Raw genomic sequence first — 69,488 nt, 5'->3', positions numbered from 1 at the left:
TTCATTTTAATTCACCAAAAAATAGTCACAGGTCACAAAAAAGTCCTCTCCTTACTTGGTGTGGCTAATCTATACTCATTTCTTTTTATTTTAAGCATCATTGAAAAATCTCACATTCTTCAAAGTCTCAACCTCTCTTCTTCACAACTTCACTGTAGTGTAGGGGGTAGGGTGGCTGCTTGCCAACCCTAAGGTCACTGGTTCGAATCCAAGGGAAGAACTCTTGTTATGTTATGTTGAATTCTGCTCTCCTCCCCCACCTTCAATTGGTTACAGGTGTTTGTTATCTCCTTGATTACTCATACCAGTTTGCAGAACATCATCACATTACGATGAATGACAACAGTCTTGAAAGCAGTGTGCTCTCTGTAGGCGAGTGGCAGAGTAAGGGTTTAGTGATCATATGGTCATGGGTTCGATTCCTGCCTCAGTCATTTCACATCATTGCTTGACTTTTGATTCCAATTATTCAGCTGTCATTGGACAGTCTTTGATTCCTCATAGTATAAAGCTCATTGTAACTCAGGTTCTCTGTGGCCATATGGTTAGTGTGTTAGGTGTTGTGCTATTTCAACAATTCATATATCAAAACGTGCAGCTTTTTTTGAACTTTATCGGCATTACTTTTCTCTTTTTAACTATTTATACTTTTTAAAATATTTAACTTTTTCTGCAAATTAAACTCTAGACAAATTATTTTCTCCAGTTTTGTAGCCACACTTGTCTTCTGGCTAAAATTCTGGTCAAAAATGCAAAGAGACTTAGATAATAATTTTAAATATTTTTTAAATGCAGCCAGGGAGCTCTCTGCTCTCATTATTTTTTATTTTATTTAACCTTTATTTAACCAGGCAAGCAAATTAAGAACAAAATTCTTTCTCATTCAGCCCAATGCTGAGAGTTCTCCACAACTCTGTCTGTAGTCCAGTTGGTAAGGTGGCCGCTTGCCAATCCCAAGGTCACTAGTTGGAATCCAGGCTGAGCAATCTTGTTATGTGATGTTGAATTCTGCTCCCCTCCCCCACCCTCAATTGGTTACAGGTGTTCGTTAAGAGACGCATTAATTGCTTCTGCCACCGTTTGCAGCACATCATCACATTACAATGGCAACATGCTTATGTCTGTGCTCTCTGTGGCGAAGTGGCAGAGTAAAGGTTTATTGATCATGAGGTCATGGGTTCGATTCCTTACTTTTTTTTTTAAGCAGAAGCCAGTGATCCTCTTATCAAAGGTTTTCTTTACCCCTCACATACTGTCTCTGTCTGTAGCCTAGTGGTTAGCTTGCTGGTCTGGAGACCTGAAGGTTGCTGGTTCAAATCTTGCCTCAACAACAATTATAGTGAATTATTTTCCCAGTTTTCCTCTGTTGACTTCTGATAACTTGCTTCATGTTGAAACTGCTGCTCTCAGCCTGAAATTCACAGAAATTTTCATTCTAAGTCATTCAAGCTTGACTCTCAAGCTTTCTTGATCTTGACAGTGTGCAGATCATTAACAGACAACAGTCTCTGCAACTGTGTGTGCACCGTGGCCTAGAGGCAGAGTGGAAGTCTAATGACCATGAGGTTGTGGGTTCGATTCCGACCTTGGTCAAACATTTGTATGGTGATCACTGCTTGCACTATTTGCTAATTCTGCAACAGCGTTCAGTTGCTATCAGCAGTCACACCATTTCCATTCTTGGAAATGCTTTTTCTAGTTCTCTTTTTTTATTCTTACTTCTTCCTCCTTTTTACGGTCTTTAACTAGTCCTTCATACTTTGTGCGATTTCAACAATTCATATATCAAAACGTGCAGCTTTTTTTGAACTTTATCGGCATTACTTTTCTCTTTTTAACTATTTATACTTTTTAAAATATTTAACTTTTTCTGCAAATTTTTTCCCATAGGAATGCATTGAAAATGTCTTCAAACTTTTAAAATCTTCTTACTACTTTGAACCTCTGAAACTTCAGCATACTTTCTCCCACAGACTCCATTTGTCTTTTAAATTGTAGACAAACTTTTAATCTATTCACATATTACTCAGCTTATTAGTGTGACTGCTGGAAGCAGTCACACTATTGTTCTTCTGTTTAGCCATTTTCTTCCGCCTTTTTACGGTCTTCTTCTAGTCCTTCATACTTTGTGCTATTTCAACAATTCATATATCAAAACGTGCAGCTTTTTTTGAACTTTATCGGCATTACTTTTCTCTTTTTAACTATTTATACTTTTTCAAATATTTAACTTTTTCTGATTTTTTTCAGCTTTATAATGTGTGTGTGTTGCGTCTAACGAGCAGAGCTAGAGTGGTGCCAGAGTGGAGAGAGGCAGAAAAACATTCTAGAGTTTTTCTGGCTAAACTGTCAGCACGGCCACAAATTAAACTCTAGACAAATAATTTTCTCCAGTTTTGTAGCCACACTTGTCTTCTGGCTAAAATTCTGGTCAAAAATGCAAAGAGACATAGATAATAATTTAAAATATTTTTTAAATGCAGCCAGGGAGCTCTCTGCTCTCATTCAGCCCAATGCATTTTTTTCACATCAGCAGGAGAAGGAGCTCAACTTTGTAACTTGCTGTTAAGTGCTTTTTAATTCATTTTAATTCACCAAAAAATAGTCACAGGTCACAAAAAAGTCCTCTACTTACTTGTTGTGGCAAATACTAATTTCTTTTTATTTTAAGCATCATTGAAAAATCTCACATTCATCAAAGTCTCAACCTCTCTTCTCCACAACTCTGTCTGTAGTCTAGTTGGTAAGGTGGCCGTTTGCCAACCCCAAGGTCACTAGTTCGAATCCGGGCTGAGCAATCTTGTTATGTGATGTTGAATTCTGCTCCCCTCCCCCACCCTCAATTGGTTACAGGTGTTCGTTAAGAGACGCATTAATTGCTTCTGCCACCGTTTGCAGCACATCATCACATTACAATGGCAACACACTTATGTCTGTGCTCTCTGTGGCGAAGTGGCAGAGTAAGACAACAGTCTTTACAACTGTGTGTACACTGTGGCCTAGAGGCAAAGTCAAAGTCTAGTGACCATGAGATTGTAGGTTCAATTCCTACCTTGGTCAACCATTTGTATGGTGATCACTGCTTGCACTATTTTCACAAAAAAGTCCTCTACTTACTTGTTGTGGCTCATTTCTTTTTTTTTAAAGCATCATTGAAAAATCTCATATTCATCAAACCTCTACTTCACTATTAGTGTTGGAATAGCCCAGTGGATAAGGTTCCTGCCATCCAACCACAAGGTCACTGGTTCAAATCCCACCTGAGCAGTCTTGTTAGTGTGTCAGCAACTTTGAACTTTAAAGACCCGCTCCCATGAAAATCATGTTTTTCGTGCTTTTCACAAGTTCCTGTGGCATTTTTCTTGTGTTAGAGCACATATCAGCAGAAAAGGAAGTGCAAAATTGCATTTCTGAGTTTTTCTGCCTTCAAATTGCTGTGAACCAATGGCAGACGCAAACTGGCAGTTTCAGGGAAACTGGAGCTGACGTGTCACAGCTCCAGGGGAGGGCACTAATGCTACAAGCTCCCACCCCGTTCTTCATCTGGCTCAGAGGTGAAAGCCTTGGCAGCTCGGTGTAGCTGTCAAGGTATAACAGGTATAGCTCACCTGGTAGAGCAGCTTGCACTGTAACTATGGCCTATTTTCCGGTCTGGGATCGAATCCCAGTGTGGAGTTTTACACTAAATGCGCTGAATCTGTAATTGTACAATGTCCAGCTGTCAGAAACCGGGGGGTGGGGTGCGAGGAGGTGGCTGGGCGGGTGCAAAACAGCGCAGTCTCCGCCCACCCCCCAGAGGTGAATTGCTAATGTGCATGGCTAATGAGCTGGTTTTAAAATGGCCGAAAAGGGTCGCGGGAGCGGGACTTTAAGCATCATTGAAAAATCTCACATTCATCAAAGTCTCAACCTCTACTTCATCGTAAGCGTTGGAATGGCCTAGTGGATAAGGTTCCTGCCATCCAACCACAAGGTCACAGTTTCAAATCCCGCCTGAGCAGTCTTGTTAGTGTGTCAGCCACTTTGAACTTTAACCAACACCACTTGGTCTGGTCACATAATCAAACTTGATAATGCATATGCGCCCCCACCTATTCTCTTTACCTCTTTCAATCTTGGTTTGTGTTAACATGTTTCTTGTTTATACCACTGCACTAAGATTGATTTGCACTGGAACTACAGCTTTAAGCTCGTTAACTTCAGAGTGAGACAGAGTGCAGTTCATCAACAGACAACAGTCTCTGCAACTGTGTATACACTGTGGCCTAGAGGCAGAGTGAAAGTCTGCTGACCATGTGGTTGTGGGTTCGATACCTACCTTGGTCAACCATTTGTATGGTGATCACTGCTTGCACTATTTGCTAATTCTGCAACAGCGTTCAGCTGCTTTCAGCAGTCACACGCATTTCCATCAGGAAATGCTACTTTATCTAGTTAATATCTTCAACAGTTTCTGATATGTGGCCGTTTTAAAATCATTAAAATTTTCGACAAAATGCAACTTTATAATGGTTGTGTATTGCGCTTAACGAGCAGGGCTTAGAGTGAGTGACATCATCGTTAGAGTGAGAGGGATCGAAAAAACATTCAGGATTTTTTCTGGATAAATTGCCAGCACGGCCAAAAATTAAACTCTAGACACATGATTTCCTCACCGGTTTGTAGCCACACTTGTCGTGTCTCATTTAATGTGCTCAAAACAGCAGACAGACTTACAGAATTGTCTCAATGAGCCTAATTGTGCAGCTAGACCCGCTCCAGTGGCTCATCCACTTCAATATAAAAGTAGGAGCTGTTTTTTTTTAGAAAAACAGAAATGCCCCCCTTTTCTACCACGCGACCCTGAGAAAAGTTTTTGCCCTACAAACATTTAATGCACATCAATGTGCTCAGGAAGGTCTCCTTGCCCCAGTAGTCATGGCCACATTCTGATAAGAGGTACGGTTCTCTTTTACTGGGCTGTTTTCGGAAGCTGCACAGAGCTCAAATCTCTCTGCTCTGCTCTGCTCTGTGTGCAGTTGGTCCAGCTGTAGCGGCCAGCTCGTTATCATGTCTATTAATAGAACAGTGCAGGTGCAGCCTGGCCGCTCGTTAAGATGTTTTTAAACACAGCCCCACACAGACACATGATAAACCAGACTGACAGAGGATGTCCACACACAAACACAGGCATCACACTCACACAGACAGACACACACAGACACTCACACACAGTCACACATGCACGCATACACAAACAGACAAACACACAAACACAACACTGTTCCACACAGTAAAATGTAAGCAGTTAGTTGAGTCGTCATGGTAACTTCTGAGGGCAGGCTGCCACGCAGGTGTAATCAATCTCAATTAGGGAGAGAGGAGTTCTGTGGCGCTTAACAGTGTTACTTTCTGCACATGTACACACAGACAGAGAGACCGTCAGACTCACACACCCAGACACACACACAGGTTTTCAACTCAAATTCATCAGCCTCTCACATATCCAACAATTTATCTTTTTCTCATGAATTTAAGTTCAGACGTTTAACCTTTCCACCTCTATAAATAGTAGTACAATTACAGGTGGAGCCTAGGACATAGGACGCAGCTTTTAACATGTGTCAAACCTATCTATCTATCTATCTATCTATCTATCTATCTATCTATCTATCTATCTATCTATCTATCTATCTATCTATCTATCTATCTATCTATCTATCTATCTATCTATCTATCTATCTATCTATCTATCTCTCTCTTTTTTCAAACCCTTTGTCTCTTTTTTCTTCTTTTTCTTTTACTCCTTCATTTGTATTTTACATTCTTCTTTCTATCTTTCCCTCTCTATCCATCCATCCATCTACTTCGTTCTATCTATCATCCCCCTCTCTCTTTTTCTTCTTTCTTTCTTTCTTTCTTCTACCCCATTTCTTTTTACTTATTTGTTTCTTTCTGTCTTTGTTTCTACTCCTTTTCTCTTTCTTTGTTTCAACCCCATTTCTTTCTTTCTACCGCTCTCTGTATATCTCTCTCTTTCATTTATCCACCCCAATTTCTTTCCTTCTTTCTTACTACCCCTCTGTCTCTTTCATTCATTCTCTATTCTCTTTATCTTCTATTATTCTGTTTTTCTTACCATTTTCTTTCTCTATCTACCCTTCTCTGTGTCTTTTTCTTTATTTCTGTCCTTTTGTTCTTTCTTTCTTTCTTTCTCCATCTACCCTTCCCATTTTCTTTCTTTCCTTCTGTCCTTTTCTTTTTTCTCTCTTGTTCCAATCTTTCTTTCTTTCTTTCTTTCTTTCTTTCTTTCTTTCTTTCTTTCTTTCTTTCTTTCTTTCTTTCTTTCTTTCTTTCTTTCTTTCTTTCTTTCTTCTACCCCATTTCTTTTTACTTCTTTCTTTCTTTCTTTCTTTCTTTCTGTCTTTCTTTCTACTCCTTTTCTCTTTGCTTTGTTTCTACCCCATTTCTTTCTTTCTTTCTTTCTGTCTTTCTTTCTTTCTTTCTTTCTACCGCTCTCTGTATATCTCTCTCTTTCATTTATCCACCCCAATTTCTTTTCTTCTTTCTTACTACCCCTCTGTCTCTTTCATTCATTCTCTATTCTCTTTATCTTTTATTATTCTGTTTTTCTTACCTTTTTCTTTCTCTATCTACCCTTCTCTCTGTGTCTTTTTCTTTCTTTCTGTCCTTTTGTTCTTTCTTTCTTTCTTTCTTTCTTTCTTCTGCTCATTCAGCATTGTTTCAACAATTTCTTCAGCTCATTCAGCATTGCTTTCAGCATTCACACCATTTCCATTCTTGGAAATGTTTTTTCTAGTTCTGAGTTCTTCCCTTTTTTGGACTTCTTCTAGTCCTTCATACTTTGTGCTATTTCAACAATTCATATATCAAAACGTGAAGCTTTTTTTGGACTTTATCGGCATTACTTTTCTCTTTTCAACTATTTATACTTTTTAAATTATTTAACTTTTTCTGCAATTTTTTTCCCCATAGGAATGCATTGAAAACATCTTCAAACTTTTAAAATCTTCTTACTTCTTTGAACCTGTAAAACGTCAGCATACTTTCTCCCACAGACCCCATTTGACTTTTAAACTGTAGACAAACTTTTAATCTATTCACGTATGACTCATCTTATTGATATCTTCAACAGTTTTTAGGTATTTGGCTGTTTTAAAATCATTAAAGTTTTCGACAAAATCCAACTTTATAATGGTTGTGTATTGCGTTTAACGAGCAGGGCTTAGAGTGAGTGACATCATCGTTAGAGTGAGAGGGATCGAAAAAACATTCAGGATTTTTTCTGGATAAATTGCCAGCACGGCCACAAATTAAACTCTAGACACATGATTTCCTCACCGGTTTGTAGCCACACTTGTCGTCTCTCATCTGATGTGCTCAAAACAGCAGACAGATTTACAGAATTGTCTCAGTGAGCCTAATTGTGCAGCTAGACCGGCTCCAGTGGCTCATCCACTTCGATATAAAACTAGAGTAGATTTTTGGAGAAAAGCAGAAATGCCCCCCTTTTCTAACCTGCGATTCTGAGAAAAGTTTTTGCCCTACAAACATTTAATGCACATTGCCTCGCTCAGGAAGGTCTCCTTGCCCAGATGGTCAGGACCACATTCTGATAAGAGGTACGGTTCTCTTTTTATGGGCTGTTTTCGGGAGCTGCACCGAGCTCAAATCTCTCTGCTCTGCTCTGCTCTGTGTGCAGTTGGTCCAGCTGTAGCGACCAGCTCGTTATCAAAGTCTATAAATAGAACAGGGGCAGGTGCAGCCTGGCCGCTCGTTAAGATGTTTTTAAACACAGCCCCACACAGACACATGATAAACCAGACTGACAGAGGATGTCCACGCACAAACACAGGCATCACACTCACACACACAGACACACACAGACACTCACACACAGTCACACATGCACACATACACAAACAGACAAACACACAAACACAACACTGTTCCACACAGTAAAATGTAAGCAGTTAAAAGTCACCATGGTAACTTCTGAGGGCAGGCTGCCACACAGGTGTAATCAATCAGATCATTAGGGAGAGAGGAGTTCTGTGGCGCTTAACAGTTTTACTTTCTGCACATGTACACGCAGACAGAGAGACCGTCAGACTCACACACCCAGACACACACACACACACACACACAAGTTTTCAGCTCAAATTCATCAGCCTCTCAATTATTTTATACTTTTGATGTAAACTCTCCAACAATTTATATTTTTGTCATGAATTTAAAGGGGAACTAAACCCCTCAGTTTTGGATGACGTGCTCTAAGCTTGAAATTCAAAAAATGCCTTGATTATGGGCGGGACTCCAGGAGCACTCTACGATCCCCCCCCCCCCCTCCCCCCTGCGCCCCATTCACACCCGCGAAATCACACAAAAGAGAAAAAGTTCAGACGCTTAGTCTTTCCAACTCTATTAATAGTAGTACAATTACAGGTGGAGCCTAGGACATAGGACGCAGCTTTTAACATGTGTCCTATCTATCTATCTATCTATCTATCTATCTATCTATCTATCTATCTATCTATCTATCTATCTATCTATCTATCTATCTATCTATCTATCTATCTATCTATCTATCTATCTATCTCTTTTTTCAAACCCTTTGTCTCTTTTTTCTTTCTTTCTTTCTTTTACTCCTTCATTTGTATTTTACATAAATTCTTTTTATCTTTCCCTCTCTATCCATCCATCTACCTCTTTCTATCTATCATCCCCCTCTCTCTTTTTCTTCTTTCTTTCTTTTACCCCATTTCTTTTTACTTCTTTGTTTCTTTCTTTCTACTCCTTTTCTCTTTCTTTGTTTCTACCTCATTTCTTTCTTTCTTTCTTTCTTTCTTTCTTTCTTTCTTTCTTTCTTTCTTTCTTTCTTTCTTTCTTTCTTTCTTTCTTTCTTTCTTTCTTTCTACCGCTCTCTGTATATCTCTCTCTTTCATTTATCCACCCCAATTTCTTTCCTTCTTTCTTACTACCCCTCTGTCTCTTTCATTCATTCTCTATTCTCTTTATCTTCTATTATTCTGTTTTTCTTACCTTTTTCTTTCTCTATCTACCCTTCTCTCTGTGTCTTTTTCTTTCTTTCTGTCCTTTTGTTCTTTCTTTCTTTCTTTCTTTCTTTCTTTCTTTCTTTCTTTCTTTCTTTCTTTCTTTCTTTCTTTCTTTCTTCTACTCCTTCATTTGTATTTTACGTAACTTTTTCTATCCTTCCCTCTATCCATCCATCCATCCATCTACCTCTTTCTATCTATCATCCCCCTCTCTCTTTTTCTTCTTTCTTTCTTTCTTTCTTTCTTTCTTTCTTTCTTTCTTTCTTTCTTTCTTTCTTTCTTTCTTTCTTTCTTTCTTTCACTCCATTTCTGTCTTTTTACTTCTTTGTTTGTTTGATTGTTTCTTTCTTTCTACTCCTTTTCTCTTCCTTTGTTTTTACTCCATTTCTTTCTTTCTTTCTTTCACTCCATTTCTGTCTTTTTACTTCTTTTGTTACTGAGGGATAATAAAGGACTGTATAAACTGGTGGTTTGCTGATCCTGATCCCTAACTTCGCCCCAGGTGTGTCGGTCAGAACACAGATGCTAACAACTCTTCTTAGTTTGACTGTTTAATTACGTTCAAGCAACAGTACAGAACATGGGCATAACTTTGTGTGAGTGGTTCTGTCCAGAAAAGAAGGAAGAAACATATTATCTGGCCCACATTACATACACAAATATATATTGACATACTGCACCTTTAATATTTGTAATAACATACACCTTTCTGTATATACACTGTAGCTAATTAGCATTAACGGTGCACTTGCTAACTTAATACAGGAAAATACATAGCTACACATCCACTCCTAGCTAACCAATTAACAACCACATGTTTTATATTAGCAATCAGCTCCAAGCTAGGTGGCTATAATTATCAACTTCTGAAAACAAAGGATAATGAACTAGCAACATAAATAATACGACTTACAGGTCTCACGGACGCACGCACACAATTATGGTGAACCAATTCGTCTCTGGCAGCTTCTGACTGGCAGCCTCCGTGCTCTCTCTCTCCACTCTGCACTTTCTGCCGTCCCCAGGCTCGCGTGTGCTCGCTCCCGATACGCCGCGCGTAACTGTCACGCGCATCTGCCTCTGATCACCGTCACGCGCCCAGAGTAATCAACACTGACCTACGGCCCTTTCGTACAGCCGCCCCCAAACAGCGGTAGCTGTTTGCACCAACGAAAGGCTAATCATCCTGGGAAGGTGTGGGTTGATCCTTATCATCTGGTATGGCTGGGAGGACGACCACGCGGGCGACAGGCCTGGTGTAGACCTTGTCCTTTATCTTCACGTCAGCAGACCTCACATGACCGTCTGCACTGGTGTGCACCTTGATTACCCGTCCAATAGGCCAGAGTGCCCTTGGTAACTGGGGGTCTACCAGCATGACAACCTTGTCCTCAGCGAGGTTGACTCGGGTGGCGTGCCACTTCTGGCGAGCTTGCATACCAGGGAGTAGGGTTGGGCGGTATGAGCAAAATCTTATATCACGGTATGAGTAATTTCATATCACGGTAACGGTATATATCACGGTATGTTTTTTTCCTCCTGTAAATTCAATTAATGGCTTAAAATAACCATACTGTCGCATTTGATCATTTTCCTCTTTTATTTTTTTACTTGGATTTCTATATATATATATATATATATATATATATATATATAAATATATATATATATATAAAAGACAGGAAAAATGCCAGAGCAGTCTGGCTCCAGTTAGTGCAATTATATATAAAAAAAGAAATCACAGAATCACAAATTTGCATTTTACGAAAATGGATACGGTCTGTGCTGTCTATGGCTATTCAAACAGGTCAAACCGGGAAAATCAAAGAAGTTACTTTGAGTTCCTAAGTAACCTTACAGTCTATGGTAGTACACAAAGGGCTCAAATTTCAACAACTGACGGAAAAACGGTGTGTGGGAGGGACGAAGTGACCATAATAAACAAAGAGTGTCCTAGCCTGTCCTACAGTAAAAATGGCACATAGAAAGAGTAAAGCAATAGCCTATGTTAAGCGGCAATATATATTTAAGCATCAAAGATGTCCAATCAAATCCACATAGTTTGAAACAACGTTTAAAACACACACAGCCAGTGTCACAACTAAGCATAAAAAGCCCGCTAGCTTAATGCTAACGTATAATGTAAAACACCATAGACGGGCTAACAGAAATTAGCATCGCTTATAACCTGACTTACTCCTCTTCTGAAAAACTCTGACAAGTCAAACTTTAGGATGTGTTAGAGGTCTAATTCATCTGTCTAACCATCAGAACTATGACACATGAAACGGCAAACACAGCTGATCGATCGAAAAAAATTACGGCTGGAGTGAATTACTTTCACTTTTCACTTTTTCGTCTTGTTGGGCGGGTCGGGCTGCCTCCGTTTCCTCGTGACTCCCACTCATGGATGCTCCCACTTCTGCTTTCACTCTCCGCCTCCGCCATGGTTGTTATCACTTATATCTATCGCTCTGCACTCCGGTAACCGGTAAAGCTGTTTCTTCTTCGTCGTGCTCATGCAACCACGCCAAGCAGTCTGCTGCAGTGCCGGCTCCCCCGTGTGTCGAGGCGGTCTAACTACAGTGACTTCAGAGAGATGCCGCAGACATCTGCTCTTTCTCCGGTATAAACGGTATTGCAAAATCTCTACCGGTAGACACTTTTATACCGTCACACGGTATAATACCGTCATACCGCCCAACCCTACCAGGGAGGTAGTATCTGATGAAACTTGACCAGAAATGGTCTGTCAGGATCTGAGAGTGTCTCCATCTGCGTCTGCTTAAGAGCTCAGTAGCTGGATACACTACCTGCGGAAGAGAACCGTCTCGCCGCCCCATCAATAAGAGACTTGGGGTCACAGGGTCCGGATCGGCAACACTGGACGATACATATCCCAACGGCTTAGAGTTCAGAAGGCCCTCCACTTCTATTAGCACCGTCCTAAGCACCTCCTCAGCCTGTGCCTGTGCCCCCACGGTCGTGTAGAGTGCCTGTTTGACCGAGCGTATCTCCCTCTCCCACACTCCTCCAAATTGAGGAGCCGCAGGCGGGTTGAAATGGAAAGCTATCTTCTCCTTGGCGAGACTCTGCTGTAGTTCCGGCGACAGTGCTTCAAATGCCTCCCGTAGCTCCTTCTCCCCGCCTCGGAAGTTCGTTCCTTGATCTGAGAATAGCTCTGCTGGGGTCCCCCGGCGAGCAACGAACCTCCTCAGAGCCATCAAAAAGGAGTCGGCATCAATGTGGGTGAGGAGATCTAAGTGCACGGCCTGCGTGGTGAGGCACTTAAAGATTATCCCCCATCTCTTTTCAAGTCGACGGCCCACCTTCACCTGGAACGGCCCAAAGCAGTCCATACCCGTGGAGTGGAAGGCTGGCTTGAAGAGGCGAAGGCGAGCGGCTGGTAGGTCAGCCATCTTGGGGACCACAGGTCTGGACTTCCACCGATGGCACTCGGCGCACGTGTGCTGGTGGCGACGGATAGCTTCACGCCCCCTGAGGATCCACAGAGTACGCCGAATTTCGGCGAACACCCGCTCCGGCCCAGGGTGACGCAAACGGCTGTCATAATCCTGTATCAGGAGTTTGACGGCAGGGTGGCTGGGGTCCAGAACGATAGGATGCAGGGTAGCGTAGTCTAGCTCCGCCGATCTCCGTAATCTTCCACCAACCCGGATGACTTTATCTGACTCGTCGAACTCTGGGGACAAGGTAAGTAAGCGGCTACTAGAAAGGACAGGCTTACCGGCTCTCAAGAGGCGCATCTCATCTGGAAAGCTGTTGGGCTCGTTGGACGATGAGGGTCTCTGCTTCCTGGTAATCTGCGGCTGTAGGACCGCTGTGATCTGCCGCCCCGTGAAGCTCCTTCGCAGTCATCTCTACGAGCTCCCTCCATGTGCTGCACTTACTTGCATCTTGGGTTCGGGGCTCCCCCACTGTAGATGTGACTCCGCAGAAGGTCGACTTCCTGAGTTCCGATACCTCTTCCTGAGCAGGAAGGGGAGGGTTTCCTGGCCACTCGTCCCGGGCTTGGAGGAGGAATGGTGGGCCCTGACTCCACCTATTGGGCTCTGCAAGATCTCTCAGGTTCTTTCCTCTGGTGATATCATCTGCGGGATTCCTGGCTGAATCCACGTAGCGCCACGTCCGGAGATCTGTGAGCTCCTGAATTTCAGCCACCCTTGTTCCAACAAAAACTTTAAAGCGGCAGGAATCGGACTGCAGCCACATCAGCACAGTTGTGGAATCGGTCCACAGAGTGATCCCACTGATCTTCAGGGTGAGCTCCTGCTGAATCACTGTGGCTATCTGCGCTCCTACCACCGCTGCACACAGTTCCGGTCTTGGCATGGACAGGAGACGTTTGGGTGCCACTCTTGATCTTGCCATGAGGAACGCCAGGTAGGTATTGCCCTGATTGTCCCCTGTCCGCAGGTATGCCACAGCCCCATATGCCTTCTCGGAGCCGTCACAGAATATGTGGACCTCACGCGTGACACTGGCACTGTCCACTGCTTCTGGGGTGTAGCACCTAGGCAGGCTGATGGATGGTAGGACGTGTAGTTCCTCTACCCACTCGTTCCAGGCATCTAGAAGCTCTTGGGGGGGGAGGGGGTCGTCCCATTCTCTGTTTTTGTCCCAGAGTCGCTGGACCAGAACCTTGGCTCTGGTTGTATAAGGCAAGATGTACCCAAGAGGGTCGTACTGGCTTGCCAGGACTTTATACACATTCCGCATGGTCGGCACCTCGCACTCCACTGGCCGCTGCTTGTACCCTAGGCTGTCTGACTGGAAGTGCCAACTGAGCCCGAGCGTCGATTCAGGGACCTCTGCACTATCCTGGGTGAGCCAGAGCTCCAGGCTATCTGATCTGGCCTCCTTCGGCAGGTGACCAACGATGATGGGGTTATTGCTGGCCCACTGGCGCAGCTCAAAACCGCCGGAGGCTAGGAGGGTCCTCAGCCTGTCTACGAGCTCCCTGGCTTCCACTGTTGTTGGTAGGCTCTGGAGGCAGTTGTCCACGTAAAAACATCGTTCCACTGAGGACCGGACACTGTCTCCAGGCTCACTGTGGTCCAAAATGTGCTTCTGAACAGCATAGATCGCGCAGCACGGACTACAAGTGGTACCGAATGGTAGTACCTGCCACTCAAAGACATCTGGGGGGTCTTTTCTTCTCATGTCACGCCACAAAAACCGCAGTAGAGGCCTATCTTCCGGTAAGAGGCAAACCTGGTGGAACATCCCTTTAATGTCGCTGCTGATGGCCACAGGATGTTCCCTGAAACGAAGCAGCACGCCCAGGAGTGATGCGCCCAGTGTCAGTCCGGGCAGGAGAGACTCGTTGAGGTTGAGGCCCTTAAACTGGTACGAACAGTTAAACACAATGCGGTTTTTCCCATTGTGGGTCACCATGTGGTGCGGGATGTACCACGATTCCCCCTCTCCACTGAGTGCTTCAGGCTCCAGTTTGAGGACTGAGCCTGCATCGACCAGCTTCTGTATCTCAGCTTTGTAATCTGTGGTCCTCTCTGGATCCTTGGCCAACCTCCTCTCTGTGCTCCGAAGGCGTGGCATGGAAGTGTGGCATGTCCCTCTTACGGAGAAGTGGTGTGGCATAGCGCAGTACTCCTTTCACGTCCACACGGGTGGTCTTCGTTTCAAGTAGGTTGACCGCCTCTTGGTCCTGTCTAGACCGGGTCACTACTTTCTCCTTCCTATATGGCAGTATATCGAGCTGCCACAGCTTCTCAACATTTCGGAGGAGCTCCGTGTTGGCAGGGACTGTGGACGTCAGGAGACACTGCTGCGGCCGTAGTTGTTGCTCCACTAGCCGTGCCGGGCCCTGCAGCGTCCAACCCAGTCTAGTCCAGATGGCGACTGGTCCACCCGGTGGACCCAGCTTCACTGGCTCGATGGGGGTGATGAGATGTGGGTGATCCGCACCAATGAGGATGAGTGGTCTGGCGTTCTCAAACTGCTGGAGGGAGAGACCTGCTAGGTGCCTGTACCTTTTCTGGAGACTAGCTACCGGATAGGAGTGGTCAGACAATCCCAAGCGGGCAGCTGTAAAGGCTCTGTTAATGCAGAATCTCTTCTTGGGCTGTGAGGCGGGAGATACACTGAATGATACAGCCGCCCCCCGGAGGATCTGGACGTCCTGACGGATGGTTCGAAGAGCGAGGTCTTCTGGCGTCCCCTCTAGACCCAGCTTCTCTGCAGCAGCGGAAAGGAGCATCGTGCGCTCGGACCCATCATCCAGTATGGCGTAAGTGTCCATGGCGCGCTTACCGTTACGCAGGATCACCTTAATCACTTTCAGCAGCACACGGTTGCAGTCCGTTGGTCGATCCAGGTAGAGTACCTCGGTGGATGTGTTCACAAGGCTACTTGTCTCTGTTGACTCTTCCTTAGGCGCTCTGCTGTTAACCTCATGGAGTACTTGCAGGTGCTTGCCTTGGCAGAGGCCACAGAGCTTCTTAAGGGTACACTGTGCGGCCTGATGGGACCTTCCGCAGCGCCAGCATTTGTTGTTGGACCGTATCCACTCAGTGATCTGGGCTTTGGTGAGCTTCTGGATCGCTGAGCACTGATTGAGGTAATGTGCTTCATTGTCACAATAAGGACAATATGCCTTTGCTTTAGGCCTCCTCTTATCTGAAGGGATGGAGGGGGTGATTCCCCTTCCCACTGGATCCTTAGCCCCATGGAAGACCGACGTCATACGATTTGCATAGCGACCCTCTGACCTCCGTCCCTGGTTTCCTTTCTGCCCTTTCTTTTTTTTTTTTTTTTAAAGTATATTTTTCGGCTTTTTTTGCCTTTATTTGATAGTGATGACAGTAGAGATAGACAGGAAATGGGGAGGCAGAGAGAGGGGGAATGACACGCAGGAAAGGTCTGCCCGACGCGGGATTCGAACCGGGGACGCCTGCGGCGAGGACTGTAGCCTCTACATGGGGCGGCCGCTCTACCCACTGCGCCACGCACCGCCCCCTTTCTGCCCTTTCTTAGGTGAATTGCCATCGAAGTCTTGACACCATGTCTCGTACTGAAGCCAATCTGCGAAGTCCTGGAGTGTGCACGTAGTTCCTGGACTGCGAAACATACAGCGTCGAAAGTCTGACCTCATTTCCAGTGGCAGCTTACTGAGCAGGTGTGCTACATGTGATCCACATCGCAGCTCAATCTCACCTGCTGGACCCAGAGTCTTCAGCATTCCCACCAGCGACTGAACCCGTAAGGCGAACCTCTCAAAGGCGGCGGTGTCACCACGACAGACATCAGGTGAGGTCATAACACTGTCTATCCTCTTTAATGCGACCTGGTACGGCTGCCCAAACTTCTCGTCCAGAGCAGCCATGGTGTCTGAATAAGGAGTGGGAGAATGGAGGTATGAATCTGCCACTAGGCACGCCTCTTCCAGCTTTAGGTGGTCTGTTAAGATCTGATATTTAAAGAGCTCTGTTGCATCTGCTGGTAACAGGTTCTCTAGAGCCATCTTCAATCGAGCGAACTGACTTGGGTCTCGCTGGCTGAAGTCCGGTACAGTGGGCCTGGGTCCCCTGTAAGATGACTCTGCTCGAGGGGGGTCACTGTAGGACTGTCCGTAGGAAGGCTCTGCTGGCCTTAGCTGAGGTGCAGGTGCACCTGGCCTAGGGAGCGCTGGTTGAGGAGGGGCCCATTGTGCTGCTGGTGTATCAGCCGGCAGGCTGGGCTGGCGCTGGATGCCCATGTTCGACTGTGGAGGATGCTGCTGGGGACCTCCATAACCCAGCTGCTTAGGGAGCAGACCCACCTGGTATGGGCGAGCCCTGTCTGGAGGAAGAGCACTCACCGCTGCTGGGCTGTTGTGGGTCGTGGTAGCAGAGGGGGTATTGAATCTGATTTCCTGGAGCTCGTGCATCACCTGGTCCAGAATGTGTGCCACCTTATTCCTCTGTGGCTGCTCTTCAGGCTCTGGCCATGGTTGTGGGGGTTCTGGCCAGTCCTCTTCTTCATATTGTTCTCCTGCTGAGGGCAGAGCATGAACAGGTGGGGGTATGTAGTCAGGCCACTCACCTGAACCTGGCTGTAGATCGAGGGGCCTTAGGGGGGCGTGGCTTACTGTTGCTGCCTGTGCTTCTTGGAGGCTGCGGACTGAGTCAACGAGCGACCTCATGTCCTTCCTGAGTGAGTGAAGCTGCCCGAAATCCCTATGAATGGCTAACTGTGCTTCACGAAGCCGTGTGTTCTCCTCCCTTATCGTCTCCAGGTCCTGATAGAAGCTGAAGGAGCTGTACTGCTCTTCTTGATCTCTCTTACCTCGGGGGCGATAAGGTGAGTGGTTAGGAGGAGTGATAGAGGTCATCTTGGCTGCTCCCTCCAGGTGATGATAATCATCCTCTTCATGCCCATGTTCGTCTGGTACTGTGCTTGAGTAATGTGTATTTCGTGGTTTACCCCTTGGATAGTCCAGTTCGTAATCATCTAGATGACGTGGTGGATGTCTATCCCTCTTAGGGCGGGCTCCACTGCTGTACTGATGCATCCTTATCCTGGAGTAAAGGTCAGAGATCCGGCTCGAAGGACCTCAATGTTACTGAGGGATAATAAAGGACTGTATAAACTGGTGGTTTGCTGATCCTGATCCCTAACTTCGCCCCAGGTGTGTCGGTCAGAACACAGATGCTGACAACTCTTCTTAGTTTGACTGTTTAATTACGTTCAAGCAACAGTACAGAACATGGGCATAACTTTGTGTGAGTGGTTCTGTCCAGAAAAGAAGGAAGAAACATATTATCTGGCCCACATTACATACACAAATATATATTGACATACTGCACCTTTAATATTTGTAATAACATACACCTTTCTGTATATACAGTGTAGCTAATTAGCATTAACGGTGCACTTGCTAACTTAATACAGGAAAATACGTAGCTACACATCCACTCCTAGCTAACCAATTAACAACCACATGTTTTATATTAGCAATCAGCTCCAAGCTAGGTGGCTATAATTATCAACTTCTGAAAACAAAGGATAATGAACTAGCAACATAAATAATACGACTTACAGGTCTCACGGACGCACACACACAATTATGGTGAACCAATTAGTCTCTGGCAGCTTCTGACTGGCAGCCTCCGCGCTCTCTCTCTCCACTCTGCACTTTCTGCCGTCCCCAGGCTCGCATGTGCTCGCTCCCGATACGTCGCGCATAACTGTCACGCGCATCTGCCTCTGATCACCGTCACGCGCCCAGAGTAATCAACACTGACCTACGGCCCTTTCGTACATCTTTGTTTGTTTGTTTGTTTCTTTCTTTCTTTCTTTCTACTCCTTTTCTCTTCCTTTGTTTTTACTCCATTTCTTTCTTTCTTTCTTTCTTTCTTTCTTTCTTTCTTTCTTTCTTTCTTTCTTTCTTTCACTCCATTTCTGTCTTTTTACTTCTTTGTTTGTTTGATTGTTTCTTTCTTTCTTTCTTTCTTCTACCTCATTTCTTTTTACTTCTTTGTTTCTTTCTTTCTGTCTTTCTTTCTACTCCTTTTCTCTTTCTTTGTTTCTACCCCATTTCTTTCTTTCTTTCTTTCTTTCTTTCTTTCTTTCTTTCTACCGCTCTCTGTATATCTCTCTCTTTCATTTATCCACCCCAATTTCTTTCCTTCTTTCTTACTACTACTCTGTCTCTTTCATTCATTCTCTATTCTCTTTATCTTCTATTATTCTGTTTTTCTTTCTCTATCTACCCTTCTCTCTGTGTCTTTTTCTTTCTTTCTTTCTTTCTTTCTCCATCTACCCTTCCCATTTTCTTTCTTTCCTTCTGTCCTTTTCTTTTTTCTCTCTTCTTTCTTTCTTTCTTTCTTTCTTTCTTTCTTTCTTTCTTTCTTTCTTCAGCTCATTCAGCATTGTTTCAACAATTTCTTCACCTCATTCAGCATTGCTTTCAGCATTCACACCATTTCCATTCTTGGAAATGTTTTTTCTAGTCTTAATTTGAAAGTGATAGCAATCCAAAAATATAATAATTTTCATTATATTTTAGCACACTGCAAAGCTTTGCAACCTTTATTTGCATCATATAGAGTGAGTCAGTGGTTAACACTTTTCAAAATCACAGACTTTTATTTTGAAAACTAATGCAGATGCCATAATTTCCCAGAGATGACAGACTGAAACTTGGTGAAATATACTGAATATATAACAGGCAGTGTTGAATGGATTCTACAGTGAAGTGACATAAATGAGATGTTAGCAGGTGAAGTGGAGGCAGGAGCTGTCACTAACGGCCTCATTTCTTTGAACAAATTCATCTATTGAGAATGGAAAGATGAAGAACGTACTCACTGCTTGACCTTCAGTGACTCACACTCACTTCCCCTCTCCAGATAAACCAGGATCACAGTGGATTGTGGGTCAGGGAAGTGCCAAGTTGGACACTGGTTCCTCCATCAGGCTGAGTTGTGTTTGGGAACGTTTGAGACAGAAATGTGAGTTATGGACCAGTGGCCTGAAAAGGAGACTTTGAAAACACACTGGATTGATATTCTATAAAACCACATCTGACATGGGAGAGAAGCTAATTTATGGCTTTGTGTTTGCTGCATATTGCTCATAAAAGCAGGGTGACAGAGATGGATGAACTGTGAAACAGCAGCGCCGAGCTCGTATCTTGCTCAACTGATGTTTTTGTGGACGAGGGTGCTGTATAACACTTCCTGGGGGTGGGAGAGGCTCGAGGCCACGTTGCATAACTGTGCTGCCTTGTGTGTGTGAATCATGCCAAGTGCAGTATCCACTGAAGATAAGAGGAGGGTGCAGGATGCGTCTGCTGAGTCTGTGGTGCACAGCTGACACAAACTAACAGATGTCCTCTCCTCGAAACCACACCAGCCTTTTCACTCCCCCATCCATGTGTACAACATCTCAACAGATTGTGTGTGGGGTAGCAGGTTGTCAGTCTGCATTTGTTTTTGTGTATGTGCTATGTTTTTTTTTGTGTGTGTGTGTTTGTTTTTCTACATATGGAAGCAAAAAATACTGCTCCGTCACTGAGACCGCAAAGGCCTATGTGACAGAGTGCTGATCTACAGTCTGCAGTGTCTTCGTGACTACGTGTGTGTGCGCCTGCATGGCGGGACATGAGGACAGGACGCTAAAATCAGGACAGACAGCGTCCCTGTCCGGCAGGTGACCGTACTGCTGCCATCCCTCCTCACCCGAGGGCCGAGGTCTGACTCCTCAACATGAAACACTCAGGACCATCATGAGACTACCCAGATCAAGATCTCTGTTAGACAGATATGTGATCAAAATACATCTTTACAGCATCAAAGTTAAAGAATTGTATCATACAAAGCGGTCAGCACACACACACACACACACACACACACACACACACACACACACACACATACTCACAAACATAAAACATAATTGATAAAACATAATACATTTTTTTGTTGTATTTTTAGTTGGATACTTTCCTGTTGCTTTATATTGTCCTGTTGGGTTAGTCCTTTTGGTTTGTTTTCTGTTTTTCTGTCTTCCCATATGTGTGTGTTGATGGGTTGTATGTTACTGCCACCCAGGGGTGAAAGTAAGCCGGTACGGTCCGGTACTGCGTACCACTAAAAGATTCAGTGGCGGTACGCAGTACCAGGAAGATCATAAGAGAGATAAAGAAAAAAAAAATGTACATGAATTCCCTGTGGTTTGAAATGATTTCTATGAAATTGTCTCGGTAATTATTATAACACAACACATAGTGTTACGAGATCCCGACCCGATCAAAGACAGAGACATGATCTAGTTTCTGTGCGCATCAGCGCTGCGCCCTGGGACGTCAGCACCACCTGCAAGCAGCTGCAGTGTCCAGCTGTGCACCGCGGAACACGCGCCGCTCGCTCACTGCTGCTGATTGAAGACCGAACCTTTTTTTCCGGTACCGTGAAACTTTGCCCTCAGCGCGTCGTGGTGAGTCCTGTCGGGACCGACGCGGACGTTACACGCGGGCCAGAGCACGCGCTGGGTCTCGGTGCGGCTACAGTCGAGCTTGCGGTCTGTTTATGTGAACGCGGCTCCAGCTGCTCGGTGTGCGCCACAGCGGTGGTGCGCGTTTAGACCATAGTAGGCTACATCCATGATGGTTTGAAGCAGAGAAAAAACAAACGTGTGTAAAAACAAAACGGAGCTGAACAATGAAACAATAAGTCAGTTTTTGCACCAGTCTGTGGAAACAGCCTAAAGTGAATGAATGACAGCAACAGTTGTATCATTGAACTACTGGAAGATAAAAGTAATGACTACATGACTTTCCTTTGTGTTGGGGCATATTTACAATTTTAACTCTGTTTTTACTTCATTGTTAAACCACAGTAGAGCTTAAATACAAGTTTGATGAGAAACAGTTATTTATTTATTTATTAAATAAAGTAGCCAATTTAGAAGCACATGTTTTTTTCTTCTAATTAAATTGTGGTATTGTATAGCTAAGTATCGAGAATCGTGGAAATGTACTAGTATTGGTATCGATATATAAGAAAGCTCCAGCCTCGATGGCGAGACCGCAGGCTGTTTGCAGGCTAGGATATGTTCTTTTTTATTTATTATGGGGATCAATAGGCTACCTGACATTGTCCTGGGCCAGTGGTTAGAATGGTGGGGCCAGCGATCTCCAAAATTTCCTTTATTGTCTACCCCTGACCCAGCCTTCGAAACATGTGCCACACGTTTAACGTTTGTTGCAAAATGTCCCAATTAAAATCAGTAATAATAATAATAATGCAGAGAAAAATAACTTTTGGTAATAGTACCGGCAAGAATTTAAAACTACTTTCACCCCTGCTGCCACCTGATTATTTGTGTCATTTTTTTCTTAAAATGAAAAAAAAGAATGAAAAGAGAAAAAAAATGAATGAGAAAGAAAGAAAAAAAAAGGTCCTCACTAGGGGTGGTGGTGGTGGGGGGAAATAAAACAAAAAACAAAACATAATTAACTTTAACAATCTAAAACTTCAAAGTCCATTACAAAATGAGTACCAGAAACCAGTCGTCTTCAGTGTACGGTTGCTGTAATTTTAACTAATTTTAATCAAGTGCACAAATTTGGGGAGAAATTTTTTATAAAATCATCAAACCAATAGAAATCATCTCATCTAACTAAATATTAGCATCAAAACATTTGAAAAGTGGTAGAGGTCAGTAGAGTGTTGTTTTTATCAAGGGAAACATCCACAACAGTTGGCACGGAGACTTGGTGGAGAGACGTTTGATGTTTGCTCTTTTTTTGTATCTACACATTAGATATATGGATGCCTGTGTGTATATGATCCATACTCTGTGTGCGCGCGTGTGTGTCTGAATGTGTCAGCCTGAGTCTTACTCACTAAATGCTGCGTTATATAACCACTTCATCTTTAGAGCTGCAGACCAAACAGGCCCAAGGCTCCCAGACTGGCGCTTGTGTAGTCTAACAATGTTCTGTCTGTGTGTGTTCAGTCAGAAGACCAAACGCTGCCTGTGATAGAGGAGCTAGAGCAGATTAGCTCAAGGACTGAGTGCACCGTGTGTGTGTGTGTGTGTGTATGAAGGATGAGCAGCTGCTGTTTCTCCCTCAGAGAGTGTGAGGCCGGGGTGAAGAGTCCTGTGTGGGAGTCCGGGTCGTGTTCTTCAGATCTGAGAGCAGTGCTGTGTCAGTTACACAATAGATGTCAGTCACGGTTAGTGATTGTAGGAAATAGTTTGAATAGATCAGATATGGAGTTTTAGATTTTAGTTTCCTGTCTGTGTGGTTTTCAATCAATGGTTTTAACTTCCTGTTATCAGCTGGTGTAAGTGCTGACTGTTGAATAAAAAGGAACTGGTTGGAACACCTCTTCTTGAGATTTGATGAGTACAAGTAAAGGACACGACTTTCAGGTTTAAAGCTGCACTGGGAATGAGGTTTATGCAGAAATGGCTAATCTCGAGCTGTAACACCCTGTTCTCAGTGGGAGTCTCCAGACTCTCATCTTAACAAATTCAATTCTGGGACGTGTTCTGTTTCCTGCCACATACTTCCTCCTCTTTTATCCCAGTCTTTTATGTGTCGTGAGCTGGAAACTGATATGTGGCAGTCTCACTACTGTGAGAAATAAAGAAGCTCTCCTTCTGACACAAAACAGAATCCTATCAGGAAATCTTTTTTTTTATTGCTGCGCCACAAAACCTGCTTTTTTTCTTAGCTTTGGCCTTTTAAAGCAGAATAACTGATCTGATCAGCAATAACAGGATGTGACCTCTTATACATTTTCACACCTCAGCTACATATTCTAGTTAAGGGTGCACCAAAAGTTTGTCAAAATGGTTTCCACTTGTATTGCCTTATTTGCCACGTGTTGCTTTTTCAAATTCATATTGAAAAAGCATCTGAGCATCTCTTCCCCTTGTACTAAAAGAAACACTGAAGTATATGTCCATTCTGTATCTTTGGAGCATTTCTGCAGTGGAGTTATTCCCTGAAATATTGTGGCCCAAACAGATACAGGCTACATCCTGTGCTTCCTGTTTCCTCTCCATGTCTCTCCTTGGATGACACAACTGTTTTTTTTTTCTTTTAAGAAACATCTAATATTCATTATCTGTTAACATTTAGACCAGGTAGTAGGACTTGAAGAGCAGAGGGCACAGGTGTCTCTGTATGCTGAGTGCATCATGGTCCCCGACTCCCCGCCCTAGTGGGCTCTGCTGGGGTAACCTGTTGTGACTCATAGAACTAATCATTTTTACTGCAGCACACAATGTAAAAACAAAGCTAGAGAAACAATAGAATGATACAACACACCAGCCAGTAAAACTCATTCATTGTACATTTAAAAACTTTCTTAAATACTGTGTATTGCATGGCCACCCCCATTTCTGTCCATGCTTTTTTTTTCAGTAGATATGAATGAAACATGTATGTCTGCTTGTATGAAACAAAAATGTTTACACTGGTAAGACTTTCTAAGCTCGGTAGTTTCAGCTAATTCATGGGGGCTCATTTGGCTACCACTTTTACACAAAGAGTGTTACATATATGAGGGGGGGGGGTGTGAACAGGGCTTATTGATGGTGATCTGCTCCCGGCCTGCAGAGATGAGATGAGAGCAGCAGCAGCAGCAGGAGATAGTGACTAAAACTGCAGTGAAGATGGACAGTTTCCAGTCACAAACTCATCCTGTTACAGCCAGTCCCGATTTAATAGCCTGTTATTAGACCAGTCTACTCAGCTTATTCCCAGCTATTAGCTGTGGTTTGTTGTCAACTGTTGAAATGATATGAGGCACCTGTGATGTGTGATGTGTGTGTGTGCTGTTATCTTCTCCTTACAGTATTATATGAGTTTGGATGTAAAGAGCACAACATTGCATCTGTCTGTCTCTGTATATAAATCACCTGACTAAGATACATTATCTTTCTCGAATTACATAAAAAACATTCAAAATAATAATCATCAAAAAGCATGATGAGAGGAAAGTAACAATCAATTTGATTATTAGTCAATCCATCCATTGCATGCATCTTCTGAACCAAACAGATCAGGGAGGAGCTGGGTGTTTCCCATCACAATTTGAAGAGCTGCAGGCAGAAAGCGGAACGCCTGCATGGCCACGAACAAAGTTCCTTTCACCTCCAAATAATTAGAGTCAAATGACTATGTAGACAGTTTGAGCAGATCAGTGCATCTCCCTCTGCTGGACAATACTGATAAACCTCCTCGCTTTGTAGTCAGTGTTGTGACTGTATTCCAATGGATCCAAGTCACAGTGCGTGCATCACATCATTATTTAATTGAATAAATACTTTTATATGTTTGTGTTTGTGTGTGTGTGTGTGTCTATATGGTATATATCTAAGTAATACATCACGACAGGCTGTGGTATACGCTTATTATACCGCAGCTAAAGGGCATTCTTCAGCCAGACGCAAACATTGTTTATATAGCCTAAACAAAGTGATAGTAGACCATTTTCACAGATTAGGTTATGACCAATTGGTTCAGAAACATTAAGTGCTCTAGTGATCAAGCATAGGACCTGTGAACTGGTTTACCTGATACAGAATATGGCCATGATATGTTGAAATGTTCTCTGAGCAGCAAGTGGGATTATCAGACTGTGGGAAAAGCACAGGTGCAACACACAACATTCATCTGTTCCACTGAAGTCGTCAGCAGCAATGACAGCACTGTGGACTGACAGGCTGCTGCAGCCATTGTTAACATCACTGCCTCCACCTGGATTTGTCATTCACATGAACATTTCTGCTGTGGAAAAGGCCAATAAACTCATGATGATAAATGCAAACAGATGGGGTCAGGTGTCCACACTATAATCCTGTGTGTGTGTGTGTGTGTGTGTGTGTGTGTGTGTGTGTGTGTGTGGTGTGTGTGTGTGTGTGTGTGTGTGTGTGTGTGTGTGTGTGTGTGTGTGTGTGTGTGTGTGTGTGTGTGTGTGTGTGTGTGTGTGTGTGTGTGTGTGTGTGTGTGTGTCAGACATTTCTCCTTTCAATGCCATGGTGTTTAGGTTCTTTACCCTTACCTGTAGAAGGTAATTTATGATAGAGCGCCTTGATAGACAAAGTATTATGATGGCTGACATTTCGTTCATCTTACAGAGCAGCCAACACGTCTAGAGAAGGGCTTTGCAACATTTTCCCATCAACCCCAGTTGCATGTCAGTGTTTAGCTACAGGAAACAACAACATACAATATTAACCCAATGAACTATAGTGATGTTGTCATTGTGAATGTTATTCACACATGTTGAAGGGGACATATTATGGAAATATCACTTTTTGAAGGCTCAAGCTTTCGCTTTTACCGTGCACTGCTGTCATGCATGCGTGCTTCTGTGTGTGTGAACACCAATAACGGAGAATCAGCGCTATGCAGACATGAATGAACGGAACGATATTGCTTTGGTCGAGCCAAAAGCCGAAAAATCTATTTGTGGCAGAAATTTATTTGTGGCGGGCCACCACGAATAAATGAATGTATGGGAAACACTTGAACAAATATTTGGGTGTTTTACTTGCCTTTCGGCCCCCAAAATGTGAAAACTGAAAAAAATCTGTAGGCTAATTTGCAGGCTCCGGAGAATGCAATCCATGTGGTTTTTTGAGCTGTTCCCTCAGTTGTCGTCCAATGATGTCATTAGTTTTCGAATATGCAAATACCAGCCCTACCTGTGAGTAGCGGTACCGGTAAAAGGGGCGGGGGATTTAAAGGGACAGGCACTGAAACCAGCCGTTCTGAACAGAGCTGTTTGGAACAGATGAACAGAGAGCTGTGATGTTTGATCCTTGGGGTATTTTGACTGAAGCATGTCACAGACATGTCTTTAAGACACCTGGGAACTATTTTAATTTGTGGAAAAGGGGCATAATATGTCTCCTTTAATGTTGTTATGACCATGGTAGCATGGTGATGTTAGCTAGGATTAGGTCGAAGCGCAGCAGTGCTAGCACTAGCATAGCTGTAGATGTCCTCACTGCCATGTGGATCTGTTATGTAATAGGTGATCACTGCTGACTCTCTCCTTCCTGTCTCCACAGATGCATTGGGTTTGTGGTTTCACCTGAGCCAGCACCCACAGGGGTGGGAGGTCCTGCAAGGTCCAAACCCAGTAAAGACTGACCCTGGTTGAAACATCCTGCTAGCTCCTTCATCTGCGGCCGCCCCCATGCTCCTGCAGAGCACAGAATAGCTCCTTCTACCAACGCTGCTGCAGAGCTATAAAAAAAGGGACTTGTTTCCAATATGGAGGGCGTAGCAGTGCAAAACCTGATAGACTTTGACCTGCCCTCAGAGGCCACAACTCTCAGTGTAGACGCAGGCCAACATGAAGGCCACACAGACATTTTCTCCCCAGAGCCGACATCTTCCATGGGAGTTCACCAGCAGCCCTTACTGCCAGAGCCCATGGCCCCATCCAAGGCCAACTCTCACCACCACCATCACCACCACCACCACCAGGAAGGAGGGGATGAAAGTGACGCTACAGAGTCAGCCGACAGCGACAACGATATGGACCCGTCCTCTCACATGTGGGAGCTGAGGAGGTCATCGTCTTCGTCCGCTCATAGTCGGGAGGAAGACGCTGACGCTGAGACGGTGGAGAGGAGGCGGTTCATGAAGGCTTATGTGGAGAAGGTGTTTCATGGAAAGTAAGGAACAATGGGCCTCATTCACCAATATCTTCTTAAGAACCTTCTTAGATTCTTTCTTAAGTTGTTCTTAAGAGGTTCCTTAAGAAAACCCTACGTCAGATTCATCAACGCGTTCGTAAGCCTCAGAATTGTTCGCAGCTGTGTTCCTACTTGATGAATGCCATCTCCTCGTAAGTTGAGGGCGTGTGCCAGGTGAGTCTAATTAACATAGGATTAGCATAGGTCCCCATCAATGCCCGTAAAAGGGCATGAGACTGCAGGGCCGTGTGCACACAGCACCCACAGGCACTGAGCAGAGAAGGTGAAGTGAGAAAGAAAGTTGAAATGCTCAAATGAAAATCTGGGAGGGAGCACCAGACTCCAAACGTAAAAAGAATTTAAGTAGTGAAGTGGCGCTACTGCAGCAGGAATGAAACAAAGAAACAAACAAAGGCTTATATTTAGTTTATATTTTTATATTTATATTTAGGCAATATTTAGTAGCGTCAGCAGTGGATGCAGCTCTTCGGTTGTTATCAGAGACCACACTCTCTCGTGTGCCATCATAAATATCATCATATTATCACCTATGAAAAAAAAACAGTTGTGTGTAGTGTGCACTGTTGCAGCCCGCAATTAGGGGGAAAAAAATCATATCGGCAGCTGTATGCCCCCCCCCCAAAAAAAAAGAGAAAAAAAACAACTGATATGAATTAAGTGTCTATAATGTTTTTTAAGAGACTGCAATGATTTGTCAATTATTATTATTAATATATATGATTATTAAAAACATCATAAAAGATAAGAAAATAATTCTTATTCAAATCATATAATATCATACAACTGCAGAACAAAAGAAAACGCTATAATCGGTTATTTTTGCAGAAGTCTCAGCACCTAAAAGTGCGTAAGTATACTCCTGACTGTTCGTAGATTTTGTTCTTAGTTAAGAACAAATTCTGGATAAGAAAACATTCATGAATGCCACAATCTTCGTAAAAACTTCGTAAGTAGGATTTAAGAACAAATTTGTTCCTAAGAACGGTTCGTGAATGAGGCCCAATGTTTTTGTTTCTAAGTTTTCCAGTATGTCCATCGGTACATCTGTACATCCATCCTCAGTGATGAACTGATTAGATTTTGGGAGTCAAGGGTCACAGTGAGCAATTATGATGAAAATGAACACAAATAGTTCATATTTTCTAAAACTCTAGATTGGTCACTTTATCCCTTGTTGACCTTCGTGGCTTTGGATGATGATGACTACACCTATCACTATTTCTGGCATGTCATTTACCTTACAGAGAACAGACAATAACCAGTACATGAGTTCATAAAGTGAAACAGTTTACAGACCTTGGCACTGGCAACACTCTTGACAATGAGAAATTAGGGATTGTGGATAGAAGTGCATTTTCTCATCTCTGCTGTAAGTTACACATAAACCTGTGCCAGATCAACCATTACACTGCAAAAACTCAAATATCTTACCAAGAATATTTGTCTTATTTCTAGTCAAAATGTCATTTTTTTTAAGACACTTTTTACTTCTTTCAAGCATATTTTCACTTGAAATAAGTAGAAAAATCTGATAGTGGAGCAAGTTTTTTTCCTTATTACGAGCACAAAAAACTTGCTTCCACTGGCAGGGCGCCGAGATGCGGGGGCATTTTCATTTCGGCGTCCAATCCTCCGCGGCCGCCTAGCGCCCTGCAGCGATCATTTCGGCGTTTGGTCTATTTTGTGCACGAGCCGCGAGCCATCGTGTCAATCTTGGCAGGAAGTCACACAAAGAAACACGAGAGAATCTGGTCAATTTTCAAAATAAAACACAGCGAATGACAAACACGTGAGGCCAATGTGTGTACGTTTGTAGCCTATTTAATTATTGAAACAGAGCGCGACAGATGAACACACACAGAGCTGAGGGGCGAAGCGCTTGTCCCCCAGCCGCCACAGAGTCGTTAATTAATGGTATAACGCTGGATGCGCTGGTTTCGTTTTTAATGAGGAGGAAATAAAGAACTCAGCTGTGATTGAAAAGCATGAGTCGAAAGTTGTAACTGTGTAGTGGAAAGGGGTGCAAAGTCGCTACCTAATGGTAACTGGTTGTGGAAACCCTGCTTTACATAAAATAAAAAATAAAAATAAATCATCATTCTGAAGGTGTGGCGGCTTTTATTTTGCCGTGGCGGTGCGCCACGATCAATTACATGTAGCGGAAACCCTGTGCAGAGCCGGTTCAGACCTCCATGGGGCCCTAGGCAAAATTTTGCTAAGGGGCCCTCCTAACTGAACTCCAAACGTTTTCAACAGTCGCACCTGACACCCAGTGCTTCCGCGCATCCCCCCTTTAAACATAGGCTATTGCACTGTTGGTCTAACTAAGAATAAATTCAGAACAAATCAAATTATGTGTGAACAAACAATCATACAGTCTTAAATGTTGGGCATGTAAACATGTTAATGTTTGTAATAACTCACCATTAAATAAAAGTAAAATATAGATACGGCTCCTATTAATTCAGCTCCATAAAATTGGCTGCACTCTACTTTCATTTACTTCAAATGTAGGTTTAAAAAAATGTAGGTAATTATTTAAATTATTATTTATTATATATTATTACCATTGTCATAATAGTTGACAATTTAGCTATCCAGGCAAACAAAATTCAATCTTAGTCAATATTTATCCATTACTTTCCATTTTGTATGAGTGCAGTTGTAACTACACTACAAATAAAATTATAGAAGCCAGCAAGACGCACACAGAGACCGGGGTTCACCCAGGGCTCAGCGCCCTGTTAATGCAGGTCAAACACGGACTAGTCCCTCCCACTCTCCCACCCGGAGAGGAGCGTTACCTGACTGCTGTTCCTGCAGGTCATTGTCATGCTGTTGCTTCCTCCTTTTTTCATTCCCCGAGGGATAACTCCGCTTCATCGTGACGTTTTTAACGCTGTCTTGCTAGGCTGGATCAGGCTGTATGCGCTGGGAATCTGGCACACCTGCGCGACGGACGGTCACGTAGTCTTGTTTTTTTTTTTTCCCGCGGGGCCTCTATCAGTTTGCGGGGCCCTACGCAACGTGCGTAGTGTGCGTATTGGGTGAACCGGTACTGACCCTGTGTCATTTCCTAACATGGTGTTTCTACAAACCAGCAGAGAATCATGCAGTATAGAGATAGTCCAGAGTCAGAGAGCTCAACAGTGTTCCTGTCAACCCACTTTTTGAACTCTGGCAACAATAACCTTGATGGTGGTTTTTCAGCACACAACAGTAGCCTACCCACTGTTTCTTTACACTTTCCTGTTGACTTGTTCGTGCCAGCAGTCCCTCTATAAACCTTTCTGCCAGTTGTTGTTTGTCAGCAGTTTTGCTTTTTTTTTTCTGACTTTTCGGGACTGGTGTTTGCTCTGGGCTGTGTTTTCACTTCAGATCAATTCAGATCAACACTGCTCCAGTTCTGTCACCCGCAGTGACTGCAGATTCAGCCTGTCAGAGTCTCACCACCACAGGCCTGTTGGGGACAGCGCACTGGGCTGACTGACACATGAATATTTGACAACAGATCAAGTGTCAGTTTGGTGAAATGTTAAAAGGGCATGTCTAAATATCAGGGCAACTTAATATTTAATTTCACACGTATTTCTTCAAGTTTTTCTTGGCATTTTCCCTGCAGAGAGCCTGCTGGGTGCTGGATCTCTCTGTCTCTATTTTCTGGTCTCTGAGCTCTTTGTCCAGGTCTAGAGGTGGTAAATCGACAGTGACCTGCTCTTTAGTGTCATAATCCATCTGGTCTTAAAAAAATCATCATGAAACCTCCATGTCTGCTGTCTCCTGATGACAACCCGAGCCTCAGCCCTCTGAACGTGTTCAGTTGAATTGTTAGAGACTGACATTTCGTGTAATGTTCTTAGTGGAGCACAGTCATTTTCTGAATTGTGAAATAAACGCAATTATTAAGCAAACAAAGCATTTACAAGATGTGTATGTCACACCATGTTTTCACAGGGAGGACTTTGACCAGGAAGAGAAGGCTCGCTTTGGAGAGCTGTGCAGCGGAGAGACTGGCAAAGGCAGGGAGTGGTTCGCCAAATACGTCAGTGCACAGGTGAATATGGGGAAATAATGGGATGATAACTGTTCAGACATTATGCGTGAATGAATGTTGAGGAAAATGACCTCAGGAGCACAGTGTTCAGAAATAGTATTTTTGAGAGAGACATCTTATAACTAATGTAGGAAATCAGTTAAGATTATTGCTGGAGTCCTCAGTAGGGTTTATTTCATTTGTATAATTCTGATCAAGCTTGTAACTGTGTGTGTATTGCACTGTGTTGTACTGTGTTCACAGCGCTGCCACTCCAAATGTGTGAGTGAACCCACCTTCTACAGACTGGTGCAGTCTTTTGCAGTTGTCCTGTTCGAGTGAGTCCACATGTGATTGACTTGGTTTGAGACCAACACGCTGTAATGATCTTAACCTATGTGACTGTTAAGGATACGTGTGTGGGATAATCTGTTTGTGTTTGTTAGCAGTTCCCATAAAAAGCAAAAATGTGTTTCAATATTTTCAGTTTTTTCCCAGAGAGGAAACAAGTCTTGAGGGCAAGGTTCCAAAACATACTGTGAAAAGTAAAGTAAGCATCATTTTTAAAGTAAAGGCTCTCTAATGAGTTGGGCTTGCTAGATACTGGTAAATATTAATCAGACTGGAGGTAGAGGATTTTAGGGGCACTGTCTTTAGTAGCAGATTAACACACATTTACCCTTTATTGTGTGTTTCCAGCAGCAGGGATCGGAATAAACTACAGCACTGAACCAGTGTGGCTTTTTTACACAGACAACTGATTGGTAGTATCAACCCTTTTCATGGGTTTGTTAACACAACAAATTGTGTAACAGCATCCACTTCTCCTTTTGAGTCAAGTAGCTCCAGTAAATGACATCAGCTGTTGCAGCAAGGTGATGAAAGGCTCATTATTTAAGAACTTGCTGTGTTTACAGATGTTACCAGATGGATGACTACAGCCCAGCCAAAAACCTAATGACGATGTGCTTCACGTACTACTACATTGGTAAAGTCTAATTCAGCCTTTCTACACATTTTCACTTTCTGTGTCAGTGGTGTTCCCTGTCAAACCAGTTTGCATACACACAGTGAGCTGCTGCTGTGAACTTAGCCCAGTATTACAAAATACAAGAATCGTACAGATGAAGAAACAACTGTGCATGTTTAGGTGGAGATCACTCCTCGGTGCTGATTCACCAGCACAGGTTGGCACTGTGGTTTGTCTTGCAGCAACACCACAAAGACATATGCAGTGGCATTGTGTGGTTGCATGAAGGATGTGCTGGTACGGCAGGAAGCTTTTCTTGATTAGCCAGCCAGTGTGCAACAGCATGTGTCTGCAGCCAGCCCTGCTGTAATGTGTTTATCTAGAAATAAACCAGCAGCACACACCTTTATTCACCAGTGACTGTAAAAAGCATCCTTGTATGATTCAAACAGCAAAGCAACACTCCTGGATGGATCCGTCTGAAGCTGGCGGTGCTAATTATTGTTTTCATTTCCAGCCCAATGACTCACAGCTGGAGCAGGTGAAGCTAATTGCTCCATCAAATGTCAGACAGGCCTCATTTTTCGAAACACCTCATGGTGTCTCACCTGTGAGATTATCCTGGCTTCAGAGCCCTTAACATTTGGCTTTGGATAAATCCTGTGAGGTGATGTGTTGTAAACTCTTACCTGGACCAGGCTGTGATGCTGCCGACGACAGAAACTTCTTGAAGACATTTCACCTCTCATCCAAAATGCTTCTTCAGTTCTAAAAAACTATGTGGAAGTTCCAGGCAACTCCAACCCTAACGCTTTCCATAACATGGACATTAGCATCCGCAAAAGAGTGTCCCTTCTTGTCTGTAATGTCTAACACCTTTCAACACCAGTTATCAGCCACCTATAATGCAATCTTTAGAGCCCCTCTTAGGCGGTTGAACTCCCTCTCACACCTTGAGTCAACTCACATGATGAGTGACTTCACTATTCTGGATCTGTGGGAGTCCCACAGAACGGAAGAAACCTTTTGGATGAAAGGTGAAACGTCTTCAAGAACTAAAAAAGATGTCCAATTGCCTTCAACTTTATCACCTAATGGGTGACTGAGAACCTACGCAGACAAATAAAACAACATCTCATCAAATCCCTTAACAAGTAGAAATCATCATTTTGAACGTTCTGCTCTTCTTCTATCAGGGAAGTGTCAGCTGTCTCCGTCAGAGCTGCTGGATCGTGGCGGACCTCCAGCTGGTCTGGACTCGTACCTCGACAAGGCCAACTCCTGGCTGACTGGGAAAAAGGATGCTGCCGAGCGCCTCCTTAAAACTACACCTAAGCCTGATGTCAAAGGCTTCTTTGGAGGCCTAGAGAGCAAGCTCAGGAGTTCTATGGCTGCCAAGCCCGAGTGAGCAAACACTCAGTTCACTTCTTCTCATTCACATGGTCTGACATGATTTTGAATTCCTTACCCTTCCTCCCTTTCTCTTCTTCTTAGACAAGGGGAAAATCCAGGTGAGACAAAGCCCAAATCACCAGGTAGCGTCCTCTTAATAAGCGTGCGACAGAAAATCAGTCTCCTTCTTCACTTAACTGTTGTTTATCAGCTGTGATTTAGAAATCCACTGATTTGTGACCAGTGAGCCATGTTTTCTCTTCCTGCACAGTGACTGAGGCTCCAGAGGAAAAGAAAGGGGAGAAGGTTTACCTGTACACTCACCTGAAGCAGCAGCCCATCTGGTAAGTCATTGAGATATTGTTCCTGAGTGTGTTAAAGGGATAGTAATTGAAATTTCACTCATTATCTACTCACCCTCATGTGGACTAAGGGCTGGGAGAAGTTTCCGCTACCAACAAGCTTGAAAAATAGACTTATTTAATTTTTTTCGGAACAATTTCGCATTTCGGGGCTTCAGAACAAGACGGACATTACATACGAGCAGCATGGAGGTATTTGGATGTTTTTTGGTGTGTCTTTTTGTTACGAAGACAGTTGGTATCCATTTGTAACCGTTATACTGACATGTACGCAGAGACCCCCTGTAACTCAGAGAAGCCACGGAGGACTCTGGCACTTCTCCCAGCCCTTAGTCCACATGAGGGTGAGTAGATAAGAAATTTCAATTTTGGGTGAACTATCCCTTTAACAGTGCAAAAGACAATATTAAAATAAAGTCAACTTTATATCAGAACCTGCCTTTTGAGTATTCAATACGTTTGAAGAGTGGCATTGAAAGATTTGTGTCTTTATCTTTCATCCACGACTGCAGCTCTTGTCAGTTTGAACAACCACAGGTCATTTTTATGAATCTAGTGCCACTATAGCTGCAGGTACCAAATCTTCATTTACTTCATCCTTCTTGGCTTGGTTAGATTTAGGCACAAAAACTAAAACTAAAAATAAGTGCTTCCTCAATATTAGACCATCTTTGTCGTCGTGGTTACCATAATAACATTGGGGTTAAATTTTGTCAAATGCACAACATAAATTGCTGTGTCACATTGCCGACCTCTCTTTCTACCAACACCTCCTGCTTTCTCTCTTTGCCCTATGCCATCACACCTCTCACCTAGCAACAAAACCTAATTATGGGTCATAAGAACAACCTACGGGCTCAACAGTCGCTGAATTCCCAACAGTTAGTAAAACCCCCAAAACATTTCAGGTTGCTAGGTTTTTAGCCGCTGATGGCTCCACTGTGTTCACCAGCTGCCACGTCAAATCACACAAACAGTGTTAAGAGAAGCCGAATGCAGCAGTGACAAGGTGCTGCTGTGACTTTGACTGTTGTTTGGTACTGGACAGGAAGTGCAGAGCTGGCTCTTACAGCTTTTTTGATTAAAAACAACTTCCTGCCGCAGGAAGAGGGTCCATAAGAGAGTGGAGAGAGTTCCTAGTCAAAATAATCAGCCCAAAAGTTGAAAGGGAAAACCATTCTGTACAGATGAAAGTAAAGGTTTATCACAAGTAAGCCACTGTTAATAGATAAATATTCATGATTGTAGCTGTGTAGTTGGTATGTGTAGGTGCAGTTTAGACCTCCCCCTATACTGTAGCTTTAGAGTTGGACATAGCAGGCATGTACTGATAAATGACTAATTGTGAATTGATTCATTGTTAAAAAGAAGAGACGGATCAACAGTAAAGAAGCATATTATTCTGAAGGGGTAGATTGAAAACCTTTACAATAATAAAAATCTTTCTTAATCTTTTTTTTCTTTCTTACCTCTAGGGGCTGCTGACCCCATCAGGCCACCGTAGATTCTTGTATACAACTAAATGGCAAAAATTGCCATATGTCATCTTGTTTCTGTCCTGCAAGAGAAATTGAGACATTTTCTTTGCAGCCTCATCTCCTGTGACATAGTGAAGTAGTGGAGACATAAACTTCTCTGTTCTCTCTGTCAGGCACACGCTGAGATTTTGGAACGCTGCTTTTTTTGATGCCGTCCATTGTGAGCGGAAGAAACGGTCACCAACTACGAGGTGAGTGCGGATGCAAAATCTGGACAGATACTTGAAACAGTTAACTATTTATTAATGTGATATATTATAAAGTTTAAAACCTAAGTGCGCTGTTTCTCTTTGTGTGTCACTGTAACTGTTGATTGAAATATAAACTAAGGTTGAAGGTCCTGTGCGGATGTTCTGCTTCAGCAAAGACAGATCTCAGTGCTGTTCAGTCTCCTGATGCCCCACACCTTCTCTTTTCCTCTTTTCTCTTCTTCTCTGAGCTGTTGTTGTTCTACCTTTTCTGCATGTTGACTTTGTCTCTTTGTGCCTTGCTGCCGGGCAGGGGAACGCAGGATGAAGAGAAAGACGAGAGGTCTGTCCTTCTATTTGTCCGCTGCCCTAAAAACCAAAAAGAAAGAGCGCAGTCAAACTGAGAGAGGCAGACAGGAGCAGGCGGGCAGAGTCTGTGCAGTTTTACACCACAGATCTTTTAGAAACAGTAGCTGCTGATGTCTGTGCTGAGGAGACAGTTGTGTGTGTGTGTGTGTGTGTGTGTGTGTGTGTGTGTGTGTGTGTGTGTGTGTGTGTGTGTGTGTAGTTATTTATGGTGTGTAAACAGCGTCAGATATTTGGATACACATGAAGACTGTTAAAGGGATAGTTCACCCAAAATTCAAATTTCACTCATTATCTACTCACCCTCATGTCAACTAAGAGCTGTGAGAATTTTCAGAGTCCTCCGTCCCTTCTCTGAGTTACGGGGGGGTCCGCGCAGCAGTATTTGTCCATACAGTATTTGTCCATGTCCGCTCATCTGCGCATGCGTGGCGTTTGAGGTAGTCTGCTGGAGTTCCATCATCTTAACTCTTTTTAAACTGCTTTTTAATCAAATTCCTATGGGTTTTTAATCACCCTCATGCACAAATCCTGTCTTTTAATCACTCCACTCCTTTACGGGTTACCTCTTTTAGTAATCAGACGGGCTGATTGCTGCAATTCAAGTCGTCAGTGCCACCGACCCGAGCCGCCATTGACAGATTGCCGGCTCTTAGCTTTTTGACCCTCTTTTTCGTTTTTTCTCTGCACTAAATGGGCTGGGTTGCCCACCTCCTTATGGAGGAACCCCCCGTGGATATTTCGGCCCTCATCTGAGGTCACTCCAACACATTATTTGCTCTCTGACCGACATTGAAGTGAGAGGCTCAGGCTGTTTTAACCCAGCAGCAAAAAGCGACTACTGGCAGGAAACCGCTGAAACCGGCCCAGCTTACCGGACGCTCATTCACCGCAGCAGGTCCAGTCTCTGGACCTGTGTCGGTAAGTTTTGTTTTGTTTTGGTTCTGACAAACCTAACATCTACTGAGTGATTTCTACGCAGTGGCTCCCGTTGTGGAGCCCGGCGTGTAAGTTTCGCTTTGTGCTGTTACAATAACAACAACATCATCATCAACAACAACAACAATTCAATTTCCCAAGACACCTTTACTGGCCACAGCTGTTTCTCTCCCCAGCTTTCATCACCGTACAGAAATGGCTCCACTTACCTCCCAGTCCCAGTCCGGTTGCTCCAGCTGTGTCCGCCTGACCGACAAGATAGCCGAGCTAGAGAAAAGGATATCCAATCTGTACCAGATCCAGGCGGCGGAGAACTTTATGGATACCATCACCTTCGGCCCTGCACAACCCGATTTCCAGATGTCCGAGTCCATCTCCCGATCCCCTGCTATCAGCAGGGTCGGAGCTGCGTCGCTGGATGAGCCCGGTGACATCGCTCGCCATTCGGCTACTGTCGCCCCTCCGCCGGCCGCCGCTCCCGATGACACCTGGGCACGGCTCGGAGCGAAGCCAAAAGCCGCTGTGAGCTCCACACCTCTTCATCCGGAGCATTGGGTTCGTGTGGGCGCCAAAAAAGGGAGAAGCAGCCCCCCCTCCCATGCACCTGCACCCCCCCACTTTAACATCCAACTTAACAATAAATATGATGTTCTCAGCATAATTGACTTCCCCCTCCTGGATGACAGGCCACAGGTCTCTACACCATCTGCACCTGTGCGTTTTCCCCGCAGTAGGACTTGCAGGCGATCCCAGCCTGCGTTTACTCCTGCTCCTAAGTCCCGCGGCTCGTCACACCGCTCGTCCCTTACCGTCTCCCGGCCACCACAGCAGATAACATCACAAGGATCGCCACCATCATATCCACATCCCCACAATTCCCCACGGAGGTCTTCTGTGCATCCCCACTCCCAGGTGCAGCGCTCCCCGTCTCTGCTGGTGATCGGCACATCGCTGGTCAGGCATGTGGCGGTGCGTAACAGCAGGACTTTCTGTCATCCAGGTGCCTCAGTAAACAACATCGAAACAGCTGCTTTGCACCTAAGTGCCCAGTACAGGTCCGCCTCTGCCCTGGTTCTTGAGGCAGGTGTAAATGACATTAAGACCCGGCGTTCAGAGGCCCTCAAAGAGGATTTCATACACCTTGTGGATACGCTGCTGGACACCGGAAAGCAGCTTATTATTTCCGGTCCGCTGCCCTCTCCCCGCTACGGCGATGAGAAATACAGTCGTCTCCGTCAGCTCCACACCTGGTTGAAGGGCATCTGTATGCGTAAAAGCATCCCTTTCGTGGACAACTTCACTACATTTTCAAACAGACCTCAACTTTTTCGAAGTGATGGCTTACACCCAAACCTAGAAGGTTCCCGCCTCCTAGCTTCGAACATTGAGCTGACCCTCCGCTCATGTGACCACAGTGACCCTTGACTAGCTGTAACCCAGTCTAGCTCCCCCTACCTGTGCAATAGGTACAGTGCACTTCCACTAGCTGTAACCCAGTCTAGCTCCCCCTACCTGTGCAACAGCCTCATTACACCCAAGAACATCCCAGTAAGAGTGACAACTAGACCTTATCGTTCACAGGCTCTGTTTGCAAATCATAGCAACTCATTTAACTTAATTAGTGTGACTGCTGAAGCAGTCACACTATTGTTCTTCTGTTTGGCCATTTTCTTCCGCCTTTTTACGGTCTTCTTCTAGTCCTTCATACTTTGTGCTATTTCAACAATTCATATATCAAAACGTGCAGCTTTTTTTGAACTTTATCGGCATTACTTTTCTCTTTTTAACTATTTATACTTTTTCAAATATTTAACTTTTTCTGATTTTTTTCAGCTTTATAATGTGTGTGTGTTGCGTCTAACGAGCAGAGCCAGAGTGGTGTCAGAGTGGATAGAGGCAAAAAAACATTCTAGAGTTTTTCTGGCTAAACTGTCAGCACGGCCACAAATTAAACTCTAGACAAATTATTTTCTCCAGTTTTGTAGCCACACTTGTCTTCTGGCTAAAATTCTGGTCAAAAATGCAAAGAGACTTAGATAATAATTTAAAATATTTTTTAAATGCAGCCAGGGAGCTCTCTGCTCCCATTCAGCTCAATGCATTTTTTTCACATCAGCAGGAGAAGGAGCTCAACTTTGTAACTTGCCGTTAAGTGCTTTTTAATTCATTTTAATTCACCAAAAAATAGTCACAGGTCACAAAAAAGTCCTCTTCTTACTTGGTGTGGCTAATTTATACTAATTACTCTTTATTTTAAACATCATTGAAAAATCTCACATTCATCAAAGTCTCAACCTCTCTTCTTCATAACTCCACTGTAGTGTAGGGGTTAGGGTGGATGCTTGCCAACCCTAAGGTTACTGGTTCGAATCCAAGGGAAGAACTCTTGTTATGTTATGTTGAATTCTGCTCTCCTCCCCCGCCTTCAATTGGTTACAGGTGTTTGTTATCTCCTTGATTACTCATACCAGTTTGCAGCACATCATCACATTACAATGAATGACAACAGTCTTGAAAGCAGTGTGCTCTCTGTAGCCGAGTGGCAGAGTAAAGGTTTAGTGATCATATGGTCATGGGTTCGATTCCTGCCTCAGTCATTTCACATCATTGCTTGACTTTTGATTCCAATTATTCAGCTGTCATTGGACAGTCTTTGATTCCTCATAGTATAAAGCTCATTGTAACTCAGGTTCTCTGTGGCCATATGGTTAGTGTGTTAGGTGTTGTGCTATTTCAACAATTCATATATCAAAACGTGCAGCTTTTTTTGAACTTTATCGGCATTACTTTTCTCTTTTTAACTATTTATATTTTTTAAAATATTTAACTTTTTCTGCAAATTAAACCCTAGACAAATTATTTTCTCCAGTTTTGTAGCCACACTTGTCTTCTGGCTAAAATTCTGGTCAAAAATGCAAAGAGACTTAGATAATAATTTAAAATATTTTTTAAATGCAGCCAGGGAGCTCTCTGCTCTCATTCAGCCCAATGCTGAGAGTTCTCCACAACTCTGTCTGTAGTCCAGTTGGTTACAGGTGTTTGTTAAGAGACGCATTAATTGCTTCTGCCACCGTTTGCAGCACATCATCACATTACAATGGCAACATGCTTATGTCTGTGCTCTCTGTGGCGAAGTGGCAGAGTAAAGGTTTATTGATCATGAGGTCATGGGTTCGATTCCTTACTTTTTTTTTTAAGCAGAAGCCAGTGATCCTCTTATCAAAGGTTTTCTTTACCCCTCACATACTGTCTCTGTCTGTAGCCTAGTGGTTAGCTTGCTGGTCTGGAGACCTGAAGGTTGCTGGTTCAAATCTTGCCTCAACAACAATTATAGTGAATTATTTTCCCAGTCGTCCTCTGTTGACTTCTGATAACTTGCTTCATGTTGAAACTGCTGCTCTCAGCCTGAAATTCACAGAAATTTTCATTCTAAGTCATTCAAGCTTGACTCTCAAGCTTTCTTGATGTTGACAGTGTGCAGATCATTAACAGACAACAGTCTCTGCAACTGTGTGTGCACTGTGGCCTAGAGGCAGAGTGAAAGTCTAGTGACCATGAGGTTGTGGGTTCGATTCCGACCTTGGTCAAACATTTGTATGGTGATCACTGCTTGCACTATTTGCTAATTCTGCAACAGCGTTCAGTTGCTATCAGCAGTCACACCATTTCCATTCTTGGAAATGCTTTTTCTAGTTCCAATTAAAATTGCCCCTTCTACTGTTCCTACATCAGGCAATCCACCCTTCGCCATTCCTGTCATTATTTCACACAAACGTTGTCTTGCTCAAAGTCACCAACATGGGGCGCATACATATCTCCTGCGTTCACTACCTCCCTCTTCCCTCAAAATCAAGAACCCATCCATTCCAACTACACCTTTCCCACTCAACCCAGCCACTTTCAAGAATAGAAATGGCATGGGAATAATTCATTTAAACATTAGAAGTTTGCCTCAGAAACTGGATTATATTAATGTATTACTTCTTCAAACTGATCCTGATATATTGGTGTTAAGTGAATCATGGCTTACAAAACATATTAGTGACACAGATATTGCCATAAAGGGCTACAACTTATATAGAGTGGATAGGGTTGGAAGAGGAGGTGGAGTGATAATGTATATTAAATCAGATTTTTCTGCTTCTATCTTAGATGCTATGTCTAGTCCAAAATGTTATGAATTTCTTGCTGTGAAAGTTCAGATAGGGCCTTCCTCATTGACAGTAATAGTGATCTACAGACCACCATCTGCTGATCAAAATTCCATTGATGCCCTTGCAAGCCTGATCTCAAAATACTCTGATGGGGAACTTATTGTCACGGGCGATTTCAATTTAAACTGGCTCAGTGATTCATCTGAGTACCTCAAAGAGGTCAGCAATAATCTTAATCTATCTCAGTTGATAACAGATCCCACCAGGCCAAACCTGAAAGATTATTCTAAGTCTACTTTGATAGACCTTTTATTTTCCAACAAGCCTGACAAAATTACAGCCTGTGGTGTTTTTGAACTCGGTATTAGTGATCACTGTCCAGTTGCTTGTGTGAGAAGCACACGTCTAACTAAAACAAAATCCCACTCGATTACTAAAAGAAATTTTAGACACTTTGATTCTCAGTCTTTTCTTAATGATCTTCAACATAGTGATCTATACCTTATAATGGAAATCTCAGACTCTATAATGGCACTTGACTTTTTCATAAAAACTTTCAACTCAATTGTTGATAAGCATGCGCCGCTTAAGAAATTCAGAATTAAAGATAGAATAACACCATGGTTTTCCCATGATTTATCAACCCTATTTAAAGCAGATAACAGCGGCACGGCCGTTTCGGCTAATGCTGCGTTCAAGGCAGGCTTTTGAAACCGTAAGTTACAGCTTCAAGTCACAACTATGACTTGGTAGCGTTCCAGGTAACCCGTAGCTCGTGTTTTTACCGTCCTGTTGTCTGTGAAAGTTCCCTATAACGGCCACTCGTAACTTCCGACCCGTGAACTCGTACCAGATCGAACTGGTATGACTTCACAGGAAGGAAAAACACAAAGCACGAGTTTCCTTGAACGCACCATGAGTTAGCAGCCCCCGCCCTTGTCAGGCATCAATTGGTCCTCGTGCTACGTCACCACATTCACGCGCATCCCTTGGCTGCACACACAGCCCTTCATGCCGTTCTCTCCCCTCATTGGATAACACTTGTATCCCACAAGGAAAATGTTCTCCTCGGGTTACAGCAGAGCAGAGTGACGGAGAGACTCGTGTTTAGGCTGAAATACTTCATGTAAGTGATTGCTGACGGAAAATAGGACTATTTAGGACTTATATTAACAAAAACATTCCACTGATATCTGCTTTAAGGAAAGAAGTCGTGCCTGGTCTCAGGCTAGAATCTCAGGTGACCCCTCACACTGGCTGCTATTCAGACAACTTAGAAATAAATGCACTGCTGCAGTGAGGAAAGCCAAATCAGATTACTTCTTAGGTCTCATTACTAATTCATACTCAAATCAGGTAAATTTTTGGAAAGCAGTTAATCTGACCAAAAACAAAATCACAAACTCTTTCCCTACGCACATCAAACACAATCACTGTGTGGTCTCAGACCAAGAAGAGATCTGCAAATTATTTAACGAGCATTTTGTTGAAGCAGGTCATATGTTTGATTCAGCCTACACTGGGCCTCCTCTAGGTGTTGATGATAGTGCAGGTCCAACAAACCTGGCCCCTAAATTCTCCTTTAAACCCTTCACCCTGAATGCTGTGCTGGAAGCACTGCAAAAAATTAATATTAGATGTTCAATTGGTGAGGATAATTTAGACTCCTTCTTTATAAAACTCTCTTCTCCTATAATTGCAAAATATGTATGTCACATTTTCAATCTTTCAATCCTTGGAGGTAGTTTCCCCAGTGTTTGGAAAACAGCTCATGTGACACCTTTACATAAAGACAGCGATAAAGAGGAGTTAAACAACTATCGGCCAATCTCCAAGTTGTCTCCTTTGGCTAAGATCATGGAATCCTTAGTGAACACCCAACTCCTGCCTTTTCTCTCAACCCACTCAGTTCTCAGCCCACATCAGTCTGGTTTTAGAGCAAATCACAGCACTATTTCAGCTGTCACCTTAGTTAATAACAATATAATAACTGCACTAGACAAGAGAAAGCACTGCGCTGCCCTTTTTATTGACTTAGCGAAAGCTTTTGACACGGTTGACCATCAACTGCTTCTACAAAAATTAGGTAGTATTGGTCTTGATAGTGTGGCACAAAACTGGTTCTGTGACTATCTGTCTGGAAGATGGCAGTGTGTAAAAATGGGTGCTGCCCGGTCAGAATATTTACAGCTAACAAAAGGGGTGCCACAGGGCTCAATTCTGGGCCCTGTCCTTTTCACTATCTATATTAATGATATTGTCCCCTCTCTGAGTAATTGTCAAGCCCATCTGTATGCAGATGATACAATAATTTACTGTATTGCTGACACTGTACAGCTTGCTATGGACAACCTTCAACACTCCTTCAATCATTTGCAGAAAGCTCTCATCAAACTTAAACTTGTATTAAATTCAAATAAAACAAAATACATGCTATTCACTAGATCCAAAAACACAGAATATAACCGCCTGCACCTATCTACGCTAAATGGCTCTACTATTCAGAGAGTCACTGAGTTTAAATATCTAGGTATCTGGCTTGATGAAAAATTCACTTTTAAATTTCACATAGACAACCTCACTAGCAAACTTAGACAAAAAATTGGCTTCTTTTTCAGAAATAAATCTATTTTCCCTATGATCTGCAGAAAGAGGATTGTTGAAGCTGTCTTTATGCCAGTGTTGGACTATGGTGATATTATTTATAGGAATGCTGCCCCTTCAATTCTTTCACCTCTAGATGTGGTCTATCACTCTGCTCTTAGATTCATTACCGGCGATAGTTATAGCACTCATCATTGTAAACTGTACACAAAAGTAGATTGGTCTTCCCTGTCAGAAAGACGCAACAATCACTGGCATCTCTTCATCTTTAAAGCCATTACTGAAAAACTCCCACCATACATTACAACACTGTTAGATTTAAATCAAGGTTCATATTCAACTCGCTCCAATGACTGGCTTACTTTTAAAGTCCCCCGGGTACAAACTGAACTTGGTAAATCTGCATTTTGCTATGATGCCCCTGCCTCCTGGAACGACCTTCAACTCACACTTAAAATTGATGCCCCTCCATCCTATCAACATTATAAAAATATAATCTCAAACCTCTTTACCACAGTCTGTAACTGTTTTTAGATTTTGTAATGAATCAGCTGTATTTAACTTTTGTAACTGTGTTTTATCCTATGCTGTGCATTGTGTTTTGCTTTGAATGTTGCTGTGATCTCGACGACATTGCAAATGAGGGTAAAACCTCAATGTCCTTTCGAGAATAAATAAAGGTTTGAAATAATGGTTGTCAATGGATACCAACTTTCTTTGTCCAAAAAGACACACCAAAAAACATCCAAATACCTCCATACTGCTCGTCTGTAATATCCCTCTTGTATTGAAGCCCCAACATGAGAAATTGTTCCGAAAAAATTTAATAAGTCTATATTTTAAGCTTGTTTGTAGCGGAAGCTCCCAGTGTCTCGGTTCACTGCTCTTCCTGTGTCGAAATTTGCACTGACCGGCGGAACAATTTCTCATGTCGGGGCTTCAATACAAGAGGGACATTACAGACGAGCAGTATGGAGGTATTTGGATGTTTTTTGGTGTGTCTTTTTGGACGAAGAAGGTTGGTATCCATTGACAACCACTATATGGACAAATACTGCTGCGCAGACCCCCCCATAACTCAGAGAAGGCACAGAGGACTCTGAAACTTCTCCCAGCCCTTAGTCGACATGAGGGTGAGTAGACAATGAGTGGAATTTGAATTTTGGGTGAACTATCCCTTTAAGTGTTTACACAACAAGCCAGAAAAAGTTGTAGTTTGACTGTGAGAGACACCAGGCAAGTGTGACAGTGATGGTTGGGGTTGTAAGACATGTATGCATAAGACATGTAATAACAATCCATGTACTGTATACTGTATGAAGGTGATACACATGAGTATAGACTTGATATTAATGTATCAAGTTTTATTTCCAAGTCAATATAATTGACAATAGAATACTTGGAGGTAGAGGTAGCTTTTTTGCTTTCAGAATCATCCACCAGTAACCCCAGTTCAAAAACTGAAAATCATTCATACCCCTGGTAGCATGGAGTGTGCTGTAAGAATAATTAAAAACATAAATAACTGGTAGTGTTGCTGATTGACAGCTGATTTGTTACATGTTGGGAGGCTTCCTGAGCTTCCTTACATTACCCTGTGGAGTTCTTGCCAGAAGTGCTGTGGAGCAATGAGTATGTGTTTAATCATCGCTTTGCACACGTGTGGTGGCACATCCATTACACAGATACAGAGTCAGTTTCACACTATTCCTACAAACAAAGGCAGTAAAACACATGGATGTAAACAGCAAAACAAGTGTGTCAGGATAAAAAAAAGCGACTTTAAACTGTTAATTCAAAAGCAGAAAACAAAATAGATGAAGATTGAATAATGATTTTTTTTTAATTGTAAAGCTTTATAATCAATGTACGATCATGTTTTCATCATCTTTATTTAAAGACAGAACACTTTGAGTTCATTAAAGCAAAAGTAAGCGATCCGGTCGTTTTGGCTAACTTCTTGTCAGCCGATGGAGTTAGCAGCCCCCGCCCTCGTCATGGATCTATTGGTCCTCGTCCCAACGTCACCACATTCACGCGCATCCCTTGGCTGCACACACAGAGAGGACCGCCCCTTTATGCCGTTCTCTCTCCTCATTGGATAAAGGTTGTAGGATACAAGGAAGTATACAAGAGGTTTTCTCCTCGGCTTACAGCAGAGCAGAGTGACTGACAGACCCGTGTTTCAGACCAAACACTCTTTATAAGTGATTGCTGTCGGAAGATATAACTATTTAAGACTTATATTAACACAAACATTCCGCTTACTTCTGCTTTAATGCTCAATAAATCAGTTTCTTAATTGATTCTAGTTAAACATGGTACAAGTCTGTGACCATTCCACCGGGATACTCCAGACTCCACAGCTGCCAAGATGGATGACCTACAACACACATCCACATCCACTTCAGCAGCACTGATGAGTGTCAGACAGTGAATCAAAGTCCAGCAGACGGTGCAGCTGGGCGGGGGGTTAATGTGAGAGCAGCTTGGTGCTCAGGGTGAGGCTCAAGGTCTGGGAGTCGCCTGGGGTCTAATTTGCAGTTTGTCAGATGCGCGCAAGTGAACAGCGATAGGATAGTCACTAATGGCAAATCCCCAGACTGGATGACTGGAGTCTGGAGTGAAACTGTGTTGTGTGTAAATTAAAAGATATGATCTGTTTAATATCACAGCCGCTGAAACTGTCCACATCCCTAGAATTATAAATTGGACGTGGTTTGACTTTTAATTGGATTTCTGTGCTTATGTAACGTTGTTTCTTTAGTCCACCCTATAATTATATTTCTGCTTCTGCTGGCATGTTGTTGTGGTTGTCTAATACATGATGTGATTCACCTGGGTGCTCTGTCATGCTGCTGTTGAAATGATTTTTTGTGGCAAGTCAAAGCTTCACACAGACAGTAAACATCCTGAATGTGCAAAGAGACCATGTCAAATACCAGAGGTGGTATTTCTCTGCAGAGCCACTGCAGCCTGTCTCTTCACAGCTCACTGCATGTTCACACCATTTCACTTCTTGCATGTGATGGGTTTTCTACCTCCATCCGCATGTTCTCTTCACAGTCTCTAGTGTATCTATGCACACTTCTGTTTCCACTGTGGATTGATAGTAGAGATATGAAGAGATCCGTGGCACATGACATGAATACAATTAAATCACTTTGGGTGGATATTGATGTTTGGAGATGTGTATTTCTGACAACACCTCGACAGCTAATGTGGTTCCATGTGTGTTGTTGAGATATTTACAGATGATCCACAGTAAAGTATATTGTAGCTCTATTTATTATTATTATTATTTTTTTTTTTAGCTTAGGTTTGGTCTCCACCTGCTGCTGGGAAATATCTGGTTTCATAGCTGCTTTTTTTTTTTTTTTACTGTGATGTACGGTGGATTTCATATTTGATATTTTTTGTTGCTGCTTGGTGCTTAAATGCCCTGTAAATTAAAGAAACTCTGGTACGAGGTAGTAATTATGGCTCCATCACCTTTAGTGACCCTGTCCCATATTACATTTATTTCGACATCTCAGTCAGTTCTGGGCCCCTCTAATGTTTTTATAGTGAGGAGAGATGTACCTACAGAAGCCTTGAGACAGAAGTTAAAAATAATAGTTCATTATTTTTAATACACATTCACAATCTTAACATGTCTCTGGTGGAAAAAACATTGCTACTAAGAAAGACATGACAGTAATGTAACAGATGTATTTGTGTGTTATGTGTACCTGTAGTATGTGCACGTCAGCCTCTGGCCAGAGTAATATCAAAAACATTAAACCAATCACAAGCCACTACTTTTGTGTTTTGTAAAAGTTTTAGATTTTAGCATCAGTGATAACACAAGTAATTTGCTTTTGTTTTTCAGGAAATATACAGACTGCTTTTTTTTCTTTTTTTTTTTACATGAAGTAGTGAAATAGTACAGAGTGCAGCAGCATCCTGATTTTACAGTACAACCCTGGTGAATTGAACACATTCAAACATTAATACACAGTGTGAATTCACACATTTCATTTGCCTGTTGATAATAATTTGAGAATGAATCATTTGTTTTTTTATTGTTTTTCGCTGATGGCTGATTAATGTGTTCTTTGTCCTGTAATATTGTTTTACTTGTTTTATGTGTAATGGAATCTCGCTTTTGCATTCTTATGAAAAATGAGCAGTTACAGGGATGGATGTCATGGCCCCACGAGGCAGATAATAGAGTGAAAAGTTCAAGAGCCCAGTAACCAGTATTTTAAAGGTCCCATATTATAGACTTTTATAGTGTTTTATTTGAAGTGCTGAGCCAGAGGATTTATCTTAAGAACTAAAATCATCTCAGTGTAGTTTTACATCTTCCCTCTCAGTCTTTAGCTCTAGTAACAACAGGTCAGTCAGCCAATCAGAAGAGAGGAGGCTCTGAGTCTCTCTTGATGGGACTTGGGGCATTGACTGCTTTGTTGTGACATCACAAAGTTACAGAGGTCCTGATTGCTCAGTTTCTGAATACAGGCTGTGTGCATTTCGATGTGAACTGAGGCTTTGATACTTCTTAGTCTTCAATGAAATAGTACCTAGACCTGATGTATAATCACTGACCACATCTATCTTTGTACTACATATATATGGGACCTTTAAATTTATGGTGTTGCTGCAAAAAGTGAGCATCACATCAACAGGCGATCTTTTTTGACACCCAACCCTGGCCTGTTTCTGCAGAGACACTGAAGGTCAAGTGGAGATTCGAGAATTAAAGCCTGACTCTGACTCTCTCTGTGCTGCAGGGAGAAGTGGTGTCACATGACCCAGGAGGAGAGGGACGACAGCTCCAAAATCGATGAGAACATTGTCTTTGGACAACTGGGGTGAGGACATCGCCACAGTGTTGTTTGTGTACTCACACAGTGGAATAAAGCACATGGAGGCTTTAAGTTTTGAATATGCTCATGGACACTTATTGACACCACAGACACGCTGTTGTTATCTTACTTGATACTGCTATTTTTATTACCTCATCCTACTCTGATTGGAGGCACATGCAGTGTCATGCTCTTGCAGCATAGTGACAGTGGTATTTTTGCTTTTGATTGACTTACCCAAACCAATCATCACTCTGCATGCTTGAAACTGACATCAATTTACGGATTAATGTATATATCAAATTAAAATGAATCTGTATGTACTGCACTGCATATTCAACTGTATCAATCAGTGATTTATTATTGGTTCACATATTCTCCTCCTTTTGATAGGCTAATTATTGAGTCAAGTTTGTCTAAATAGTTGATATGGAACATACTCTATGTTCTGTGTTTGAGTTTGCATTGATGTGTTTCTGGTCTTGTGCGTATTCTCAGGACATTCACCCACAACATGTTGGCGTTTGGGCTCAGTAAGAAGCTGTGCAATGACTTCCTGAAGAAGCAGGCAGTCATTGGGAACCTGAATGAAGGTAAAACACTGAGGGGATAATTTAGACTAAATCAGTTGAACTTTGAGTCCATTCTTTTATTTGTGAAGTGAAGGTGACTCTCACTGTGATCAGATCTCAGCAAGATGCACAGTGCACAACACATTCTCAAAGCAGCTATTTGTGAAGCTGTCTGCCAGAAACCCACTTTTGCCTAACATCAGACACCAAGCAGCAGACAGATAAAGAACCAGACGATCCCTCAGGAGCTGTTAGAGACCAGAGGAACAATTTCAGAAACATAACACCAAATGAATGACTGTTCCTCCTGCTGCGTGTGCCAATAAAACATGTTTGCTTACAAGTTCGGCTTAAAAGATGATGGTATGTTAATTTAACTGATCATTCTGCAGCTAAAAACATGTGTTTTCTTCATTTGCAGAACAATACAAGTTGCTGAGTGACCACATAGAGAAAATGGCGGCAGAGTGAGTTTGAGGACAACAGGTTACATTTCAAAGTCTCTGCATCAAAGACTGAAAGCGCACAGATAGGCCCATGAGACATTTCTATTCAGCTCATCATAGTGAGTAAGTTGTTTTGACTGTTGTTGCATATGTGTGGTGCAGTGCCAAGAAACAGCATAATCCTCTATCCTGAACTGTGCCATAGTTGTAGCAAACACTTGTTTGTCCAGCTTGGTTGTGATCTTCTGCATCCTGGTCCTTTAGCAGTAATAATAACCTCTGTCTGTGAGCTGCTTCACCAAACCTAGAAGCATAAAGTGAAATCACAAAGTATAATCTGAACATGCTCCGTATGGAGGCAGATACGTGTGATGCATAGACATCTTTGTTTTACTGTGTCCCCTTGGTAACCATATTTATTACATGTTAGTCTAATAGCATCTGTTGTAAAACTGTACTAAGTATCATCCTGCCTTGTTGCATTTTACATACACGTCCACATATTGTACAGGTCAAACTGATGGGTACACAGCTCATAGTGTTTTAATCTGCTACTGGGATGGTGTACCGTCCGTAACACTGTAGTAGTCAAACTGGATAAATACAAAAAATAATACAGCTTTGAAAACATATGGTGACATAACTTAATTGCTGTCATTTAAAAAAAGCAGAAACAATAAGGTTCCATGTCCTCTGTTAAAGACATAGCAGGTGTATGCTTCCTTTCCCAGAGTTAAACCAGAAGATAGATACTACTCTCACGTCTGTGTCGGATGAATGAAGCTAAAGGATTGTCAGCCTAGCTGAGCCTAAAGCCTGAACACAGCTACACTGCTAAAGCTCACAGGTTAGCATGCATTAGACTTTGTTTGTACTTTTAATCCACACTAAAGGTGAAGTGGGAAAAAAAGGCAGCTTGCATATTTTGGAGTGAGGTTGTTTACGCCTGTCACGTTCACACTTGAATAGTTTTATGGATTAAACAGACATGATATATGACGTGTTAATTGGTGAGATTTAAAGGTGCTGGGGTGTGCAGGTTACATAGAACAGAGTTGAGTAGGTGGTCCCTCGAAATGGTCTAGACCACCTCTGGATGTGATCTGAGTATCAAATGATTCCTCATGCACCTTGGCTGCATTCACACTTGAATTTTGAGCTGACCTGTGAGGTCTGTTTCTTCCCCCTGCTTCAAGTCTTTAAGCTGTGCTAAGCTACCTGCTAGCTGTAGCTTCATATCACACAGACAGTAGTATGAGTCTCCCTTTCCTCCTTTATTTGTCTCCCTTCTGTATGCTTCCTTAGAGAAATACTGCAACCTACTTCAATCCCATTTTTGCCACTTTCACGCCGACACATTTATCATCTCGTGGTTCTTGTAATAAGAAACTTAACCCTTAGGAACATTTACCATCCAAAGTGCCTTCCATTAAAGTGAATACACTCGACTTGATCCTCTAATGCTTCCCTTGATTGAACACTAATTCAGAGCCTGCAAAGATCACTTTTTTCATGATTGCCTAAGTTTTAACTGTTGCAAGTACAGTTCACTGTTTTCTGTAGTGGTTAATTTTCATTAGTTGACCTGTAATGCCAGCAGTTTAGCTGAGCTCTGACTCACCATACACACCCTTCCCTGCTCTGCTGCATGTGCATCTATCTATGTCTATTAAGCATGTGGAAATCAAGCCACTGTAAACCAAGTGACTGAACTGTGGGCTGACATTCTTTAATTGTATTACTTCATCTTGCCACAGGGGGGTAGCATTGTGTCTTCATTCAAAGCACTTATTCCTAAATCCAAACACCCATCCCTGCTGTTTCAAGAATATATCAATCTGTGTGCATATAGATAATGAAACGTGGTTGTCTACATTTGAAGATCAGGATGATGCTCTTCCTGTGAGCCATTTCAAATCATTTAATCAATTGTGTTGATGAAGTCATTGTGTAAATAATGTAGATATTTCTCTGTATGTTAGTGGAATTGAATCGTGTGCTGCTGTGAATTTGTAGGTCTTTAATTTCAGATGTATAAACAATAGATATACCAGTGCTTTGTGACCCCTGTGTCCATGAGGAACATGCAGTAAATGTCTGTAGTCATGACCCCGAAGTGCCCCCATGAAGCCCACCTCTGATTAATGTGCTCATTCAAGTGTTTGCATAATAGTGTTGTGAAATAATCTTCAGTGTAAATGCAGCTTAATGACATATCTTCATGTTGCCTTCTTCTCCCAGTCTGATCATACACATTTTATGGAAAGCCTGAAACTCTGATTATCTCATGTGTCCCTTTGCATGTGTGTGTCTGAATCTCTGAAACATCTTCCAAAGCGAAGTGCAGAATAACTAAACGCCTCCAGTTCCCTACTGTTTGTTTTCCCTGATGTGATCTTTGACCTCTGGGTTGGTTGAAGTATTTGACCTGTATATTGTACTTAGTAGCTCAGCATGAGCCAGTTGCACTACATTTATCTCAGCATCTCTATACTGCCATCTCCCTCTCAATAACATTGATGCTTTTAATATTTGTGCTCCATGGCCAGTGCTTTCTCTCTTTTTAACTCAGACATATCCGAGTCTTGATGGTAGTTTTTCTTGTGGAACTTTTTTTTACCAGACATTTTTTATGTAACGTGGAGTTATCAACCAAGTGAAGTTTATCATCAAAGGAGTTAATTAAGTTATTGTGAAATTGCAGTGTTGATATTGTTCATGTGTCTCCATTGGTGTTTAGTTTTGGGGATCCATGCTAAAAGCTTAGGCTACACTGTGTTGGGTGATGGCAGCTAGCTAACATTATTCCAATCAAGATGAAAGACAATAAGTCCATCTCTAGCAAACTCAGGTGAACATGTTAATTCATCATTAGATTCACATTGATAATGATATCACATTTCATTTGTAAAAATAAATAACCAGAGAAAGTTCATGTGAACTGCTGGAGACTGACATCATCATGTTGATTATTTTGTGAGAGATACAGTGGTACCTAGTTCGTTAAAAAAAACAGAAATAGTGTGTTATCTTACCATAGGCTACTGCTGTTACCCAACTTCCACCATGACAAACTGTACTGACATTTACATTGGTGTGCTTTGTTGTAAAGCTGAAGACACAGTATGTTAACAACATTCATGAGCCTATGACTTGGCCTGGTTTAGCTGCTGTGACCGTGGCTCTGTCTGAAATCAGCTCACTATACAAGGTCTAAGTGTGTACGTAACTAGAGGTATTACACTCTATAGGCCTATAGTAGATTCAGTATCCCAGAGTGCATCATGATAATATGTGTACTGATGTAATAGTGCAGAGCTCATATACTGTAGACTGTAGTGTACTCCAGCATAGTGTAGGGAGGTGTGTTATGGACAAAATGGAATGTTACTATATCTAATGATGTGGTGACGGTGCAGCAGATTAAGCATTTGGGAATCAAGTCTAAACCACAAGTCACGTAATATTTAGCACTTATATTAGCATGATGTTAGCTGGCATAGATGACCTACTGGAAACACAAGGTTCAGACGTGAACATGGGGGGAACATAATGGCTTTTGTGTGTATGTGCTGTATACAGATGCCTCTGAACATGAGTCAAACAGAGATATTTTTATTTTATTGTGCTGTTCTTAAATTTGCATGAACATGTTATAATGTTGAATCAAGTTGCTAATACTGTAATAAATTTATTTTTTGATGTTACCTTTTGTGTATCGCTTTTTGAATATGTGTACTGTCTCTCTACATGTCTCTTTGTGACATAGATAGATGGATAGACTATTTATTCCTATATACACACTACCTCAACACCTTTATCTGACTCTTTTTTTATTTTCATTTATTCATGTGGCTATATATCTTGTCTCAATTATTTACTATACTTGTCTTATAGTATATTTTAGTTATTTTATAACGCCATTGGCCTTTAAGGTGCTCCAAACATAATTTCATGATTGAGCTACAATACACTGTCTTATGTGTTGCATTTTCAGCAAACTAACTACACATTTTCTGACTTGTTGCACATTTAGCTCTCTATATAAATGAGAAAAGATGTTATTTTGCCCACTAGAATTTCAGCCGCCATAGAAAAGCCTGTGAAGCCTCATAAAATGTAATATAAAATGTGATGCTATTATAATAAAAACAATGAGAAATGTTATTGATGTTGGAGAAAATATTATCACAGCAGTAAAGGTTATGTCAGCTCAGAGGAAACAAAGAAAGCACCCTATTAAAATACTGCACACTCATGCTTTTTTTTTTTTTTTTTTTCATGTGTAGGTGTGTGCATGTAGGAGAGAGCTTGTATATGTCTGTGTCAATAGCAGCAGGGTGTTGATTGGGACCCTCTGCAGCAGTACAATGTGCTGGACTGTTACAGTGTTTGAGTTTCTGTCCCAGCTGCCTGCACTCTGCCATTTCCAGCTCTGTGTATAAATAAACAGCAGTCATGCTAGTTGCGCTCTGATTGGACACCATGTAATGAGTTGTGAAAGGCCAGTCAGCAGTGTCACACCATGAACACCCACCTCCATCTAATTGATAGCAGACCTCAGCGTACGTGACACTGTTATGCAACATGCTGGTCCTGTATTGTCACTTTTCCTGTGTCCGTGGCTCTGCCCTGACAGACTTTGGATCTTAATGCACATATTGACGACTGGACATCCCGTGTGCTGCGATGTAGATAATGTACAATCATGTATTTTAAGTTTACATCTACATACGTTTTCTATATCCTGAATAATCTTCTGTAGTAAATGTTCAAAAGGTTCACATGATTTATATCTTGTGTCAGTACGGAATTTATATTGATTTGATAAACAGTTCACTGTTGACTTGTTTTCTGAATGTATACAATTGTTCTTGTTTGTTTTTATACTGCCATTACGTAAGCATCAAAGTTGATGGACAGCAGAAGGAAACTTTTGAATGGCTCATGAACTTCACCTCTGTTTCAATCTGTTGCAGGTGTGCAATATATTGTAGTGGTGCTAGTGTAAAGCAAATGTTTGACAAAACAACAATGTTTATGGCTGATGACTCCTCTCCAATTATTCCTCAGTCAGCATGGGGCTTCACAGAGGCCAGAAACTGTTACCAAAACGGTTGGGCTGGAAATACAGGGAGAGTCACTGTGGTCAAAGAGGAGGAAATGATCTTCTTGGGTTCCTGTGAAGAAGTTCAGAAGTAATCGATCTTATGGTCGACATTTAGTCATTGCTTTGATGACCTTAAGTGAGGCCAGTAAAGCAGGTGGAGCTGACATGCTAAGAGTTTCCTCTGAGGTTTTTCCTTGTATGATACCGTTGTGTGACCTCTGACAAACATTCAAGTATTTGACTTGAATCATTTCACAACAACATGGAGACCAGTTAAGGGTCAAACCCACTTCTCTTCCCACTCCCTCATCGTCACTCTCGTGTTTTATATCTCCTCCAAGTATGAGACTTGGTGTATTTTATCTTTCTTTTTATTATAGAAAATCAATAGTTCAAATGTCAAAAAACAGAAATGTATATAGCCTATCATCGCTTATCAGAGAGGTCTAATATCAGGTGACTTCCTTCCTCAGCTTCTTCTGAATGTTGGGAGAAATTTGTTCAAGCGCAGATGTATGTTACATCAGAGACCCACAAACACAACTTCGATGCATCACAGTCACTCTGTCAACAACACATTTAGCAGACATGTGGGATTTGTACAAGAAAAGCTGTGCAGTATAAATTGTAACTGGTTTGTTTTAGCTTGAGCGCTCTAATTAATTCTGTGTATGTTTGTGTGTATGAGGACACAAACTCCAAACTCAATTGCAACACTATTCCTAGTCTGTGTGTGCGTGTGTGTAGAAGGCAGTTGCCTTAAGTGAGTCTGTGATGAAGCCTCACTTCCTCCGGGATTACGTGTTGAAGTCAGGGTGGTCCCAGTCTGGGGGTGGTAATCCTGCTGCTGAGTACAAGTCCTCCTGCCAGTGTTCATATACACACTCACACACAAGCCTCATGAGACCATGTGTATTTATTTACAGTTGGTCAAAGCAAAGCTGCAGAGAGGCTGAAGTCTGGTTCAAATGACCCCATCATCTGCTGGATTGGAAATGGCTTGTCTTTACAATGTCAGTTTTTAAGAAACGCTACAAGACACTCATGTTAAACTCAAAATAAATATTTGTTTCTGTGTGTTAGTCCACTGCTGTGTGTTTGTGTATTAAACGTGCAGAAATAATTCCATTGTTTGGGTTTCACATCTAACAGGGAGAGATAAAGAACCGGTTTTACAGAGTTAATCAACTAGTGAGACATACTGTGAACAGAAATACTTTAACTAGACGTGTCAGCCTCATGTGCTTATGTGAGCACTGTGCTGACGGATAGGTACAGGATGAGTACAAAGATGCAACAGAAGTGAGATGGGTCTTAAAAACACCAGCAGCATTAGGATTTAATGAAGCATGGTGTCTAACTCCACTGAACCGACCTGCACCTCATCCTTATTAAATATTAACCATTTGCAAAATTTTTAAAAAAGCCTATCAAAAGGAGGACAATTGAACCAATAATAAATCACTGATAAGTTGATATGCAGTGCAGTATTCTGCTTCTTATTCTCTTTATTTAGATTTACCTATTGTGTTGCTCTATTTTTAGCTGGTTAACGCTGCTCTGTCTGTGTCACACGCAGTCCTTTCAGTGTTGGTATAAACCTTCTTGAAGTAAAGATTACAATTGGGACTTTAATCTAGTATCAATTAATACATGTTGAATTGAATGTGCTGAAGCCTCAAGGTCAACATGTGTTGGAAGTCCAAACACATGCAGTCTGGACCAGGCAGGCAGAGGCAACCATCATCAGACCAGACCAATAAGATACATATCCAGATTCATTTTAATTTGATATAAACATTATTTTGTAGGTTGATGTCAGTTTCAGGCATGGAGATTGATGATTGGTTTGGGTAAGTCAATAAAAAGAAAAAATACCACTGTCACTATGCTGTAAGAGCATGAACACTGCATGTGCCTCCAATCAGGTAATAAATATTGCAGAAGGATGTAAGAGAACAAGAATACAGATTATAGCCACAGATACAATTCATGGTGAGGAAACGTAAAGATCAACTTGGCTGTGAGAATAATACACTAGTTGATATACGAGTATCTCAAGAGGACATTTTGTTGTACGATGTCCAGTGACATAAGGACAATGGTTGCCTCAGCAAGGAGGTTCTGGGTTTGACTCCCAGGCCTGGGCTCCATGTGTGGAGTTTGTAAGTTCTTCTATAAGGTTCTCTAGCTTCCTCCCATAGTCCAAAGACATGCACACTATTGGTTGAGTGGTGACTCCAATTTGCCCATATCGGCGTGAATGAGTGTGTCAAGTTGTTTGTCTCTGTATGTTGACTGCTGACCTGTCCAGGGTGTACACCATCCTTGCCCTATGTCAACTCATATAAAATCTATGCAAATATTGCTCTTTTTTTTTTAAATAGCCTAATTGAACACATATTTGTACCTACATTACATGTACTCATCACATATTATCTCACTGTTTTTAGTGTCTACATTTTGCACTGTTCCTCTCACCCTGTCCTATTTTTAGGTTAATTATTGAAGAATATTTAGAGTGTTTGGACATCTCTGAGCTACTTAAGCTGTTGAACCTGATGACAGGACATTGAGAGGTTGTGTAAAACAACTGGAGAAAGAGCTCAGACGTTCCTGTTTATTTCACAGGTCTTTACTTAAAGCTTCAGTTGGTAACAATTATTCAGTCATATTTGCTGGAACTGTCACTATATTCTGATGGTCAGACATTAAATGAGTAATTTAGGACAAAATCCAACTCCTCTGGCTCCACCTACAGCCTGTAATCGTATTTGCCAAAATCCACCGCGCCCGACGATTCTCCACCAGTCAGGTAGAGGGAGCAGGAGGAGCAGCCAATCGCCGCTCTTACACGTCGTGCTATGGATACGGTACATCTTCTGTGGGTGCGTTTATGGCTACTTTGTGTGTGTCTGTGTGTGTGTGGGGCGCTTGGCAGAGGCAAAGACGGTTTATAAACTCTTTGGCAGAGGTTCATAAAGGGACCTGACGGAGTATTGTCTTGAAATTTCCGACCAAGTCGCGGAGTTTACTTTCACTTTCGTCAACTTACCAACTGGAGCTTTAAACTGAGATAATCAGACCCACTGAGGTTTAACTCATTTATATGAATTATTCCACCCGAGCAGCTCTGACCTCCTGAAATCCACATAGAGCTATAAGGGTTACTCAGATGTGACTGAAAGTGCCAGTGCTCTGTCAAAAGTTGTCTGAGACTGACAAAAGTAATGCAGATCCACTTTTTTGTGGTCACACTGTGATAGACTGGTGACACCAGTTTAGTTCAGATGACTGATGATTCACATCATTTTCAACAGGGCTGAGTAACTACCTGAGTATATTCAATATACATTCAGTCGATCTATAAACATTTATAAATATTAAGTTTCCCTTCATTTTGACAAAAGTTTATTGCCAACAAAAAATTGCAACGTTGATATTTAAAGCAGAAGTAAGCGATCCGGTCGTTTTTCTGACTTCTTGTCAGCCGATGGAGTTAGCAGTCCCCGCCCTCGTCGTGGATCTATTGGTCCTCGTCCCTACGTCACCATATTCACGCACATCCATTGGCTGCACACACAGCCCTTTATGCCGTTCTCTCTCCTCATTGGATAAAGGTTGTAGGATACAAGGAAAGTTTTCTCCTCGGCTTACAGCAGAGCAGAGTGACTGACAGACCCGTGTTTCAGACCAAGCACTCTATATAAGTGATTGCTGTCGGAAGATAGAACTATTTAAGACTTATATTAACACAAATATTCCGCTTACTTCTGCTTTAAATTTAGTCACTCAAAAGATGCTTTTATCAAAAGATTTGACAGCTTGTCATTTTTATGCTCTGATTGGTGAAGTGATTCTTTCAAGCTTTTTATTGTACAGATTGTGCAGTTCTTCATCCAACAGATTTAGAGTAATCTGGGTGACTGTGGAACAATACAACATTCAATTTGTATTCTAAAAAACCACAAGTGCATCTGCATATGGAAAAGTGGATCTTTTAAAATGACCCAATAGGCAAATAAAACATTGACCGAACAACTGTCACTTGTAATGAGTCATATTAGAGCAGGAGGTTCTTTGCTGAACATGATCTGATTTTCATATTCATCAGTTTATTCAGTGAAACTTTGTTACTTGCATAGATCTATATCTGTTCTGTTTCTCACTCATTATCAAATTCTTCCATTCTTTTTTTTTCTTTTTCTTTTTTTTTACCCAGATGTGTTTGTAATGATTAAGCCTATGGGGGAAAATATACAGTATAATGCAATGCAGTTACAATTCAGAGCACACCAGCCATAGTGTCAATACAAACTGAAGTGAACATGACTGATGTATTGCAGGTCTGTTGTGTTTCATGTGATGAGAACTCACAGGTGTTCACATTGCTGTACTGTCCATATGCATGTGTGTAGTGTAGTCTCTCTGTATGTGTGTGTTTGTGTCCAGGTTGTAAACAGCATCAGTCCCGGTCTGGAGAACATTTTAGGTCCATAATGATGTATAGCCCTCAGTGCCAGGAAACCTAACTTGATTAGCAGTTAATGTGGCCTGAACTGAGCCTATCAATCTTCATCACGGCCCCGCCCTCCCCTGGTGCTGAGTGTGTGTGTAGACAAGTGAAGCCGGTTTATGTAGAGAGTGAAAAAATATAATAAACACTTGCGTTGGGAAGTCTTTTGAAGCAGCGAGCTTTAAACCGTGTGAGTTAGGGCTGAACTGGGACTTGATTGCACATGAAACAGGAGCAATGACACTTTCCAGAGTTACAGCTTCATTTCTCTCCCTCCCTCTCTCGCTGTGACTAGAGAGACTTCAGCTCTGTCTAAACATGAGTCATGATGAAGATATTTAAAGTTAGCTTCAAATGCTCTGAACTAATCTACACTTATTCCCACAGCTCCACACACACACACACACACACACACACACACACACACACACACTGTGCAGGAGTCCACCGCTGTCCCATGTCCTCAAACTACTTAAAAGTGATAGAAGCAGAGTTGTCATTGTCACAAGTTAAACAGCTAATTAAAAACTTCATATGCTCTTCAAAAAAAAATCACATGAAGCAAAACTCAAAAGTTCAGAATACAGAGTATGTGTGCTAGAAATGTACATGGTTTCATTGGCATCTGTAGCATCTTGAAGGATGATAACACAATGCTTGGTTCAAAATATTTGCTGAATAAAACTGCTTTTTTTGTTTGTTTGTTTTGTTGTTGTTTTGCTTGGATTTGTTGCCAACCACAATGTGTGTTATTCCACTGGACAGGCAGGGCTGATGCTATTGTGAGTTTACAGATAGCAGCAGCTCTGGTGGTTTGATCTAAATGCTAATTTCAGCATCAGCAAGATAATAGGCACAATGATAATATGCTAACTCACACGTATAATGTTTCCCATGCCATTGTCTTATAGTGGGTCTTATCAAATTAGCGTGCAAACATTTAATAACTAAATAGAGGCACAGCTGAGACTAACGTAGACTGATGGATTTGATACAGCTGTATTTTCCATTTTTGACATCTTAGTCAGGTGTTTAAAGGGATAGTTCAACATTTTGGCAAATTTGCCTATTGGCAGGTTCATTACCTTTAATTATCAGTGCATGTTGTTTTGAGATTGGCGGGGAAGAGACGTGAGCTGCTCAGTGAACACAATGGAGGTGAACGGTACAGGTCCCCTGTCCCTCAAAACTCATTGTAAATACACAATCTAACAACTCCAAAACATTCTTGTGGACAAGTTGTGACCTGCAGGCAAATATGTAGCTGGAACTATATTCCAGACATGGCTGCTGGGCGGAGTGATTTCAAAAGAGCAAGCTGCTTTATTTGTCGTAATGTTACATAAACATGATTACTTCATAGCATGGCGAGTGTACAGGTCACAACTTCCCCACGAAAGCCTTTTGGAGTTGTTAGATTGTGTATTTGATGAGTTTGAGGGACAGGGGACCTGTACCGTTCACCTCCATTGTGTTCACAGAGCAGCTCGCGTCAAAACAACATGCACCAATAATAAAGGTAATGAACGGCAATTATGGCAACAGGAGAATTTGCCAAAAATGTTGAACTATCCCTTTAACACCACTTAGCCAATAAGGGAAAATATACAACATAATAAGGCAGCAACAGTTCAGTGCACAACCTGCAGAAGTAGCCATTAGGCTTTCTTTAAAAGTGTCAACACAAACTGAACATGACTGATGTAATAATAATGATAATATTAATAAAGCCAAAGTCATCTTCGTTTATGGAGTGTTTTGTCTCACTCTTTTTTTAGCAAATGAATTGGACTCAAGAAGGTGAGACAGCCCTCCACAGTTCGCATAGCTTTCTCTCCACAAACCAACTGCCCCACAATTAGCTTGTGACCAGCTCAAGACCACTTCCTCTCAGCAGGTCTTGGTGTGGTTGGTCTACGACTGCTGTGCTCAGCACAAACAATTCAAACCAAAGGGGAAAATGAACCCGAGTCTAGACTAGATTAAATACTGTAACACGAGTTCATAAACACTGGTGGGGGGAGGCAGAGACAACACACAAACAGACAACAGACAAGCACCAAAGCAGTGAGAGTAGATTCACAGTTCATCATCTGTCCATCTGTTAATAGACAGTTTGAACTCAGCGTCTTTTTGAGCTGTGTCTGAGCTCCCGCTTCTCTTGTGGGAGATACCTACAGTATACGTCTGGCCTCTGAAACCATGGATACTGCAGCACCTTACTAATCCTGAGCTGGGTTGAGTGGCAGTCTTCCTACATGAGCACATAGAAAATACAATAAATTTGGTTTACATTTAGATATTAAGACATTTATTGTGTCATGTTTCAATTATTGTCATTTTAATGTTATTCTAATTAAGTAAATAGTTTAGCTGTGTGATGAAATCAGCTCACGTGCCTTCATCAAGGTGCTGAATGTGTCTTTACTCTGCATCCGTTTTCCTGGATCTTTTTGCCAGGAGGCTAAATTTAGTCCAGAAAACTAATCTGCATTCTCATGTAAATACTTGTCCATGTTTCTCCGTCCCTGTGACTGATTACTATAACTGAACTGTGATTCAACCTGAAAGCTTTTTACATTTGATCTTCTAAACACTCACACAGTCTGGTGGGTCTTTTCTCAGGAAAAACTCCTCTGTCAGGAAGTGATACGTTTTTTTGTTTCTGGTTTGTTTGGATTCAATAGAAGAGCAACTGTGAAGCTTTAGCAGAGAGAGGACGAGTGTGATGGTTGCTTCTTGTGTACTGATATTAAAGGGTTTATCAAAGGTTGTGGTAAAATGATTTTTCTCTAATGTTTTGTTGAAATGCTAGAAACTAAATCACAGACTAGTGTCTGAAAAGAAAGTACTACTACTGGAATATATATACTGTATATATATATATATACATATTATATACATATAGTCTGTTAGGTAGACATATTATTACATTTGTTCACTGCTCCAGACGCCTCAGACTTTATCCATACACTGTAATCCAACCAGAAGACTCAGATACAGATGACGAATGCAGACTCAGTTAAACTGCAGAGGTGTCGTCACAGAGAGCACCCTGATACTCTTAACACTCTGAGGTCTCCTTAGAGCCACACACCCATACTGTAGGCCACACACACAGCTGCATCTGCTCCTCTCTCTCCAAACACCAGGTCACTAAACCACTTAGTCTGTTCACATGGGACTTTACGCTGATTATAGAATTAAAGTTTTTGTGCCACTTAATGTTTTCACTGTGACTGAACGGCTTTAGAGCTTCCTTCTTTTCAGTCACCTGTTGGCTCCGCGCACTCCTCACCTCCAGTCGATGAAAAAAAAAGATTATTTCTGACCAACAAGGCTCACACAAAGTTGGCAAGTACAATATTATTTGTCCCATCAACACAGTCAGACTAACTTTAAAGAACAAAGACAAAGGACAAAGAAATGAACACACATTTACAGCCAATAGCAAACAACCATGAGACATACATACATATCTCCTTATACAAATGTCTTTGAACACAAAATGCCCAAAGTTACCTAAAAACTCAACGCAGCCCCTCAGATAACCTCTTTAACCACTAACATCATGATTCAATTAGTGTTACAGAGGAACCTTTATATTTGACTTTATCTTTTGCCTGCTGACTGTGACCTAAGGACTCATGCTCTTACCTTTAAATAAAGGAGAACTGTCCCATGTGTGCATTGATGTCTTTGCATCTGAGTCCTGAGAACAGAAGAGAAAATACTAAGCTAAAAATACAGCGGACAGCTGTTGGGACATCTGCATTCAGTATTACTCACTTAATGCTTCTGTGTGATGAAAACATGACATTTAAAAAAGAAGAGGCATTAGGAGTGGTGATCACTGCATCTCTATTACTACAGCTGGAAAACTTTCATCAAATCAAAGAAAACAGACCCTGAAAAATGAATAAACTCTTCACTTACAGTTATTTAAACAACTGTTTTGATGTTTCAACATGGTGCAAGATGCATCTTTGAAAGAAAATTTCAAATTAAAAGCATGTCTTTATGAAGTGTGTATAAATGAGCATGATGCTCTAAACAAACATAATTAAGGGAAAACAGTGGACAGATGAAGATGAAAATGATTGGTGCCTTAAAACAGTTGCAAAAAGAGTGTGATGAGCTATAGGAAAAAAAACATATAAATAAACTCAGCAGGATCCAGAATGAGAAGTTTGGAGTTCCGACCCACCTGACTGACCCACACCTCCTCGCTGTAGCTGCTGGATCTGGGTCCAGACTGGTTCTGATGCTCTGACCTGAGCCCATCAGCACAGTTTGTTTTCTCACATAACAGATAAAACACAGAGGATTTCCCTTTAGTCTGTGCTGCTTTCTCATGAGGATCTCTTACTGTTCAAACACCCACAGCGACCGTCAGATAACTAACATTTATTAGCTCACTTGGCTTTTAGGAGACTGTGGAGGATGAAGCGCCAGCGAAGCTAATCACAGTGGGTCATGTGTTAGTTGCACCCAAATTGCAAACGAGACGAAAGTGCCAAGTGTTGAGTTAAACTGATACTTCTCACTTCTTTCCTTTCCACTCGTCTCTCACCCTCTGCTCCATTCTTTTCCCCTCTGAAGTTTTCATCATGTTTTATTTACACGTCTGACCAAAAGAATCCTATACACAGGAAATGCTTGTGATTGTGAGTTCCTCTCCTCAAATGTGGGGAGGTTTATTTATTTCAACAAACATTCCTGATTTGCACAGCGCCGGCCTCACACAGCTTTTTCAGACGGGCATGTGTCTAAGCTATAGGCCTATATTTAGACATGGCTGCTTTCTGTTTGTAATGATGCTGTCAGCAGCGCTCTCTGATTTCATGCAGGTGTCTGTGGCGTGGCAGCTCAGGGAAGCTCATCTGACTTTTCAGTGCCATCAGATCCACACCAGCACTTGTAATGACTGCATGGCTCCCTCGTCACTTCAACTGTTCTTCAACTTGTTCTATCATATGATTCAGAGAGGTGGAAAGTAACTAGGTGCATTTACTCTAGTGCATACAGTCTGAGGTAGCCGACTCGTATCAGAGGTTTCCAACCCTCTTGACCTCTAAGGCCCAACAAAGGATAGAGACTGATCAGATATCTGTGAGTTAACAGCTCCATCAATCAGTTATTTTTCACATGTTTTAATGTGTACAAAAAAAATAACATTTAAAAAATTGATTGTGAATCAGAATGTAGTTGTTTCCTTTCCCCTTATTACTCCTCACATGTATCTCAGTTTATAAAACTCTATGAAGTAGCTCCACCTGCTGCAACATGCTGCTCACACACTGATGCTTCAGTATTGATCACTGATGATGTCATATCTAACAGAGGTACCAAACCAGAGCTTTTACTTCAATACTTTAACTCAGAAGCAGGACTTTTACATGTCGTGCAGTATTTTTTTTTTTTTTTACACATTATGCTTTCACTTACGTGAATCTGAATACTTCCTCCAGATGGAGGGACGTTAGAATACCTGTGGCCTGTGGAAACTCCATCCAGGAAGGAGGAAGACCATGAGATGTGGTTGGAAGTTGAAAAGTTCATAAATTGACCTTGAGTTCAGATTTTTCTTTCTCTACATGATCCAGGATCAGAATGATTTGATGTCAGATGTGATGATTTTTAATGCAGTTTGATTGATTACATGTTTATTGATCTGATTAATATTAACCTCATTGTTAAACGAAGGACTACAAGTGTATAGTTGATATAAAGACCAAGCTGTGCATTATATACCAGTATTATCACTTTGACTGAGAGCCATTAGTTACTAACAGAGTGCACTGTGATTGTCGGAGGTTTTTGTAACATAGAAAGACTGTAAAATGTTGGATGTCATCACAAAATTGACCCACAGTCATTCGAAAAAACGCTTTTAAAGGAGAGTCAAGAGCTCAAGAATTCACTTCTCATTTCAGACTAAGTCGTTTGAGTTATATTTTTACTCGAAGAAGCCCCAGACACTTAAAACTGCATATAGGCTACTAAAAGAAATCGAAATGTATATGTTCTTTGTCAAATGGAGAAATATTCATCCTACTAACATGAATACTGTATGTCTCTGTTACAGTGGATCTATCATTTGACAGGAATTTGGGATAAAATGAGTCTGAATGTTTGCTGATATTGAAATTGTCTTTATCATTGTTCCCCTATTAGATTCATTATAATCAATCTGAGCCCCATACAACTGCTACCATGGAAACAACCTGAACTGGGTTATCTCTGAGATATGTCGCCTTTTTCATCACTTTGGATACGTTTTTTTAACCAACCACAAAGCAAAACACTGAAGTGGCCTACTTATTGTTAATAGCCTAATCACATGTTTTATGTTGCAGAACTGACAACCAAACACACTCTCACTCTCTCTTTCTCTGATCATAAGTTCACGTGACTCAAGCAGCAGCAGCAGCAGCAGCAGCAGCCTCTAGTCCTGCAACAGTGTTTCTGCTCCGACTTTAAACAAGTCATGCTGTCATTTTATTAGCAAACTAAACTTTATTTTGCACATGAGCAGAGTGGAATGTAAAACAGCTTTGATTACATACTTCATATTGTACTCTCCACAGTTCAGTACAGGCCACACGGGCCCAGTCATCAGGCTACATTCAAGATTCCTCCATGAATGAATACTATAAAACATTATGTAAAAGCAGAGATCCTGGAAACAGAGGAACAATAAGCTGTCTTATAGCAACTCATCATGTAAAACTAATTACTCGTTTTGGCATCCGTGCGATGGACTTCTCAACTCATTTGAAATGCAGTATTTTGTCAGGGCAGGTGAGGGACAGGTAGGAGCAGAGGGGGAATCCCATCTGGTACAGCGGATGCGGCCGCGCGCCGAGGACCACAGAGGAACTGAAGCCTGGACTCTGGCGCTCTGTGCAGGTCTCCGCTGACCTGCCGAGGATGCTGCCGCGCGTGTCATCCTCACTCCTCGATAAGATGCTCTCGATGCTAAACCCTTTGGACTTATCTCTACTCGGAACATTTCCTTTGGGCCTGTCCGGCGCGGTGTTTGCCGTGCAGCTGACGGCGCAGAGCGGACCTCTCTCTCGCTCTCTCCCGCTGAACGCTGACCTCCTGTCCTCCGGCTCCCAGCGGAGCAGATGCGCACCGTCCATCCACAGCGGAGCATGCCTCGGGGCGGGACACTGCTCCGCCTGCGGGGAGTCGAGTCTCCTCCCGGTGGATGCAGGGGCATCGTGGTTGGGGAGCACTTTGAGTCTTTGTATTTGGGGGGTTTGCAGCTGTTCCGCGTGGTTAAACTCAGCGAGAACGGGTTTCGCGTCTGGTTGCGTTTCCACGCGCTCAGCATCCTGTCGGACAGGTAACTCTGCTATTTCCGAGCCAGTCTGGTGTTTGACAGAGGTCTGAGTGTCCCTGGATGGCCCCGCGACCTTGGTGCGCTTGTGTCCAACGGCTTTAGAGTCCAGAGCCTCCTGCTGGCTCTTCGCCTTCCTCTTCCTCCGACGGTAGTTGCCGTTCTCAAACATATCCAGACACTTGGTGTCCAGTGTCCAGTAGCTGCCTTTGCCGGGCCGGCCTTTCTCTCTGGGCACCTTGATGAAGCAGTCATTGAGGGACAGGTTGTGGCGGATGGAGTTCTGCCAGCCCTGCTTGTTGTCGTGATAAAACGGGAAGCGGTCCATGATGAACTGGTAGATGCCGCTGAGCGTTGCGCGCTGCTCCGGTGCGCTCTTGATGGCCATGGCGATGAGCGCGATGTAGCTGTATGGAGGCTTCTGCGGGGGCTCCTGGCGGGCGGGCACGAAGCTCAGGGCGGCGGGCACGACCCCTCCGCTCTCTCGGCCGTACAAGTAGATGAGCGGGGGTGCGGAGAGGCTCAGAGCCGAGGACGCCACTCCGAGCGCCGGCAGACGGCCATGGTACAGAGCCATGACGCCGAGGAAGCAGGGATGTGTCCCGGGGAAAGCTGAGCCTGCTCCCGGAGCTCCTCTCCTCCACTGACTGACTCTCCGGCCTCATGAGGGCCCCAGAAAAATGTTAATAATTGCTGTACGTTTGCTGTGTTATGTTGACTTTGCACCGGGGAATAAATTGTCCATCATAAACAGTCTGTGGTGTTCTCAGCCCACCCACATTAATTAAAATTTCATTGCGCTGAAACTACCTCGTGCCCCCCCAACGCTCCCTCCCCCGGCCCAGCAACCAATGAGGTGCCGGGTTATTCCCTCATCTGTTTATAGAATTAGTCGCTTGATAAGTCTGCCCACCCAGGTTGAATCAAGCTGTGTTTATTTGGAAAAATTTCCGGGCACCCAATACATAAACGCACTGATGTGCTGTTTGAAATATCACGTCCACCCCTGACGCTGAGAGTTGCTCACACAGAAAGAACAAGCAAACATTGCCGAGTCCTTTCTGGGAGTTGCTGTGGCTTCACTCAAATGAAAACAAAGTGTATAAAAGGGAAAATAACTTAAACAGTTTTAACTCATGTCAGGGCCTCGTCTGTCCCCCAGCCCCGCGAGAGTGGACGCAGAGGGACTGTTTTTGTTTGTTTGTCTCTCTCTCTCTCTCTCTCTCTCTCTCTCTCTCTCTCTCTCTCTCTGTCTTATAGCAAAAGCTACAAAACCTTTATTCAAAAAAACCTAAGGATACAGTAAATGATGGGTGACTGAGAGGAAATGATACAACCATACACATATGAATCAGAGCTGTTATACACTTGTTTTATCATTACTGTTATCATTTTCATCATTATCATTATCACTATTAAAAGAAGGGGAAATGTAACCATTATTCTTTCACATGAACTGTTTTTGCCCTAATGCAGTCAAACTGTGAGAAATAAAGGTCTAAAAATGAGATCTTCCATGTGTAATTAAAGCAGAAGTAAGTGATATTTGTGTTAATATAAGTCTTAAATAGTTATATCTTCCGACAGCAATCACTTACATAGAGTGTTTGGTCTGAAACACGGGTCTGTCAGTCACTCTGCTCTGCTCTGAGCCTAGGAGAAAACATTTATCGTATCCTACAGTTTTTATCCAATGAGGAGAGAGAACGGCATGCAGGGCTGTGTGTGCAGCCAAGGGACGCCGTGAATGTGGTGACGTAGGGACGAGGACTGTTATGGTGCGTTCAAGGAAACTCGTATTTTTCCGACCGTGAAGTCGTACCAGTTCGATCTGGTACGAGTTCACCGGTCGGAAGTTACGAGTGGCCGTTATAGTGACTTTCACCGGTAAAACAGGTCGGAAAAACACGAGTGGGTTGCCTGAAACGCTACAAAGTCGTAAGTTGTGACTTGAAGCTGTAATTTACGATTTCAAAAGCCTGCCTGGAACGCAGCATTAGCGAAAACGACCGGACCACTTACTTCTGCTTTAATCAGTGATTGTTGGTGGTAAAAAGAAAAAGAAAAAAAACTTCACAGGAGCAGGGAACAGTCGTGAGGACATGACCTGAGAGGATCAGTGTTCACCAGCTGTTGATGAATGTGGCTGAAAAAAAGAACAACGAATAAATTATCTGTGAAATAAGAAATTTGTTAAGTGGCAGAATGTAATCATCTTCTTTGTTCACATCTGCTGCAAGAATATGCAAAAGAAATGAGGTAATGCATTTCATTTATAATATGATTAAATGAAATGTCAGTTTACTTTCAGATAGACTGCAGTCAGTCGCTGTCGCAGTGTAGGCTACTGCCTGGACAATCAGAGCAACCAGAGAACATGCAGGTTCTGACCCTGAACCCTGAAACTATGTGCACAGTTCATATTCATGTGCAATTCTTGGAGAGAACATCATATTCAACGTACAGTGATAAAGAACAAACAGGTGAGACATTAAAGTCATGATTATTATTATACAAAGTGACAGCGGTAAGTCACATCCAGCCAGTGTGGTTATGACTGATTCATACTGATAGGTCTGTTATTGTGCTTGTGTTGTCATATTTCAGTCTAAATTCTGTCTGTCTCAGAAAATGGACCGATGTCTTCTGTTGCTGACTGGCTTCTTACACGGCCCCCCAGTAGCCTATGGACCCCAGGGTCCTACTGGTTGTGGAAACAAAAGTGGAGCACAGATCAGCAGGGCTGGGTTGTGTTCTTCTAAATAAGTAGAACAAGGAAGCACTGATCACAACACCTGTGTAAACTCTTAATGTAGTTTTTTGAATAA

General features: G+C 42.4%; 2 protein-coding genes across 4 annotated transcripts; one reads left to right on the top strand and one right to left on the bottom strand.

Annotated features, from left to right (window-relative positions):
- The first annotated feature begins 26,618 nt into the window (after positions 1-26,618).
- Positions 26,619-52,701, top strand: kiaa0513 (KIAA0513 ortholog). Of its 3 annotated transcripts, XR_015035966.1 has the most exons (13): positions 26,619-27,230; positions 31,227-31,326; positions 31,570-31,643; positions 32,223-32,293; positions 33,472-33,679; positions 33,770-33,810; positions 33,939-34,011; positions 35,681-35,758; positions 36,069-36,098; positions 48,594-48,674; positions 49,167-49,261; positions 49,662-50,752; positions 50,901-52,701. XR_015035966.1 is itself a non-coding variant. In XM_085778337.1 (12 exons), exons 1-12 carry the CDS (start codon positions 26,824-26,826, stop codon positions 49,709-49,711), a joined length of 1,308 nt encoding a protein of 435 aa, XP_085634463.1. In that variant the 5' UTR covers positions 26,619-26,823; the 3' UTR covers positions 49,712-52,701. The 3 variants fall into 3 exon arrangements, 2 of the variants coding, with proteins under 2 accessions (XP_085634463.1, XP_085634464.1); XM_085778337.1 differs by having other exon boundaries at positions 49,662-52,701; XM_085778338.1 differs by lacking the exon at positions 36,069-36,098 and having other exon boundaries at positions 49,662-52,701.
- Positions 52,702-65,811: 13,110 nt separating this feature from the next.
- foxl1 (forkhead box L1) lies at positions 65,812-67,453 on the bottom strand. Its single transcript, XM_085778336.1, has one exon. It carries the CDS (start codon positions 67,235-67,237, stop codon positions 66,086-66,088), a length of 1,152 nt encoding a protein of 383 aa, XP_085634462.1. The 5' UTR covers positions 67,238-67,453; the 3' UTR covers positions 65,812-66,085.
- Positions 67,454-69,488: the final 2,035 nt, after the last annotated feature.

The sequence above is a fragment of the Trachurus japonicus genome, chromosome 6, assembly GCF_045865225.1.
Source record: "Trachurus japonicus isolate A0001 chromosome 6, Traja_1.0".
NCBI classification, from domain to species: Eukaryota; Metazoa; Chordata; class Actinopteri; order Carangiformes; family Carangidae; genus Trachurus; species Trachurus japonicus.
The sequence above is the reverse complement of the archived record's forward strand: the minus strand, read 5'-3'. Positions and strand labels throughout refer to the sequence as shown.

Bases quoted from the DNA above. Each gene is read 5' to 3' on its own strand.
- kiaa0513 (XM_085778337.1), top strand. From the start codon at position 26,824: ATGGAGGGCGTAGCAGTGCAAAACCTGATAGACTTTGACCTGCCCTCA. The intron at 33,811-33,938 runs GTAGCGTCCTCT...CTTCCTGCACAG, and splicing joins GACAAAGCCCAAATCACCAG to TGACTGAGGCTCCAGAGGAA. The intron at 35,759-36,068 runs GTGAGTGCGGAT...GCTGCCGGGCAG, and splicing joins AAACGGTCACCAACTACGAG to GGGAACGCAGGATGAAGAGA.
- foxl1 (XM_085778336.1), bottom strand. From the start codon at position 67,237: ATGGCTCTGTACCATGGCCGTCTGCCGGCGCTCGGAGTGGCGTCCTCG.